At 45.2% G+C, this 72,089-nt stretch overlaps 2 protein-coding genes across 2 annotated transcripts; one reads left to right on the top strand and one right to left on the bottom strand.

The window, feature by feature from the left end:
• Positions 1-40,744: 40,744 nt before the first annotated feature.
• Positions 40,745-45,077, top strand: LOC127317321 (caffeoylshikimate esterase). Its single transcript, XM_051347882.2, has 8 exons — positions 40,745-41,006; positions 41,154-41,247; positions 41,469-41,501; positions 43,681-43,827; positions 43,912-44,042; positions 44,202-44,339; positions 44,425-44,523; positions 44,591-45,077. Exons 1-8 carry the CDS (start codon positions 40,986-40,988, stop codon positions 44,948-44,950), a joined length of 1,023 nt encoding a protein of 340 aa, XP_051203842.1. The 5' UTR covers positions 40,745-40,985; the 3' UTR covers positions 44,951-45,077.
• Positions 45,078-45,158: 81 nt separating this feature from the next.
• Positions 45,159-49,094, bottom strand: LOC127317314 (UDP-glucuronic acid decarboxylase 2). The gene is made up of 6 exons (XM_071821289.1): positions 48,344-49,094; positions 47,290-47,437; positions 46,283-46,362; positions 46,098-46,181; positions 45,924-45,998; positions 45,159-45,748 (listed from the first exon to the last, which is right to left on the bottom strand). The coding sequence occupies exons 1-6, from the start codon at positions 48,971-48,973 to the stop codon at positions 45,434-45,436; spliced, it is 1,332 nt and encodes a 443-aa protein (XP_071677390.1). The 5' UTR covers positions 48,974-49,094; the 3' UTR covers positions 45,159-45,433.
• Between the last annotated feature and the right edge of the window lie 22,995 nt (positions 49,095-72,089).

The following is a 72,089-nucleotide window of genomic DNA, read 5'->3' as shown; positions in this document are numbered from 1 at the left end:
TTTTGCCGGCTCTAACAACCCTTCTCATGTTCTTTTTGTTGATTACTATGGGCATATTCGTGCTCGCTTTATTGTTCCTCAAGAGGACAATGTTGATTGGACTATTTGGGTTCCCAAACCCCTTGTTACTAACATGATAGGACCCATTGAAAAATGGGTACCTAAATCCAAGTCTTCATTCCTTGTAGGACTATGCTTCCGGTGGCGCTAAATGGGTGGTTGATAGTGGAGCCACAAGTCATATGACCGGAAGCAAGGAAATTGTTGTCGACCTCGATCCATCTCATTCTACCGTTTCATATCGCGACAACACGTGCTCTAAGGTATTGGGTCTTGTCAAGGTGGTGGTAACACCCGACATTTCACTTGTGAATGTCCTCCTTGTCGAGACCCTTGGTTACAATCTACTTTCCATTCATCAAATTGCTCGTATGGGTGTATGTACTTTTTTCGATGAACATATGGTGGTCCTCTTGTGGAGCAAGCACTCCATGTAGCCTTTGTTGGACATGTAGAGAATGGGTTGTATGTTGTTGATTTCTCCGTAAAGACAACATCTTCCGCTCTTTGCCTATTCGTTAAAGGTGACAAGGGTTGGTTATGGCATCGCCGACTAGCCCATGTCAACATGAGGACTTTGCAAAGTCTCCACAAGGGTGGCCACATTCTTGGACTAAAATAAGATGTTTCCTTTTGCAAAGATCATGTTTGTAGGGCTTGCGTACAAGGAAAAATGCATGGAGCTCCTCACAAGGCCAAGACGATCATCTCCTACCACAAGATGCTTGGAGCTCCTACATGTTGATCTCTTCGGTCCACCGTCTCATGAATGTCTTGGAGGGAAAAAGTATTGCCTCGTCATTGTTGATGACTATTCACGCTATTGTTGGGTATTCTTCTTCAAGTACAAGAGTGAGACTCAACGGACCATGATGGAGTTTGCCAATCAAGTTCAACGCAAGTACAATGCCACGATCCTTGCAATAAGGAGCGACAATGGAACGGAGTTCAAGAACTACACCTTGGATGACTTCCTCGGCGAAGAAGGAATCCAACATCAATACTCCTCGCCATATACTCCCCAACAAAATGGGGTCGCCGAAAGGAAGAATCGAACCTTGATCGAAGCCGCTCGAACAATGATGATGGAGTACAAGTCCAACTACAACTTTTGGGCGGAAGCTATCTCTACCGCATGCCATGCTACTAATCGTCTATACTTTCGCAAGGGTCTAGAGAATACACCATATGAGATTCTCACCGGCAACAAGCCCAATGTGTCACACTTCAAGGTCTTCGGTTGCAAATGCTATGTTCTTGTCAAGGACACACGACTATCCAAGTTTAATTCAAGAGCTCAAGAAGGAATTTTCGTTGGCTATGCTATGGATTCTCACGCCTATAGAGTCTTCAACAAGTCAAATGGGTGAGTTGTAGAATCCTGTGGTGTGACGTTCGATGAAGATGATAGATCTTTGGAGGAGCGAAGTGCTTCTTGTGAGAAAGGAGATGCAATTCCCCCAGATGCCATAGGAAGGATGGGTGTTGGCATTCACCGACCTCAAGAGCTACCTTCTATGAGTACCGGGGAAGGACCAAGTTCCACCCAAGTGGAGCCATCTACACCACAAGGCCAAGCTTCTTCCGTTGATCATACAAGTGCAAGCCAACCTCTACAACAACCTCAAGTTCAACATCAACAACAACAACAACAATCAAGTGCAAGCCCACCTCAACAAGCTCAAGAACAACATCAACAACTACTGCAAGCTCATCTACCTCAACAACTGACATCAAGTGACCAAGGTCGAGCTTCAAGTTCTTCACCGAATGGCTCAGGGACAATCTTTATGGACAATTCCATTCCTAATACCCCCGAGTCGTCCGGCTCTCATGATGATGATGATGCCCCTTTCAACAACAATGAAGATCAAGGCGAGGATCTAAACCATGATGAAGGCCAGGAGGACTCACAAGAATCTACTCCTATAGCCGATACTCGCCGTGAAGATCCTACTTCAAGACATTTGCGCCTCAACTCCCATTCTTTGCGTAATGTCATTGGTGATTTAAAGAGCAAAGTGACCACTCGGAGGCAACTAGCAAACTTTTGTGAGCACCACGCCTTTGTCTCTATGGTGGAACCACTCAAGGTTAATGATGCGCTTGAAGATCCCGATTGGTTGATAGCAATGCAAGAGGAACTCAACAACTTCAAGAGGAATGATGTGTGGACTCTCATGAAGCGACCCGATCATTGCCGCAATGTTATCGGCACCAAATGGGTCTTCAAGAACAAGCAAGATGAATATGGCATCGTCATCCGCAACAAAGCAAGATTGGTGGCACAAGGCTATTCTCAAGTTGAAGGCGTGGACTTTGGCGAAACCTTTGCACCCGTTGCAAGTCTTGAGTCCATCTGTATCGTTTTGGCATTTTCCTCTCATCATGGCTTCAAGTTGCAACAAATGGATGTTCAGAGTGCTTTTCTTAATGGTCCTTTACATGATGAGGTATATGTGAAGCAACCCCCGGGATTCGAGGACCCCCATTTCCCGGACCATGTCTTCAAGCTCAAAAAGGCCCTATATGGTCTCAAACAAGCTCCTAGAGCTTGGTATGAGCATCTAAAGGAGTTGCTTGTAGACCTTGGTTTCGAAGTGGGGAAAATAGATCCCACTCTTTTTACTAAGAAAGTCAATGGGGAGCTCTTCATATGCCAACTTTATGTATATGACATCATATTTGGCTCAACTAACACAAAGTTCAATGATGAGTTTGCTAAGTTGATGACTAATAGGTTTGAGATGTCGATGATGGGTGAACTCAAGTACTTCCTTGGGTTCGAGATCAAGCAAATGTGACAAGGCACCTTCGTCAAGCAAGCAAACTACCTCCAAGACATGCTCAAGCGCTTCGACATGAAGGACGTCAAGGGCATTGGAACCCCAATGCATCTCAAATGTCAACTCTCCCTTGATGAGACCGGCAAGGTGGTGGATCCAAGCTCTACCGTTCGATGATAGGTTCACTTCTTTACCTTTGTGCCTCTCATCCGAACATAATGTTAAGCGTTGGTATGTGTGCACGGTTTCAAGCAAGTTCGAAGGAAAGCCACATTGTGGCGGTAAAAAGGATCTTTCGATATTTAGTTGATACCCCACACTTCGGACTATGATACCCAAGGGACACGGACTTCTCTTTGGTTCGCTTCACCGACTCCGATTGGGCGGGCGACAAGATTGATAGGAAGTCTACATCCGGAGCTTGTCACTTTCTTGGAAGATCCTTGGTATGTTGGTCCTCGAAGAAGCAAAATTGTGTCTCCGTCTCTACCGCGAAAGCCAAGTATGTTGTCGTGGCGAGTAGTTGTGCTCAAATCTTATGGATGAGGCAAACCTTGCGGGATTATGGACTCGAGTATAGCAAGGTGCCTCTTTTGTGTGACAATGAGAGCGCAATCAAGATCACCTACAATCCGGTTCTTCATGGCAAGACGAAGCACATAGAGATAAGGAGCCACTTTATCCGGGATCACATTTCTCGCGGAGATATTGTTCTATCCTTCATTGGTACCAAGGAGCAATCGGCAGACATCTTCACGAAGCCCTTGGATGAGAAGCGTTTCATTGAGTTGAGGCATGAGCTAAATATCATCGATCCATCGAACTTCGCTTGACCGTCGTGCGCACATACCAATATTTAACTATATATCTAGATGAAAGGCACGCATGAACATAGGGGGAGTGTGGTTTAAACTTATTGAGCTATCCCTCCCCCCATCATCCATAAATAAATCCTAAACATATGCTATTTTTCAAATAAGTGACTAATGAGCTTCATGTTGAGTTGTAGCCGTGAGTCCTAGATACATCTACGCGACCTCACACTACTATACTCTTACACGGTGGCTTCGTCCACCAACCTCCTCTTTGAGGAGTTTTTGGTTCTTCTTGTTTCTTTGTGACTTTCTTTTGTCCTTCTTCTTTTGTTGTCCTTTCATTCTTTTTCTCCATGTTTTTGGGGAGTCTCATCCAAGCTTTGTTTTCCTTGTTGGTTTTTGCAAGCTTAGTTGTGTATTTCCTTACCATCCTTTTAGTTTGCTTATACTCCTTTTTGGTGTTCCAATGCCAAAGGGGGAGAAGTTGCCTAATAGGATGGTTTTTGCATGGAGACTTTCATTGTTGTAGCCTTTTGTTCCTAGTTGCTTATCTCTTCTTGCGGCTACACCAACCCTATGGAGGCAATTGTTGTGAGTTTGGGTATTCTCAAGGCAAAGGTATGATAAATTCACCCAAAACTCTTTGCATGATCTTATGTTGTCTCCATATTGTGCACATGCTATATGAACATGTCAAGTATCCTTGTTGCATGTGTGCTTGGTTTGTAAAATCTAGGGGGAGTTATGTCTCTAGGATGTGTGCATTTGTATTCAAATACATATTCAAATATGCACGTGTCTAGGGGGAGCTCCGTCGAGCTTTTGCAAATCCAAAAAAAATCTCATCATAATATCTTATGCCATTGCAAATTCTTGTGTTGTCATCAAACACCAAAAAGGGGGAGATTGAAAGAGCAAAGTCTAAACCCCGTGTTTTGTGTGTTTGATGACAACACTTGAATAATCTCACCGTGTGCAAAGAGTGTCTTTGATAGATTTGCAAGTGCATGGTGACTCGCTGGACACGTCAAGATTGGAGGACTGAAGTGTAGCTTATAGGTTTTCTGGTTTTGTGTGTGTATCGCGAGGTGACATGGTTGGAGAGGAAAAGAGGAGAAAGCAGTTTTTGTCAGGCCAGTACTACCGGTACCAGTAGCGGTAGTACCGCTATCCCTACTGGTACCGCCCAACGGTACCGCTCTGGTGTTTTGGACTGAGATTGTCCCACATAACAAGTTATGGTACCTTGAGCGGTAGTACCGCTTGCGAGCGGTAGTACCGCCTTGGTACCGCTTAAGTACCGTAACATGAGTTACGGCCATACCGCTCTGGTACCGCTTCGGTACCGCTTGGGATCCAGTAAGCTCTAGAGACCATTGCGGTACTTCGAGCGGTACCGTGAGCGGTAGTACCGCTATGTGTCCATGTGGATAAGTTCTGTGGGATTTCGAATCCAGAGCGGTAGTTGATACGTCTCCGACGTATCGATAATTTCTTATGTTCCATGCCACATTATTGATGATATCTACATGTTTTATGCATACTTTATGTCATATTTATGCATTTTCTGGCACTAACCTATTAACGAGATGCCGAAGAGCCGATTCTTTGTTTTCTGCTGTTTTTGGTTTCAGAAATCCTAGTAAGGAAATATTCTCGGAATTGGACGAAATCAACGCCCAGGGTCCTATTTTCACACGAAGCTTCCAGAAGTCCGAGGGAGAGACGAAGTGGGGCCACGGGGCGCCGCCACACTAGGGCAGCGCGGCCCAGGGGGGCCCGCGCGGCCCTAGCGTGTGGGGCCCCCGTCAGCCCTCCAACTCCGCCCTTCCGCCTACTTAAGGTCTCCGTCGCGAAACCCCCAGTACCGAGAGCCACAATACGGAAAACCTTCCAGAGACGCCGCCGCCGCCAATCCCATCTCGGGGGATTCAGGAGATCGCCTCCGTCACCCTGCCGGAGAGGGGAATCATCTCCCGGAGGACTCTTCACCGCCAAGGTCGCCTCCGGAGTGATGAGTGAGTAGTTCACCCCTGGACTATGGGTCCATAGCAGTAGCTAGATGGTCGTCTTCTCCTAATTATGCTTCATTGTCGGGTCTTGTGAGCTGCCTAACATGATCAAGATCATCTATCTGTAATGCTATATGTTGTGTTTGTTGGGATCCGATGGATAGAGAATACTATGTTATGTTGATTATCAATCTATTACCTATGTGTTGTTTATGATCTTGCATGATCTCCGTTATTAGTAGAGGCTCTGGCCAAGTTTTTACTCTTAACTCCAAGAGGGAGTATTTATGCTCGATAGTGGGTTCATGCCTCCATTAAATCTGGGACAGTGACAGAAAGTTCTAAGGTTGTGGATGTGCTGTTGCCACTAGGGATAAAACATTGATGCTATGTCCGAGGATGTAGTTATTGATTACATTACGCACCATACTTAATGCAATTGTCTGTTGTTTTCAACTTAATACTGGAAGGGGTTCGGATGATAACCTGAAGGTGGACTTTTTAGGCATAGATGCATGCTGGATAGCGGTCTATGTACTTTGTCGTAATGCCCAATTAAATCTCACAATACTCATCATATCATGTATGTGCATTGTCATGCCCTCTCTATTTGTCAATTGCCCAACTGTAATTTGTTCACCCAACATGCTATTTCTTATTGGAGAGACACCACTAGTGAACTGTGGACCCCGGTCCATTCTTTTACATCAAATACAATCTACTGCAATACTCGTTCTTACTGTTCTTTGCAAACATCATCATCCACACTATACATCTAATCCTTTGTTACAGCAAGCCGGTGAGATTAACAACCTCACTGTTTCATTGGGGCAAAGTACTTTGGTTGTGTTGTGCAGGTTCCACGTTGGCGCCGGAATCCCTGGTGTTGCGCCGCACTACATCTCGCCGCCATCAACCTTCAACGTGCTTCTTGGCTCCTACTGGTTCGATAAACCTTGGTTTCTTACTGAGGGAAAACTTGCCGCTGTACGCATCACACCTTCCTCTTGGGGTTCTGATACGTCCAATTTGCATCACTATTTTATATCATAATTTGCTGTTATTCATTGATATATTTCCTATTTGGGGATAATACTTATGTTATTTCATCTATTTTGCATGTTTCATGATTATTTGAGGATCGCGCACCGGAGCCAGGATTCTGCTGGAAAAAGCGCTGTCAGAATGCAATATTTCGGAAGATCAACAGTTGACGGAAATTATACGAAAAATCATATTTTTCCAGAAGACGAAGTGAGCCAGAAGGGGGAGCCGAGGGGACCCGAGGTGGGCCCACCCCATAGGCCGGCGCGGCCCAAGGCCTGGCCGCGCCGCCCTGTGAGGAGGGGGCCCACAGCCCCCTCTCGCCTCCTTTTCTTCGCGTATGCCTTCGTCCCGAAAACCTAAGCTCCAGAGGGTACCTCGCGAAGAGTCACAGCCGCCTCTGTGGGGCGGAGAACACCAGAGAGAAAAGAGCTCTCCGGCGGGCTGAGATCCGCCGGGGAAATTCCCTCCCGGAGGGGGAAATCGACGCCATCGTCACCGCCATCAAGTTGGACATCATCTCCATCACCATCATCATCATCTTCATCATCATCACCGCCGTCTCCACCGCTGCACATCGTCACCGCTGTAACAATTTGGGTTTGATCTTGATTGTTTGATAGGGGAAACTCTCCCGGTGTTGATTTCTACTTGTTATTAATGCTATTGAGTGAAACCGTTGAACCAAGGTTTATGTTCAGATTGTTATTCATCATCATATCACCTCTGATCATGTTCCATATGATGTCTCGTGAGTAGTTCGTTTAGTTCTTGAGGACATGGGTGAAGTCTAAATGTTAGTAGTGAAGTATGGTTGAGTAATATTCAATGTTATGATATTTAAGTTGTGGTGTTATTCTTCTAGTGGTGTCGTGTGAACGTCGACTACATGACACTTCACCTTTATGGGCCTAGGGGAATGCATCTTGTACTCGTTTGTCAATTGCGGGGTTGCCGGAGTGACAGAAACCTAAACCCCCGTTGGTATATCGATGCAGGAGGGATAACAGGATCTCAGAGTTTAAGGCTGTGGTTAGATTTATCTTAATTACTTTCTTGTAGTTGCGGATGCTTGCAAGGGGTATAATCACAAGTATGTATTAGTCCTAGGAAGGGCGGTACATTAGCACAGGTTCACCCACACAACACTTATCAAAACAATGAAGATTAATTAACCGTATGTAGCGAAAGCACTAGACTAAAAATCCCGTGTGTCCTCGAGAACGTTTGGTCATTATAAGTAAACAAACCGGCTTGTCCTTTGTGCTAAAAAGGATTGGGCCACTCGCTGCAATTGTTACTCTCGCACTTTACTTACTCGTACTTTATTCATCTGTTACATCAAAACCCCCTGAATACTTGTCTGTGAGCATTACAGTGAATCCTTCATCGAAACTGCTTGTCAACACCTTCTGCTCCTCGTTGGGATCGACATTCTTACTTATCGAAGATACTACGATACACCCCCTATACTTGTGGGTCATCAAGACTATTTTCTAGCGCCGTTGCCGGGGAGTGAAGCGCTATTGGTAAGTGGAATTGGTAAGGGAAATTTCTACTGTTTGTGCTGATTTTATTTCTGCCTGCTGCCATAATTCATTATGGAGAGATCTTCTCTTGAGTTTTTATTTGGAAAATCTACTACTACTGCAAAGGTAGTGGATGAGGCGCCAGGTGAGGAAGAAATACCATACAAAATACCTATGAAAATTATTGAACGTGTAGTGGATAACCGTTATACAGGGGATGGAACTGTCTACCCTGGAGATCATTTACTGTTCTTACATGAATTATGCGGTTTATTCAAGTGTGCAGGTATTGCTATGGATGAAGTGAGGAAGAAACTATTCTCTATATCGCTGTCTGGTAAAGCGGCGCATTGGTATAAATTACTGGATAATGGGGATTCTCTTGAATGGAATGATATTGTGCCCCGGTTTTATTCTAAGTTCTATCCTCCAAGTGAAATTCACAAGGATCGGAATTGCATATATAATTTTTGGCCTCATGATGGAGAGAGTATTGCCCAAGCGTGGGGGAGATTGAAGTCTTTAATGCTCAAATGCCCCATTCATGAGCTTCCTGGTAATGTTATTATTGATAATTTCTATGCAAGACTTTCTTTTGAAGACAAGACCTTCTTGGATACTTCTTGTTCGGATAATTTACGCGCAACAAAGAAGAGTTTAAAAGGGACCTTCTTAATCGGATCCAGGAAAATATCAAGGATGGGAGAACGACAAAGATAGAGAATCAGGTATAAATTATGATTATAAATGCATTGAAGCTTTTATGGATACTGATAAATTTCGTAATATGAGTGCTACTTATGGTCTTGATTCTCAAGTTGCTGCAAATCTTTATAAAGCTTTTGCCTCTCATTATGAATTGCCTAAGAAGAATTTTGATAAGTATCATGAACCGTATAAAGATAAAATTGATTCATCTATTAATAAATGCGTTGTAGTTGAAACTGTTGATCATGTTATTCCTGAAGCTTATATTGAAAAAACTCCTTTCCCTGCTAAAATGAAGGAGTACTCTGTTATGAATAGTGTGGTTCATAAAAGTGAAAAGAAACCTATAGAACCTGAAGAACAAATAAAAGTTGAACCTGCTGTTGCAATAGTTAAAGATCTTGTGACTGAAAATGTGGAGGATGGTCATATTATTTTCTGTGAAGATGCTTCTAATATTGTTTCACATCCTAATAAGTCCAAGCAAGCTAGTGTTCCTATGCTATCTGTTAGAATTGGTGATCATTGCTATTATGGTTTATGTGATATTGGTGCAAGTATTAGTGCTATTCCTTATGAGCTTTACACGGAGATTATGCACGAAATTGGTTCTTGTGAACTTGAAGATATCGATGTGGTTATTCGGCTGGCTAATAGAGAAACTATCTCTCCAATTGGTATTGTTCGAGATGTGGAAGTTCTATGCGGTAAGATTAAATATCCTGCTGACTTTTTTGTACTTGGTTCTGCTGCTAGTAAATATTGTCCTATCATTTTTGGTAGACCTTTTCTAAATACTTGTGGAGCTATTATAGATTGCAAGAAAGAGAAAATTTTGACTAAATTTGCTGGTGAATCTTATGAGTTTAACTTCTCTAAATTTACCAAAACTCCTTATAAAGCTGATTTGCCTAATGACGATTTTAAAGTTGAACAGTGTGCATCTATTGTTCTTGCTCCTAATAATCCCTTGCAGCAACATTTGGAGAATAGTGAGAGTGAAGTTTTTTGGGAAGAAAGAGATGAGCTTGATGAAGTTTTCCTTCGTCAACCTATTCTTAAGCATGATTTACCGGTGGAAGATCTGGGTATAACACCACCACCAAGGGAAGATCCTGTCTTTGATTTAAAACCATTGCCTGATAATCTTAAATATGCTCATATTGATGATAAGAAATTATATCCTGTTATTATTAGTTCTAAGCTTTCAGAGTTTGAAGAAGAAAGGTTATTGGAAATATTGAAGAAACACCGAGGTGCTATTGGCTACACTCTTGATGACTTGAAGGGGATTTCTCCCTCTATTTGCCAACACGCCATTAATATGGAAGATGATGCGAAGCCTGTTGTTGAACCTCAGCGTCGTCTAATTCCTAAGATGAAGGATGTGGTAAGAAATGCGGTATTAAGACTTCTTGAAGCTGGTATTATATATCCTATTGCTGATAGTAGATGGGTTAGTCCTGTGCATTGTGTTCCTAAGAAAGGAGGAATGACTGTTGTGCCTAATGATAATGATGAGCTCATACCTCAAAGAGTAGTTGTAGGGTATATAATGTGCATTGATTATCGTAAAGTTAATAAGGTTACTAAAAAAGATCATCACCCTTTGCCTTTTATTGATCAAATGTTAGAAAGGTTATCTAAAAATACTCATTTTTGCTTTCTTGATGGTTATTCTGGGCTTTCACAAATTGCTGTTAAAACTAAGGATCAAGAGAAAACCACTTTCACTTGTCCCTATGGAACTTATGCTTATAGACGTATGCCTTTTGGTTTATGTAATGCCCCTGCTACTTTTCAAAGATGCATGTCTGCTATTTTTCATGGCTTTTGCGAGAGTATTGTAGAGGTATTCATGGATGATTTTTCTGTCTATGGGAATTCTTTTGATAATTGCTTGCGGAACCTTGATAAAGTTTTGCAGAGATGTGAAGAAACTAACCTTGTTCTTAATTGGGAGAAATGCCACTTTATGGTTAATGAAGGAATTGTATTGGGACATAAAATTTCCGAGAGAGGTATTGAAGTTGATAGAGCTAAAGTTGAAGCAATGGAGAAGATGCCCTACCCTAGGGATGTTAAAGGTATTCGTAGTGTTCTTGGTCATGCTGGGTTTTATAGGAGGTATATTAAAGACTTCTCCAAGATTTCAAAGCCTCTTACTAATCTTCTTCAAAAAGATGTACCTTTTGTTTTTGATGATGATTGTAAGGAAGCTTTTGAAACTCTAAAGAAAGCCTTAACAACTGCTCCTATAGTTGAACCTCCTGATTGGAACTTACCATTTGAAATTATGTGTGATGCTAGTGATTTTGCTGTAGGCGCTGTTCTTGGACAGCGAGTAAATAAAAAATTGAATGTTATTCATTATGCTAGTAAAACCCTTGATGCTGCTCAAAGAAATTATGCTACTACTGAGAAAGAATTTTTAGTTGTGGTCTTTGCTTGTGATAAGTTAAGATCTTATATTGTTGATTCAAAAGTTACTATTCATACTGATCATGCTGCAATTAGATACCTTATGCAAAAGAAAGATGCTAAGCCAAGGCTTATTAGATGGGTACTTCTGTTGCAAGAATTTGATTTACATATTGTAGATAGGAAAGGTGCTGATAATCCTGTTGCTGATAATTTGTCTAGATTGGAAAATATTGCTTATGATCCTGTTCCTGTTAATGATAGTTTTCCAAATGAACAATTGGCTGTAATAAAGGTGAGCTCGCGAGACAGTCCTTGGTATGCTGATTATGCTAACTTTATTGTTTCCAAGTACTTGCCTCCAACCTTTTCAGCTCAGCAAAGGAGGAAATTCTTTTATGACTTGAGGCATTATTTCTGGGATGACCCACACTTATATAAAGAAGGAGTGGATGGTATTCTGCGAAGATGTGTGTAATATCCCAGGTAATGGGGTTACAAAAATAGAGGAAACAGATGTGTGCATTGCATTCATGCATAGAAAATCTGGGGAATTTTCGCGCTTTAAAGTAAAACAGTCACAGTAACTGAAGTTTCACTTGACCTTGGTGGAATTGAAGTAGCTCATCAAGTCAAGCGCTATAAACCTCAATGTGACTTTGCTAAAACCTTGTTTTGGGCAGAGATGATTTGATCTAAAGGGCTTAGATCAAATGGAACTAATAATCAACACAACAACACTTTACTCAATGATCAAATGCTTGATCTTATAAAAGATTATAATATGGTAATCCTTACCATAACATATGAACATACATCTAATTGGAAATCAAGTAACAATAAATGGAGAAACTATTCTTCACTTATCCTCTCCATATCTGAAACAAATCCATGCTCTTATCATAAACCCTAGGATATCCATTCTACTTTAATCTTGGAAGCAAGACAAGTAGATCCCACTAAGGAATATAATTCTTCTCTATTCCAAATTATTATACATCAAACCTAGAGAGGTGAGAGTTCTATATTGTTTATTAGAGAAGCAATGACAAGTCTTGAGCTACACTTTGGATATACATCCATATGATCACAACATTATCTTCAAGAGGAACCCTAGGGTATTATTCAAGCCTTCCCAAATAAGAGAGACCATTTCTTCTAAACCTAGCTTTACCTATCAATGAAAAAAGGACAATATTTGAACTAAAGTATTAGGTTGTAAACCATTTCCCTTGGAGTGGTGAGATAACCTAATATCACATGAAATAATACCATATCCATGAATTGATAAAGTAAGGAAGAGATTAATCCAACCAAGATAGCCAAGTGGAGTGTAAGCCTAGATACCTAAGGAATTATAAGAGAAGTACTATACCCTCACTATTCAAGACAATACTTGATCTTGGAAGTGAGAAACTAGTTCATAAGAGATACTTAAGGAAGCCAAACCTTTGATCATTACAAATTGGGTAATGATCATAAACCCTAAGAACTTGAGGTAGAGCAATTAAGAACAAGTTGATCATGTCTAATTCATGATCATGCTCTTGAGGTATGTGAGGATAAGTTAAACCCTAATAGGATAAGTAGATCTCATCCCCACATGAAATTATAGGGAGATCACTAGTAATCAAATCTAGGCCTATATCCTAACCTTTACTTGTGAATCACTTGGTGATCATAAGTAGAATCCCACCACATTTATATTCATTTATTCCTCAATTAAAGAACATAAGAAATCCTTAGAGTTAAACACTATACTTTATTTGGTGAGAAACCATACCTCTATATGACCAAAGTTAACTATAAAAAGAACTATAACTAATGTAGTTACTTTAATGGTAGAATTGAGAATACCAATAGAAGTTAATTGGTAGAAGATAAAACCAATTCCCAAATCCTTAGTAATTAGAGAAGCACATGAAATATTAAGCAAGTAACCACCTTATCATGGTTAGGGAAGATTAAACCCTATCACATGCAATATGGTGTCATCTCATCTCACAACCTAGAATTAAACCTCAACCCTAGTTATGTATCACTATGGTGATCATAATATAAACCTAGGCCATGACTATGATTCAAACCAATTGCCATTAGGTAAATATCATTAGAAACCTAGTATGGCACATTAATAAAGTCTTAAGCTATAATTATTAAACCTGGGAAAACTCTTGTGATACATCTTATAATTAGAACCATAAGTGTGATTAACAACCACTTATCTTTATAACCAAAGTCCAACCATGAGGAGAGTGATGACTATTCTAGGTAAATCAAAGTGTTATTAAAATATAATAATAGTGCTAACCTTGACATAGAGTGATAATCAAAATTACAAGATCTTAATAAATAGAGGATCACATAAAATCATATGCAGGGAACTAAATTCTCAATTAAGAGCTCAAACCCTAATGATAAATTCTAAAACACTTAGAGTAGAAATTATCAACCCTAATAATTCAAAAATAGATGTGATTACACAAGAAAAAGGAAATTAAAATGAGGGCATAAAATCATGATTAATTACAATTTGTAATAAAGCTCACATGTGTGAAATGTTTAATCAAAACAATTGAGTATTACCATAATACTTTTATTAGTCTTCATAAAAGACCAATTGGTAAACACTTGCAAAACAGAATGATTGAAATTTGAGTTAAAATAGAAAATATACAAAAGGAGAAATAAAAACAGAAAAAAAGAATGGAAGAAAATCTCACCTGGACCTTCCCTAGCCGCAGTAGGCCACCGAGCCCAGCAGCACAGCCTACAGAGCAGCCCAACCACAGCCCAGTCCACCGTTAGAACCAACCCACGTATCTGTTCAAAATAAAAATAGAAGCAAAGCAGCTTCTTCTTCCTCCCGGTGGTCGACACGCCGGCGTGGAGGCACCGCCACCTCCTCGTCGAGGATAAGAACGTCGCGGACGCCAGCGAACTGCCTGAAGCTCATACAAGCTCTGCTACATCCGTACCTGTTGAAAATGCGCGAAGATACGTGCCGATACACACTCGCCGACATCACCGTAGCTCGGCAGTATCCGACGACGTGTCGTCGCTGCCGACATCTTCCTAGCCTATAAATACACGGAGGCGATCAACGGAACCCTAGCTACTCCAAACGCCCCGCCATTCTCCCTAAATCCTTTTCTACCGCTCACATTCATCCGGAGTCTGTCACCGGTGTCGGAGAAGGATCCGACGATTGGAGCCATTCCAGCAATCGAGAGGTGGTCGAGGAGGTGCGCCTCGACGAGTATAGCAACCTGGTGGAGCAGAGCATCTCGGGGAGCTAAGAGGTGGGCGAATTTTGAATTTCCCTTCTTCTCAGGTTCGCCGGAGATTCCTCAATCGCCATCGATTCCAACCTTCCCCAACCCCGTTGACCATCTCGACGAGACCACGGTGAGCTTGCGCTTCTATTGATACTTAAATTGCATCAATCCTTGGTCTGTAGCTACCTAGAGCTACTTGGCCGGAATAGAACCACCGCGGCCATGCTTGCCGGCGATGCTCCGGTGATCTAATCGAGCAACGAACCACACCATCGGACTCAGCGAGTTGTAGAGGTCCGGAAAGTGCTACTGGCGCGTCTCGGGAGGCCAAAAATCGGCGTCGCCGTCGTCGTTTGACTCGCCGACGGCGAGTTGACCGGCGAGGTGAGGTGGCAGTGGGGTCCAAACACTGGTTTGACCCAGTCAACTGCCAACGAGGCAGCTGACTCAGTCAGACCCCACCTGTCCGTGACTGAGGGGTAGGATTAGGGCGGTAGCTTTAATTATTCTTGTTTATTTTCAATTTCAATTTTTACTGAAACTTTAAATAAATCTACAAAATTCATATTAACTCAGAAAAATACAAATGAGTTATCAAAATTCTTAGAAAAGTAAACTCTATCCAATAAAAATATAAAATGAAAATTTTATTTTTAATAAAAATTTAATTATTTAATACTTGTTATTTAAGCCTTATTTATTAATTCTAAATTCAATTAAATTCAATAAATAAGGAAAACTTTAAAAATTAAATTGAAACCAGTAAATAAATAAAGAAAACTTTAAAACTAATTTTTCTTTATTGTTTTATTAAATCCTTATTAGAAGGATTTAAAACCCTGATTAGTAATTACCCTAATTATTAATTCATTTAAAAATAATAAAATGCCAAACCCAACATTATTTTATTTCTAAGTTATTAATAACTTCAATTTCCTTATTGAAGTTATTAATCCAAGAATTATAGGGTAACTAGAAAAACCTAGTTCCATATGGTAGAAAAACAGGAATTCATCATTTCATGTGAAACCTAAAACCCTAATTCAATTGGGACACCTAGCTTCATTATTACATGTGAACCCTAAATTGCTTCCAAACCTAAACCCCAAGTAACATGTGATCATGTCACTTCATTAGTTATCATAGATACATAGTAGCAACTAAATACTTGCCTTGCCACATAAAATGTAGAAAACCTATCACTAATATATGGGTATCCCATGTGTTCATCATCATTAGACCTAACTAATCAAATGGGGTTAACCAAGTGAAAACCCTAGACCCTATTACCCAAAGCCATCATCATTATTTATCCCTATTTAGCATCACACCATTGTGATGAACCTTAATAGCAACCATACCTACTATTTTACTTTACATAACTCTGTTCCACTAAACCCTACTAGTGTGAGATACTTATGAACCATCCTATTCAGGAACCAACCATTCTCTACTTAGAAATCCAATAGCTAATACAAGATAACCTCAACCTTAATTGTTATACTTCTTATTATTTAAGAAGTATGTTCTTCAAAAGTTATTCTTTTGAAGTAAACAAAGGATCATCATCAACCCTGCCTTATAGGACATATAAACCCTAGCTAGCTAGTACAGCAAGGTATACCAACCTTGATAGCACCCATATGCAATTAAATTCCTAAGATACTCATGCTTCACTAACCTTATACAAGCCCTAGGTGTTGATGAATCCAACTAGGTTGTGATCCATCTACTACTTACTCCAGAAACCAATTAAAACCATAGAAAACCATAGAACCCCACAAACCTAATTATCATACTTGTTCTTTATATGAGAACATATTCTTCAAAAGTTATTCCTTTGAAGAATATAACAAGTAATCATTAACCATGCCATATAGTACTAAAACTGACAACTATTCTTTACATGTTAACATTATGCCAATTATCATTCTTTGTGTGCTCAATTGATTACTGTGCTTTATTATCTACCTGTTCATGATACCAAGTAATCACACCTGAATAAGAACCTTGTTTGTGAAACACTTTAAAAGTGCAACACACTCTGAACCAATTATTACAACTCACTGATCCTAAATCATCGGGGTTAGGACACGCTTAGAACGATTGCATCTCATACTTATGCATTATTGCATCCTTGCCAATCTTTTAAACATCGTCCTTACCGGACGATGATGCTATTTCAGAATTTGGAGTTATTGCGTATCGAAGACCTTGCCTGCAGAATCTTGCAGTCAAGAAAGGCAAGTTCATCACTTGCTCATGTCAATTATGTATTTCTATCAAATTACTTGCAAAGTACTATGGTTAACACTATTGCATAAAACCAAAATCACTACTTTCAAAACTATGAATATGACTATGTGGTGGGCAATGGAACCATGGATTGTGTTGATATGGTGGAGGTTCCATTGCAAGGGTTTATATCCATCTAGGATTAAACAACAAATGTCGCCAGTGATTCTTGTGCCATAATACCCGTGTTAACCATAAGATCCGGAGTGGGACGGAGTAGTCAAAAGTGTTTCCACCTCTCGTTCATCAACGGATGCGCTCTACCGTAGTACACTTGTAATCCAAGGGGGCAAGCTGGTGAGGCTGGGGAGTCCTAAGTCCCCACGGCATTGTCTGTAGTACACTTGTCGCCCGAAGGAGCAAGATGGTGAGGCTGGGGAGTCCTAAGTCCCCACGGTATTGCGGTCTATGATGGGTTGCAGCTACCGGCGAAGGAGTTTGGTTCGATCCCAGACTGTCGTCGTGGTCGGGGTCCACCCTAAAATATATGGGAATAATGGGACCGGCGTGGACCCAGGGTCGGGGCATGCAACAAAGGGTGGGTGTTCGAGGTAGCGGAGGAACATGATTGGCTAGACCTTATACCGGGCCTCACACCGAAGGAAGTGTGGACGGGAAAGCTGCCCGGTTGGCACCAAGGTTAAGATCTCTTATGGGTAAAGCAACACACCTCTGCAGAGTGTAAAGAAGTGTGACCTGTCACTCCCTGTTCCGGGATATGGAACTGCGAACGCGGCCGGAAAGGAGCTCCATGAAGTTCTAGTAAACCGGTGAAGGCTGACGGACATAGTTCTTCTGAATAAAAGCAACCTTTTGAAGAAATGGTTATGAAAACTTGCATTGGTATTAGACTTTCTGGTCTAATGCTGTAGCTAGTGCATTAAACACCTCTTTCCTATAATGAACTTGTTGAGTACGCTCGTACTCATCCCACTCTTAAATCCCCTGCTTAGATATGGAGGCATCGAAGGAGGATCTACAGTGCAACTCGAAGGCCGAGGAGTCAACAACTACTTCCCGAGACAGGACCATGTCAGAGAAGTCAGATACCACATCCAACAAGGAGAAAACCTAGTTTAACCATAGAAGGGAACTAGCTTCCTAAACCTAGCTCCTATTTAGCTAGAGTCTATTCTTAGCCTCTGTAGTTAGTGAAATACTCTACAAATAGAGTTCGTGATAAGACTAGACTACAAGTCGTTCTTCTGGAGTTTATTTGCAGTTTTACCTCATTGTAAAGTAGGAGGCTGTGATGATCTTATGTAATAGAGTCGATGTTGTAATTCTATAGACATGCCTTGGACCCGCATATGTTTCTGTTGTACCACTCTGAGCGATATAATACTAGTGGAACGGTGTTTCATTGGTGTTATATCAGACTTGCATACTACACCATGCAGTGGTATGTTGGGTCACCACAGTTGGTATCAGAGCAAATGCTTTGACCTAGGATTAAAACCCTTTAAATGAGACCTATAGGATTGGTAGTGTCTATAGGGAGTTTTCTTAGTTAAACCAAATACTTCTTATGATTCGAGATGGATATTCACTTGAGAATAATCCTGACACGCTTAAGTCAACCTTTCTTAACTATCTTTACTAAGTAAAGTTAGTTAACTAATCCCAAACATATAGTACACCATTAAGTCCTTAAAACAATAGATGAGTAGATCACAGTTGGTATACAATACATGGTAGTCCAAAGAGAGGATACAACCATAAGGAAGCTATCCTATTGGAAGATGTGTACCAACACATGTTATGGTTAAGTAAGAATTATCCAGACCTGTAATAGGAGTAATATCAAGTGATAAAGATAATTAGGATATCCTAATAGAAGATGTAGACCAAGATAAGTAATGAGTAAGTAAAATTATCTAGACATGTGAAACAATTGATAGTAAGTAATAACTAGGAGTCATATGAGGTAGTATAGACCATGATGAGTCAATCATGGGAAATAAGGAAGAGTGATAGGAATACAAATATGTCTACTTATATGGTATAGATAGTAACCATATATGATTCACCTGAGAATCATTATGTGATGGACTAGAACATCATAAATATTTAGGATAAGTACAATAAGAAGTCAAGTGCTGAACAATAGTGCAAGAATTGTGTTCCAAAACCATGTGAAGTGTGCCAAGCACATCATGACCATAGTCTTATGATAATATAAACACTTGGAAGTATAGGAGTTATATTTCCATAGTTATGTGTTTAGAGTAGCAATGTTAGAACCCAGATATACCATGTGAAATAGTCCTCAACAAAATGGAAGCTAAGTTAGTACTTCCAAAGAAAATTAGGTTAACCTTAACTATCCTAGACCACTTTGTTTTAAGTTTATCTCATTGCAATTGTGCAATTCAGGTAAATGTCAAGACAAATAATAGAATGCCAACTATATGTGCAAAGTATCACGATATAAATCTATCTTATGTGGTGTTATATACTACACATCAGATGTTTAGAGATGTCCTACTCAACTATTATATTCAGGCTTAGGATGATGTGTATTATAAGCACAAAGCTGAATCTTCTTGGACTTTATTGGATTTTCATTGTTTGACTAGATCCATACATGAAGTTTGACTTTGATATGCAAATGCATGTTGCAATATCAAGCCTTTACTTGATGCTATAGATCTAGAGGGTAATGGTATTCGTGTAAGGAAGTGACGAATTCCGGAGATTCTGAAGACGAGATGAAGGTTCATCAGAGAAGGGAAGCAAAGTTGTGGGAAGTAACCACAATACTCTGAAGATAGTACAAATCAAAACTCATGCTTTGCCTCAACAGAGGAGTACTTTAGTACATAAGAAGCATGAAGGTAAGAAACATGATGATTATGGTGAAGCTGAAGCAGATCCATAGGCATGATGAAAGAGGGAATGGATGGGAAATCACTTAAGATACTATATTCATAGTGTCAGCTAGTGGTTTTCTTGCAAAATAAACCCTGAATGAAGGAAGATGATATATGAAACCATCGCAGATATAAGAATACCATAGTTGATATTAGAAGACCACAACTGATATAGTATCAATACTGCGAGATAAAGTAGAAGATGTCTCGTCCAGTTGACCAGAATCTATAATAGAATCCATTTTTAGATAACAAAGAGCCACAATTGGTATCAAGTAGTCCACCATTGGATTAGTTGTACTATGAAGTTGTGAACAAATAAAATTTTGTTAGCCAAATAATAATGACCTATAATCATTTAGTCAAAGGATTCACACTGGATGTCCACAATTGAGTGGATACACCACAAACCTTCTTCACAAGACCTTAGAAGAATAAAAACCATAAGCTAGAACCTAGACCAATATTCTAATCATAAGTCCAATGGTTGGAAGAAAAAGGAGATGAAGACCATAAGAAAACTCTAAGGGGTAGAGTAAAGAGTGAGTTGGGTATACAATAACTCAATACTGTAAGCCTGATAGAAGCACAATGCCTGAACTGAGAGAAGTTCGATCTTATTTTCATAAGATTGTTGAACATTACTTTCAGATGGATGTCAGACCAGAAGCCGAGGTTTATACCTCGAGGAAGTAAGAAGTGGACTATAACTTGAGAAAGTAAGTAATATTTACTCAGAAGTACAAAAGCTCAAGTAAGTTAAGCATAAAGAAGTTGGACGAAGGAAATACCATAGACCAAATACAGTTCAAAAAGGCCAAAGACCAAAGAAGATTGAACATACCAATATCAAAGACTAATAGAATGATTCCTTTCATGGAACCTAAATAACCCAAAATAGTTATAGGTAGCAACTATAAACCATGATTGGATGGACTAAATGAGTCTAATCCATTCTTAAGGAAATAAACCATCATGACCATTTCCATGGTCAGTACCTTACCAAGTACCATTATTGCAGTTTTGGTAGTAAGGGAAAACAAAGACCTATTTTATCAAAAAGGAGAATGTTATCCAATTAGTCCTCAATTAAGACTGTCAGGACAAGAAGAAGTCCCATCATTGATTCTTCAATGAGAAAGGAAATAAGATTATAGAGTTGAAAAATCAAATAATTAAAGTTAGAAGCCATGGCTCAGAGACAAGTATTATTAGATTCCAGGAAGAAAATCATAAAAGTGGAGTAAGAAACTAATGTTCAGAGACAAACCATAATGGATTCCAGGAAGAATCTGGACAAGGGATATATTCAATTATATCCAGTAAGATCATTATGGAGTTCGAGAAAAGTTTAAGTCTGCATAAGTCAGAACCACACTTCGGAAACGTGAGAGTGATCAAACTTCGAGGACGAAGTTTAGTTTAAGGGGTAGAGACTGTAATATCCCAGGTAATGGGGTTACAAAAATAGAGGAAACAGATGTGTGCATTGCATTCATGCATAGAAAAATCTGGGGAATTTTCGCGCTTTAAAGTAAAACAGTCACAGTAACTGAAGTTTCACTTGACCTTGGTGGAATTGAAGTAGCTCATCAAGTCAAGCGCTATAAACCTCAATGTGACTTTGCTAAAACCTTGTTTTGGGCAGAGATGATTTGATCTAAAGGGGTTAGATCAAATGGAACTAATAATCAACACAACAACACTTTACTCAATGATCAAATGCTTGATCTTATAAAAGATTATAATATGGTAATCCTTACCATAACATATGAACATACATCTAATTGGAAATCAAGTAACAATAAATGGAGAAACTATTCTTCACTTATCTTCTCCATATCTGAAACTAATCCATGCTCTTATCATAAACCCTAGGATATCCATTCTACTTTAATCTTGGAAGCAAGACAAGTAGATCCCACTAAGGAATATAATTCTTCTCTATTCCAAATTATTATACATCAAACCTAGAGAGGTGAGAGTTCTATATTGTTTATTAGAGAAGCAATGACAAGTCTTGAGCTACACTTTGGATATACATCCATATGATCACAACATTATCTTCAAGAGGAACCCTAGGGTATTATTCAAGCCTTCCCAAATAAGAGAGACCATTTCTTCTAAACCTAGCTTTACCTATCAATGAAAAAAGGACAATCTTTGAACTAAAGTATTAGGTTGTAAACCATTTCCCTTGGAGTGGTGAGATAACCTAATATCACATGAAATAATACCATATCCATGAGTTGATAAAGTAAGGAAGAGATTAATCCAACCACGATAGCCAAGTGGAGTGTAAGCCTAGATACCTAAGGAATTATAAGAGAAGTACTATACCCTCACTATTCAAGACAATACTTGATCTTGGAAGTGAGAAACTAGTTCATAAGAGATACTTAAGGAAGCCAAACCTTTGATCATTACAAATTGGGTAATGATCATAAACCCTAAGAACTTGAGGTAGAGCAATTAAGAACAAGTTGATCATGTCTAATTCATGATCATGCTCTTGAGGTATGTGAGGATAAGTTAAACCCTAATAGGATAAGTAGATCTCATCCCCACATGAAATTATAGGGAGATCACTAGTAATCAAATCTAGGCCTATATCCTAACCTTTACTTGTGAATCACTTGGTGATCATAAGTAGAATCCCACCACATTTATATTCATTTATTCCTCAATTAAAGAACATAAGAAATCCTTAGAGTTAAACACTATACTTTATTTGGTGAGAAACCATACCTCTATATGACCAAAGTTAACTATAAAAAGAACTATAACTAATGTAGTTACTTTAATGGTAGAATTGAGAATACCAATAGAAGTTAATTGGTAGAAGATAAAACCAATTCCCAAATCCTTAGTAATTAGAGAAGCACATGAAATATTAAGCAAGTAACCACCTTATCATGGTTAGGGAAGATTAAACCCTATCACATGCAATATGGTGTCATCTCATCTCACAACCTAGAATTAAACCTCAACCCTAGTTATGTATCACTATGGTGATCATAATATAAACCTAAGCCATGACTATGATTCAAACCAATTGCCATTAGGTAAATATCATTAGAAACCTAGTATGGCACATTAATAAAGTCTTAAGCTATAATTATTAAACCTGGGAAAACTCTTGTGATACATCTTATAGTTAGAACCATAAGTGTGATTAACAACCACTTATCTTTATAACCAAAGTCCAACCATGAGGAGAGTGATGACTATTCTAGGTAAATCAAAGTGTTATTAAAATATAATAATAGTGCTAACCTTGACATAGAGTGATTATCAAAATTACAAGATCTTAATAAATAGAGGATCACATAAAATCATATGCAGGGAACTAAATTCTCAATTAAGAGCTCAAACCCTAATGATAAATTCTAAAACACTTAGAGTAGAAATTATCAACCCTAATAATTCAAAAATAGATGTGATTACACAAGAAAAAGGAAATTAAAATGAGGGCATAAAATCATGATTAATTACAATTTGTAATAAAGCTCACATGTGTGAAATGTTTAATCAAAACAATTGAGTATTACCATAATACTTTTATTAGTCTTCATAAAAGACCAATTGGTAAACACTTGCAAAACAGAATGATTGAAATTTGAGTTAAAATAGAAAATATACAAAAGGAGAAATAAAAACAGAAAAAAAGAATGGAAGAAAATCTCACCTGGACCTTCCCTAGCCGCAGTAGGCCACCGAGCCCAGCAGCACAGCCTACAGAGCAGCCCAACCACAGCCCAGTCCACCGTTAGAACCAACCCACGTCCCAAGATACGTGCCGATACACGCTCGCCGACATCACCGTAGCTCGGCAGTATCCGACGATGTGCCGTCGCTGCCGACATCTTCCTAGCCTATAAATACACGGAGGCGATCAACGGAACCCTAGCTACTCCAAACGCCCCGCCATTCTCCCTAAATCCTTTTCTACCGCTCACATTCATCCGGAGTCTGTCGCCGGCGTCGGAGAAGGATCCGACGATTGGAGCCGTTCCAGCAACCGAGAGGTGGTCGAGGAGGTGCGCCTCGACGAGTATAGCAACCTGGTGGAGCAGAGCATCTCGGGGAGCTAAGAGGTGGGCGAATTTTGAATTTCCCTTCTTCTCAGGTTCGCCGGAGATTCCTCAATCGCCATCGATTCCAACCTTCCCCAACCCCGTTGACCATCTCGACGAGACCACGGTGAGCTTGCGCTTCTATTGATACTTAAATTGCATCAATCCGTGGTCTGTAGCTACCTAGAGCTACTTGGCCGGAATAGAACCACCGCGGCCATGCTTGCCGGCGATGCTCCGGTGATCTAATTGAGCAACGAACCACACCATCGGACTCAGCGAGTTGTAGAGGTCCGGAAAGTGCTACTGGCGCGTCTCGGGAGGCCAAAAATCGGCGTCGCCGTCATCGTTTGACTCGCCGACGGCGAGTTGACCGGCGAGGTGAGGTGGCAGTGGGGTCCAAACACTGGTTTGACCCAGTCAACTGCCAACGAGGCAGCTGACTCAGTCAGACCCCACCTGTCCGTGACTGAGGGGTAGGATTAGGGCGGTAGCTTTAATTATTCTTGTTTATTTTCAATTTCAATTTTTACTGAAACTTTAAATAAATCTACAAAATTCATATTAACTCAGAAAAATACAAATGAGTTATCAAAATTCTTAGAAAAGTAAACTCTATCCAATAAAAATATAAAATGAAAATTTTATTTTTAATAAAAATTTAATTATTTAATACTTGTTATTTAAGCCTTATTTATTAATTCTAAATTCAATTAAATTCAATAAATAAGGAAAACTTTAAAAATTAAATTGAAACCAGTAAATAAATAAAGAAAACTTTAAAACTAATTTTTCTTTATTGTTTTATTAAATCCTTATTAGAAGGATTTAAAACCCTGATTAGTAATTACCCTAATTATTAATTCATTTTAAAATAATAAAATGCCAAACCCAACATTATTTTATTTCTAAGTTATTAATAACTTCAATTTCCTTATTGAAGTTATTAATCCAAGAATTATAGGGTAACTAGAAAAACCTAGTTCCATATGGTAGAAAAACAGGAATTCATCATTTCATGTGAAACCTAAAACCCTAATTCAATTGGGACACCTAGCTTCATTATTACATGTGAACCCTAAATTGCTTCCAAACCTAAACCCCAAGTAACATGTGATCATGTCACTTCATTAGTTATCATAGATACATAGTAGCAACTAAATACTTGCCTTGCCACATAAAATGTAGAAAACCTATCACTAATATATGGGTATCCCATGTGTTCATCATCATTAGACCTAACTAATCAAATGGGGTTAACCAAGTGAAAACCCTAGACCCTATTACCCAAAGCCATCATCATTATTTATCCCTATTTAGCATCACACCATTGTGATGAACCTTAATAGCAACCATACCTACTATTTTACTTTACATAACTCTGTTCCACTAAACCCTACTAGTGTGAGATACTTATGAACCATCCTATTCAGGAACCAACCATTCTCTACTTAGAAATCCAATAGCTAATACAAGACAACCTCAACCTTAATTGTTATACTTCTTATTATTTAAGAAGTATGTTCTTCAAAAGTTATTCTTTTGAAGTAAACAAAGGATCATCATCAACCCTGCCTTATAGGACATATAAACCCTAGCTAGCTAGTACAGCAAGGTATACCAACCTTGATAGCACCCATATGCAATTAAATTCCTAAGATACTCATGCTTCACTAACCTTATACAAGCCCTAGGTGTTGATGAATCCAACTAGGTTGTGATCCATCTACTACTTACTCCAGAAACCAATTAAAACCATAGAAAACCATAGAACCCCACAAACCTAATTATCATACTTGTTCTTTATATGAGAACATATTCTTCAAAAGTTATTCCTTTGAAGAATATAACAAGTAATCATTAACCATGCCATATAGTACTAAAACTGACAACTATTCTTTACATGTTAACATTATGCCAATTATCATTCTTTGTGTGCTCAATTGATTACTGTGCTTTATTATCTACCTGTTCATGATACCAAGTAATCACACCTGAATAAGAACCTTGTTTGTGAAACACTTTAAAAGTGCAACACACTCTGAACCAATTATTACAACTCACTGATCCTAAATCATCGGGGTTAGGACACGCTTAGAACGATTGCATCTCATACTTATGCATTATTGCATCCTTGCCAATCTTTTAAACATCGTCCTTACCGGACGATGATGCTATTTCAGAATTTGGAGTTATTGCGTATCGAAGACCTTGCCTGCAGAATCTTGCAGTCAAGAAAGGCAAGTTCATCACTTGCTCATGTCAATTATGTATTTCTATCAAATTACTTGCAAAGTACTATGGTTATCACTATTGCATAAAAACCAAAATCACTACTTTCAGAACTATGAATATGACTATGTGGTGGGCAATGGAACCATGGATTGTGTTGATATGGTGGAGGTTCCATTGCAAGGGTTTATATCCATCTAGGATTAAACAACAAATGTCGCCAGTGATTCTTGTGCCGTAATACCCGTGTTAACCATAAGATCTGGAGTGGGACGGAGTAGTCAAAAGTGTTTCCACCTCTCGTTCATCAACGGATGCGCTCTACCGTAGTACACTTGTAATCCAAGGGGGCAAGCTGGTGAGGCTGGGGAGTCCTAAGTCCCCACGGCATTGTCCGTAGTACACTTGTCGCCCGAAGGAGCAAGATGGTGAGGCTGGGGAGTCCTAAGTCCCCACGGTATTGGCGGTCTATGATGGGTTGCAGCTACCGGCGAAGGAGTTTGGTTCAATCCCAGACTGTCGTCGTGGTCAGGGTCCACCCTAAAATATATGGGAATAATGGGACCGGCGTGGACCCAGGTTCGGGGCATGCAACAAAGGGTGGGTGTTCGAGGTAGCGGAGGAACATGATTGGCTAGACCTTATACCGGGCCTCACACCGAAGGAAGTGTGGACGGGAAAGCTGCCCGGTTGGCACCAAGGTTAAGATCTCTTATGGGTAAAGCAACACACCTCTGCAGAGTGTAAAGAAGTGTGACCTGTCACTCCCTGTTCCGGGATATGGAACTGCGAACGCGGCCGGAAAGGAGCTCCATGAAGTTCTAGTAAACCGGTGAAGGCTGACGGACATAGTTCTTCTGAATAAAAGCAACCTTTTGAAGAAATGGTTATGAAAACTTGCATTGGTATTAGACTTTCTGGTCTAATGCTGTAGCTAGTGCATTAAACACCTCTTTCCTATAATGAACTTGTTGAGTACGCTCGTACTCATCCCACTCTTAAATCCCCTGCTTAGATATGGAGGCATCGAAGGAGGATCTACAGTGCAACTCGAAGGCCGAGGAGTCAACAACTACTTCCCGAGACAGGACCCTGTCAGAGAAGTCAGATACCACATCCAACAAGGAGAAAACCTAGTTTAACCATAGAAGGGAACTAGCTTCCTAAACCTAGCTCCTATTTAGCTAGAGTATATTCTTAGCCTCTGTAGTTAGTGAAATACTCTACAAATAGAGTTCGTGATAAGACTAGACTACAAGTCGTTCTTCTGGAGTTTATTTGCAGTTTTACCTCATTGTAAAGTAGGAGGCTGTGATGATCTTATGTAACAGAGTCGATGTTGTAATTCTATAGACATGCCTTGGACCCGCATATGTTTCTGTTGTACCACTCTGAGCGATATAATACTAGTGGAACGGTGTTTCATTGGTGTTATATCAGACTTGCATACTACACCATGCAGTGGTATGTTGGGTCACCACAGTTCCCGAATATGAACAACAAGAGATATTGAGTAAATGTCATGATAGTGCTTATGGAGGACATCACGCCGGAGATAGAACCGCGCAAAAGGTTCTACAATCAGGTTTTTATTGGCCAACTCTCTTCAAAGATGCAAGGAAGTTTATTTTATCTTGTGATGAATGCCAAAGGGTTGGTAATATCTCTAGACGCAATGAAATGCCTATGAATTATACTCTTGTTATTGAACCGTTCGATTGTTGGGGATTTGTCTTCATGGGACCTTTTCCCTCTTCAGAAGGTAACACTCATATACTTGTTGCTGTTGATTATGTTACTAAATGGGTGGAAGCCATACCTACAAAAAGTGCTGATGGTGAGACCTCTTTAAGAATGCTTTTATATATTATTTTTCCTAGATTTGGAGTTCCTAGATATATTATGACTGATGGAGGTTCTCATTTTATTCATGGTGGTTTTAGAAAAACTCTTGCTAAATATGGTATTAATCATAGAATTGCTTCCGCTTATCATCCTCAAACTAGTGGGCAAGTAGAATTATCAAATAGAGAGATTAAATCTATCTTGGAAAAGACTGTTAATAAAACTAGAAAGAATTGGGCTAGTAAATTGAAGGATGCACTATGGGCTTATAGAACTGCTTATAAAAATCCCATGGGAATGTCACCTTATAAAATGGTTTATGGGAAAGCTTGTCATTTACCTTTAGAACTAGAGCACAAAGCTTATTGGGCTGTTAGAGAATTAAATAAAGATCCTAAACTTGCCGGTAATAAGAGGTTGCTGCAATTGAGTTCTTTAGATGAATGGAGAAGTGAAGCTTATGAAAATGCTAAACTCTTTAAAGAGAAAGTTAAAAAATGGCATGATAGAAGGATTATCAAAAGAGAATTTAATATTGGGGATAACGTCCTATTGTATCGGTCTCGTCTCAGATTCTTTGCAGGGAAGTTACTCTCGAAATGGGAAGGACCATATGTTGTTGAGGAGGTGTATCGTTCAGGAGCAATTAAAATTAGCTCTCTCCAAGGCAATGCCACGCAAGTGGTGAATGGACAAAGACTCAAGCATTATATCTCAGGTGATTCTTACAATGTAGATGTTATTCGAGTGGAAACACCGGAGGCCTTCATCAAAGGTCAAATTGACAGTCCGCCAGAACTCGACTTTGAATAGGTAACAGTACTGGTAATAAAAAGTTCGCAATTTACTTTCCGAACAATATTTTTGCTGTTTTTGGAAAATATGAAAAATTACGAGATCGAAACGGAGTGGGGGAGACGCACGAGGGCGTGCCCTCATAGGCCGGCGCAGGCCCCAGCCAGGCCGCGCCGCCCTATGAGCTGGCCGCCTCGTCGCCCCTTTCCGACTCTTGTTCGACCTGGTACTTTCCTTTTGTCGTGAAAATTCCTGCTATATAATCCCCCGGACCCCTGGAGGTCCGTATATCGTTTTCTCGACGTGTTTTGTTTCGAGCTGTTTCTGCCAGGATTTGTTATCAATCTAGGAGCACCATGGCCTCCAACAACAAGGGCAAGGGGCTTTCGGAGGAAGAAGTAAAAAGGGTGTCATCAAAACAAGAGCAACAAGCCGTTGGGAGTAAGCAAATCTTGGTGGGATCGGTTGACACTCGACGTTCTTTTTCTCATAACTTGCAGGGACCCTTACCACCTGCTTTTAGCCTCGACTCTTTCCCTGTGTTGGAAGAAGCTCTACGGACTACCGATGAGTTTTGTGATCAATACCGGGCTCTAAGAAGAGAAGTGGAGATACTCCAGGAGGAGAATTACCGACTCCGTAGAATGCTGGAATATTACTCGATTCCCATCACAAGGTCGGCACCGCCAACTTCAGATAACAATGAATCTCTTCGAGTCTTAGTGCAGAATTGCCAAGCCGAGAAACTGAAGCTGAAGGAGATCTGTAAGAAGCGCGGGAGGAGTTCATCACCACCATCGCCAAAGGAGTAATTCATCATCGGCATTGGCATCCCCTTGGTTTGTTCCAAGCTTGGGGGAGTGCCGTGGTATCACATCATCACTATCTTTTACTTTTTATTATCAAGTAGTGTCATATCATGAGTAGGGAAGTTATCATATAAGATGGGTTGCAGTGTGGAAGTATCTCTCCTTTAGTTGATTATCTATGTATCCCTTGGTGTGAGTTATCGTTATGGAATATTAATGAGAAGTCTTATCATTTACATATTGCACATCTTATTTTAGTTTGCAATCCTTATTACATGATTGATCTTGTTATTAGTATTGGTATCACTTTGGGAGCATTGAATAAATCTATTTGGTTTTGGCAAACTTAGCATTGGTCAATAGCAACAACACTTTGAGGTCTAAGTAGAAAAGAGAAATACATGTAGTTGTTTCATTATCTTTCTTTCTTGTTAGCTCATAGCTTATTATTCTGAAGTTAAAACTGTTTGTGCTTGCAAGGAAGATGCATGATTGTTTCTATCACATGTATATTTGTTTGTTTCCCTCGACTCTTATGCTTGCTAATTAACCTTGCTAGCCAAAGACCTGTACTGAGAGGGAATACTTCTCGTGCATCCAAACCTTAACCCAAACCTATGTCATATGTGTCCACCATAACTACCTACAACATGGTATTTCCTGCCATTCCAAGTAAATACTTCGTGTGCTACCTTTAAACAATTCAAAATTTACTATCTCTTATTAGTGTCAATGTTTTATAGCTCATGAGGAAGTATGTGGTGTTTTATCTTTCAATCTTGTTGGGCAACTTTCACCAATGGACTAGTGGCTTCATCCACTTATCCAATAATTTTGCAAAAAGAGCTGGCAGTGGGATTCCCAGTCCCAAATTAATTAACCTAAATAGACACTCCTCCATGGTATGTGATTGATGGACGGCACCCGAAGGATTCGGTTAGCCATGGCTTGTGTAAGCAAAGGTTGGGGGGAGTGTCATCATAATAAAACTAAAATAAAAAGGCACTCCTTCATGGTATGAGATTGTTGGCAGGCACCCGAGGATTCGGTTAGCCATGGTTTGTGAAATAAAGGTTGGAAGGAGTGCCACACAAAATAAAAATAAAATGGGAGCCGCTCTTTGAAGGTTTGTCTGGCAAGGGGGTTAGAGTACCCGCTACCAGTCGTTGACAACAACAAACACCTCTCAAAATGTTACTTTTATTCTCTTTATATGATTTCAAAACTGAAAAAGCTCTAGCACATGATTTAATCCTTGCTTCCCTCTGCGAAGGGCCTGTCTTTTACTTTATGTTGAGTCAGTAAACCTATTTCCTTCCATCTCAAGCAAGCATTTGAGTTGTTGTGATCAAACCATTATATTGTGATTTGCTTCATCATGTCTTTTACTCTTCCTTGTTTAGTACAAGTTTTATCTAAATGAATATAGCTTTGCAAGTTATCAATGATCATGAGGAGATTATTATGATTGAGTATGCAAGTTGTGCCATATAATCCTTAACATGAGAGCGCTGCTCGGTAAGATAAGTATAACCTGTTAATTGTTCTTTGACCAAGAACAAAGTTTGCCATCACCAATTATGATTTCTTATGCACCTTCATTTGTGATTACCTTATACTTGTTTCAAGTTGAATTATATGAGGAAGATGTTTACTAGAATGTCTTGTGTGAATGAATATGATGCTTCTTGTCCGTATTTTATTTATCGACTCTTCACTCCATAAACATGTGGTCCTGTTTACCGAGTTCAGTTTCGCTTGGGGACAAGCGAAGTCTAAGCTTGGGGGGGAGTTGATACGTCCAATTTGCATCACTATTTTATATCATAATTTGCTGTTATTCATTGATATATTTCATATTTGGGGATAATACTTATGTTATTTCATCTATTTTGCATGTTTCATGATTATTTGAGGATCGCGCACCGGAGCCAGGATTCTGCTGGAAAAAGCGCCGTCAGAATGCAATATTTCGGAAGATCAACAGTTGACGGAAATTATACGAAAAATCCTATTTTTCCAGAAGACGAAGTGAGCCAGAAGGGGGAGCCGAGGGGACCCGAGGTGGGCCCACCCCATAGGCCGGCGCGGCCCAAGGCCTGGCCGCGCCGCCCTGTGAGGAGGGGCCCACAGCCCCCTCTCGCCTCCTTTTCTTCGCGTATGCCTTCGTCCCGAAAACCTAAGCTCCAGAGGGTACCTCGCGAAGAGTCACAGCCGCCTCTGCGGGGCGGAGAACACCAGAGAGAAAAGAGCTCTCCGGCGGGCTGAGATCCGCCGGGGAAATTTCCTCCCGGAGGGGGAAATCGACGCCATCGTCACCGCCATCAAGTTGGACATCATCTCCATCACCATCATCATCATCTTCATCATCATCACCGCCGTCTCCACCGCTGCACATCATCACCGCTGTAACAATTTGGGTTTGATCTTGATTGTTTGATAGGGGAAACTCTCCCGGTGTTGATTTCTACTTGTTATTAATGCTATTGAGTGAAACCGTTGAACCAAGGTTTATGTTCAGATTGTTATTCATCATCATATCACCTTTGATCATGTTCCATATGATGTCTCGTGAGTAGTTCGTTTAGTTCTTGAGGACATGGGTGAACTCTAAATGTTAGTAGTGAAGTATGGTTGAGTAATATTCAATGTTATGATATTTAAGTTGTGGTGTTATTCTTCTAGTGGTGTCGTGTGAACATCGACTACACGACAGTTCACCTTTATGGGCCTAGGGGAATGCATCTTGTACTCGTTTGCCAATTGCGGGGTTGCCGGAGTGACAGAAACCTAAACCCCCGTTGGTATATCGATGCAGGAGGGATAGCAGGATCTCAGAGTTTAATGCTGTGGTTAGATTTATCTTAATTACTTTCTTGTAGTTGCGGATGCTTGCAAGGGGTATAATCACAAGTATGTATTAGTCCTAGGAAGGGCGGTACATTAGCACAGGTTCACCCACACAACACTTATCAAAACAATGAAGATTAATTAGTCGTATGTAGCGAAAGCACTAGACTAAAAATCCCGTGTGTCCTCGAGAACGTTTGGTCATTATAAGTAAACAAACCGGTTTGTCCTTTGTGCTAAAAAGGATTGGGCCACTCGCTGCAATTGTTACTCTCGCACTTTACTTACTCATACTTTATTCATCTGTTACATCAAAACCCCCTGAATACTTGTCTGTGAGCATTACAGTGAATCCTTCATCGAAACTGCTTGTCAACACCTTCTGCTCCTCGTTGGGATCGACATTCTTACTTATCGAAGATACTATGATACACCCCCTATACTTGTGGGTCATCAGGTTCCCAACGGTCGCGTGCTGTACGCGTATCAAGACTGTTTTCTGGCGCCGTTGCCGGGGAGATCAAGACACGCTGCAAGGACTGATTTTTTCTTCGCGGAACCTATTGGATTCAGCTGCTGGAGGTACCTTTATGTCCATCACTCTTGGCGAAGCAACAAAGCTTCTTGATAATATGATGATTAATTACTCTGAATGGCACATGGAAAGAGCTCCACAAGGTAAGAAGGTAAATTCTGTCGAAGAAACCTCTTCCTTGAGTGATAAGATTGATGCTATTATGTCTATGCTTGTGAATGGTAGGACTAATGTTGATCCTAATAATGTTCCGTTAGCTTCATTGGTTGCCCAAGAAGAACATGTTGATGTAAACTACATTAAAAACAATAATTTCAACAACAATGCTTACCGGAACAATTCTAGTAACAACTATAGGCCATATCCTTATAATAATGGCAACGGCTATGGTAATTCTTATGGGAATTCTTACAACAATAATAGGAACACACCCCCTGGACTTGAAGCCATGCTTAAAGAATTTATTAGTACACAAACTGCTTTTAACAAATCTGTTGAAGAAAAGCTTGGGAAAATTGATATACTTGCTTCTAAAGTCGATAGTCTTGCTGCTGATGTTGATCTTTTGAAATCGAAAGTTATGCCTAATGAAAATAATAATAATAAAATTGTTACTACAGCAAATGCCATCCAAGTTAGAATTAATGAGAATATAAGATTGATGGCCGAATTGCGTGCTAGGTGGGAAAGAGAAGAAAATGAAAAAGAAGATAATATAGCTAAAGTTTGGACTATTACCACCACTAGTAATGCTAATGCTCCACATGTTGCTGCACCTCCTACTATTAATGGTAAAAGAATTGGTGTTGGCAATGTTTCCACTTCTAATGCAAAGCGCGAAAAACTGCCTGAAACTGCTAAAACTGCTGAAATTGCCTGTGATAAAACTGCTGAAATTTTTTCCAACATTGGGGATAATGATCCCATTGCTTTAGATTATAATGGTTTAGATTTTGATGATTGCCACATCTCTGAAGTTATAAAGCTCTTACAAAAACTTGCTAAGAGTCCTAATGCTAGTGCTATAAACTTGGCTTTCACGAAACATATTACAAATGCTCTCATAAAAGCTAGAGAAGAGAAACTAGAACGCGAAACTTATATTCCTAGGAAGCTAGAGGATGGTTGGGAGCCTATCATTAAGATGAAGGTCAATGACTTTGATTGTAATGCTTTATGTGATCTTGGTGCAAGTATTTCCGTTATGCCTAAGAAAATCTATAATATGCTTGACTTGCCACCATTGAAAAATTGTTATTTGGATGTTAATCTTGCTGAAAAATTGTTATTTGGGGAGAGTTGATAATGTTTGCATTACCGTTAACAATAACCTTGTCCCCGTTGATTTTGTTGTCTTGGATATTGAATGCAATGCATCTTGTCCCATTATATTGGGAAGACCTTTTCTTCGAACTGTTGGTGCTATCATTGATATGAAGGAAGGTAATATTAAATATCAATTTCCTCTCAAGAAAGGTATGGAACACTTCCCTAGAAAGAGAATGAAGTTACCTTTTGATTCTATCATTAGAACAAATTATGATGTTGATGCTTCGTCTCTTGATAATACTTGATACACACTTTCTGCGCCAAGCTGAAAGGCGTTAAAGAAAATCGCTTATGGGAGACAACCCATGTTTTTACTGCAATACTTTTATTTTATATTTGAGTCTTGGAAGTTGTTACTACTGTAGCAACCTCTCCTTATCTTAGTTTTGTGCATTGTTGTGCCAAGTAAAGTCGTTGATAGTAAGGTTCATACTAGATTTGGATTACTGCGCAGAAACAGATTTCTTTGCTGTCACGAATCTAGGTATAATTCTCTGTAGGTAACTCAGAAAATTATGCCAATTTACGTGAGTGATCCCCAGATATGTACGCAACTTTCATTCAATTTGAGCATTTTCATTTGAGCAAGTCTGGTGCCTCAATAAAATTCGTCTTTACGAACTGTTCTGTTTTGACAGATTCTGCCTTTTATTTCGCATTGCCTGTTTTGCTATGCTTGATGGATTTTTCTATTCCATTAACTTTCAGTAGCTTTGTGCAATGTCCAGAAGTGTTAAGAATGATTGTGTCACCTCTGAACATGTAAATTTTGACTGTGCACTAACCCTCTAATGAGTTGTTTTGAGTTTGGTGTGGAGGAAGTTTTCAAGGATCAAGAGAGGGAGATGATACAGTATGATCAAGGAGAGTGAAAGCTCTAAGCTTGGGGATGCCCCGGTGGTTTACCCCTGCATATTTCAAGAAGACTCAAGCGTCTAAGCTTGGGGATGCCCAAGGCATCCCCTTCTTCATCGACAACATTATCAGGTTCCTCTAGTGAAACTATATTTTTATTCCATCACATCTTATGTACTTTGCTTGGAGCGTCGGTTTGTTTTTGTTTTTGTTTTGTTTGAATAAAATGGATCCTAGCATTCTTTGTGTGGGAGAGAGACACGCTCCGCTGTTGCATATGGACAAATATGTCCTTAGGCTTTACTCATAATATTCATGGTGAAGGTTGAATCTTCTTCGTTAAACTATTATATGGTTGGAATCGGAAAATGATACGTGTAGTAATTGCTAAAATGTCTTGGATAATGTGATACTTGGAAATTGTTGTGCTCATGTTTAAGCTCTTGCATCATATACTTTGCACCTATTAATGAAGAAATACATAGAGCTTGCTAAAATTTGGTTTGCATAATTGGTCTCTCTAAGGTCTAGATAATTTCTAGTATTGAGTTTGAACAACAAGGAAGACGGTGTAGAGTCTTATAATATTTATAATATGTCTTTTATGTAAGTTTTGCTGCACCGTTTCATCCTTGTGTTTGTTTCAAATAAACCTTGCTAGCCTAAGCCTTGTATCGAGAGGGAATACTTCTCATGCATCCAAAATCCTTGAGCCAACCACTATGCCATTTGTGTCCACCATACCTACCTACTACATGGTATTTCTCCGCCATTCCAAAGTAAATTGCTTGAGTGCTACCTTTAAATTTCTATCCTCTACCTTTGCAATATATAGCTCATGGGACAAATAGTCTAAAAACTATTGTGGTATTGAATATGTACTTATGCACTTTATCTCTTATTAAGTTGCTTGTTGTGCGATTACCATGTTCCTGGGGACGCCATCAACTACTCTTTGTTGAATATCATGTGAGTTGCTATGCATGTCCGTCTTGTCTGAAGTAAGGGAGATTTACCGCTAGAATGGTTAGAGCATACATAATGTTAGAGAAGAACATTGGGCCGCTAACTAAAGCCATGATCCATGGTGGAAGTTTCAGTTTTGGACAAATATATATCCTCAATCTCATATGAGAAAATTAATTGTTGTTGAATGCTTATGCATAAAAGAGGAGTCTATTATCTGTTGTCTATGTTGTCCCGGTATGGATGTCTAAGTTGAGAATAATCAATAGCGAGAAATCCGATGCGAGCTTTCTCCTTAGACCTTTGTACAGGCGGCATAGAGGTACCCCTTTGTGACACTTGGTTAAAACATATGCATTGCAATGATAATCCAGGTAATCCAAGCTAATTAGGACAAGGTGCGTGCACTATTAGTATACTATGCATGAGGCTTGCAACTTGTAAGATATAATTTACATAACACATATGCTTTATTACTACCGTTGACAAAATTGTTTCTTGTTTTCAAAACCAAAGCTCTAGCACAAATATAGCAATCAATGCTTCCCTCTGTGAAGGGCCTTTCTTTTACTTTTATGTTGAGTCAGTTCACCTATCTCTCTCCACCTCAAGAAGCAAACACTTGTGTGAACTGTGCATTGATTCCTACATACTTGCATATTGCACTTGTTATATTACTTTACATTGACAACTATCCATGAGATATACATGTTATAAGTTGAAAGCAACCGCTGAAACTTAATCTTCCCTTGTGTTGCTTCAATACCTTTACTTTGAATTATTGCTTTATGAGTTAACTCTTATGCAAGACTTATTGATGCTTGTCTTGAAGTACTATTCATGAAAAGTCTTTGCTATATGATTCATTTGTTTACTCATGTCATTTACCATTGTTTTGATCGCTGCATTCATTACATATGCTTACAATAGTATGATCAAGGTTATGATGGCATGTCACTCCAGAAATTATCTTTGTTATCGTTTACCTGCTCGGGACGAGCAGAAACTAAGCTTGGGGATGCTGATACGTCTCCGACGTATCGATAATTTCTTATGTTCCATGCCACATTATTGATGATATCTACATGTTTTATGCATACTTTATGTCATATTTATGCATTTTCTGGCACTAACCTATTAACGAGATGCCGAAGAGCCGATTCTTTGTTTCTGTTTTTGGTTTCAGAAATCCTAGTAAGGAAATATTCTCGGAATTGGACGAAATCAACGCCCGGGGGCCTATTTTCACACGAAGCTTCCAGAAGTCCGAGGGAGAGACGAAGTGGGGCCACGGGGCGCCGCCACACTAGGGCGGCGCGGCCCAGGGGGGGCCCGCGTGGCCCTAGCGTGTGGGGCCCCCGTCAGCCCTCCGACTCCGCCCTTCCGCCTACAAATAGCTTTTGTCGCGAAACCCCCAGTACCGAGATCCACGATACGGAAAACCTTCCAGAGACGCCGCCGCCGCCAATCCCATCTTGGGGGATTCATGAGATCGCCTCCGGCACCCTACCGGAGAGGGGAATCATCTCCCGGAGGACTCTTCACCGCCATGGTCACCTCCGGAGTGATGAGTGAGTAGTTCACCCCTGGACTATGGGTCCATAGCAGTAGCTAGATGGTCGTCTTCTCCTAATTATGCTTCATTGTCGGGTCTTGTGAGCTGCCTAACATGATCAAGATCATCTATCTGTAATGCTATATGTTGTGTTTGTTGGGATCCGATGGATAGAGAATACTATGTTATGTTGATTATAAATCTATTACCTATGTGTTGTTTATGATCTTGCATGCTCTCCGTTATTAGTAGAGGCTCTGGCCAAGTTTTTACTCTTAACTCCAAGAGGGAGTATTTATGCTCGATAGTGGGTTCATGCCTCCATTAAATGCAGGACGGTGACAGAAAGTTCTAAGGTTGTGGATGTGCTGTTGCCACTAGGGATAAAACATTGATGCTATGTCCGAGGATGTAGTTATTGATTACATTACGCACCATACTTAATGCAATTGTCTGTTGTTTTCAACTTAATACTGGAAGGAGTTCGGATGATAACCTGAAGGTGGACTTTTTAGGCATAGATGCATGCTGGATAGCGGTCTATGTACTTTGTCGTAATGCCCAATTAAATCTCACAATACTCATCATATCATGTATGTGCATTGTCATGCCCTCTCTATTTGTCAATTGCCCAACTGTAATTTGTTCACCCAACATGCTATTTATCTTATGGGAGAGACACCTCTAGTAAACTGTGGACCCCGGTCCATTCTTTTACATCGAATACAATCTACTGCAATACTTGTTCTACTGTTTTCTGCAAACAATCATCATCCACACTATACATCTAATCCTTTGTTACAGCAAGCCGGTGAGATTGACAACCTCACTGTTTCGTTGGGGCAAAGTACTTTGGTTGTGTTGTGCAGGTTCCACGTTGGCGCCGGAATCCCTGGTGTTGCGCCGCACTACATCTCGCCGCCATCAACCTTCAACGTGCTTCTTGGCTCCTACTGGTTCGATAAACCTTGGTTTCTTACTGAGGGAAAACTTGCCGCTGTACGCATCACACCTTCCTCTTGGGGTTCCCAACGGTCGCGTGATGTACGCGTATCAGTAGTACCGCTTACCAAAGCGGTAGTACCGCTTAGGCAAAAACTGCAGATAACAGTTCGATTTCGGGGGGCCTATTTAGAGGGCTCTTCTTCCCCAACACGATTTTATCTCTTCTCTCTCTCCTCCATTGTTGCTGAGCTTAAACCTTGAGGATCTCCCCAACCATCCAACCAATCTTGCCCAAATTTTGAGGAGTGGTGGAGGAGGCCCCGATCTATAGTTCTACCAAGAGAGATTTCACCAATTCTTGCTAGTCCTTAGTGGATCTTGGAGTTAGGGTTCCTATGGTGGGATCTTGGAGGAGTGCACCTATGGAGGCTAGCTTGGTGTTGTGCTAGCTCCATAGGTTGTTGGGAGCCTCCTAGTGTTGTGGAGCTCGCCCCAACCTTGTGAAGGAACCACCACCTCGACCGGTGCCATAGTGGAGAAGGGGGAGCCCCTTTGTGGAGCTCTCTCGAGGAAGAAGGTGAGGCCTTCCTTCATGGTGTGGCCTCCTAGCCTCTTGTGTGAGGCTAGCACCTCCTCAACGCAGACGTACTCTCTTTTTTGAGAGGAACTGCGGGAAACAAACCTCGCCTCGTCTCCGCGCCATCCGGTTGTCCCGCTGCTTACGCTTACTACCATGCTTATTTCCTTTACTTGTTGCACTTGCCTAGGATCATACTAGGAACACCTCCACCACTAAAGCAATCACCTTTACCTTCCGCACCGCTAAAACTGAAAAAGGCTTAAAATTTGTGTAGCGTCCATTCACCCCCCTCTAGTCCGCTACGATCCATTCAACCGGCCGCTGATGCGTTTCTGTTCTTTAATAGCCTTTCCGGAGATCAAGTCATCCCACCACTCAGAGATGGAATGGTGGACGTGGCGATTGTCTGGGCTGTCATCGTTGTCCCAAGTCTTCATCCGGTTCCAAATGGCCATAGTGAAGGGGCAATCCTTGCATAGGTGGTTTGTCGTCTCGGGCACATGTAGACATAAAGGACATAGAGGTTCATGTGGCCAGCCCCTAATGGCGAGCATATCTGCAGTGAGCAGCTTTCCGTGCAGGGCAAGCCAGGCAAAAAAGCTTGCACTTCGACTCGGCGTGAGCAGCCCAAATCTTTGTTGCGAGAAATCTTGCATGACCACCGAAGAACTGGGCCTTGTAAGCAGAGCTAGCACTGTAAGTCGAGTCGGTAGTGAGATTCCATGCAATGGAGTCTGGTTGCTCAGGGGTCAAGATGACGGCTTGGATGATGTCCCAAAGCTCCAAATATTGCGCCAGCTGCGTGGGTGTGGTGATCCTGATGACGGAGCGGATCCAGTTGTTGTCGCTCAACTTTTTGGCAACTGTGCGGTTTTTCCTGGAGGCGATTTTGAAAAGGTTAGGCGCCCAAGTCGAAAGGGGGCCCCGTCCACACCAGTTGTCGTGCCAGAAGGAGGTAAGCTTTCCGTTGCCAATAGTGATCTTGGTGGATGCCCTGAAAAGCGCCATGTCAGCATCATCACAAGGAAGCTTTGATCCCGCCCACGTACGCTCGGGGTCGGTCCATTGCAGCCAAGGCCAGCGGAGCCTTAAGGCTCTTCCAGATCTTTCAATATCCGGCATTCCCAAGCCCCCCAGAGTCTTCGGTCTGCACACCGTTTTCCAATTCACGAGGGCTTTCCCTTGGGCCGCATGTTCTCCCTCGTCCCCCGCCCAGACGAAGGTCCTGGCAATCTTGTTGATCCTGTCTCTAGCCCATTTAGGCAGCGGGATGACCGTAGCGTGGTATACACCAGTAGCCATGAAATATGCGTATTTGAAAACATCATCAAATGATGCTAATTCTATACCAACAATTTTTATATATTTAAAATAATTTTTAGTTAAAGAAATAACATGGACGCGCCTTACTCAATGGAATAGAGGAAGTATTCATCTTTGCAAAATTGGGCAAATACAGCCGTCGATCTGGTATAACGTTGCAGGCTGTTCCCCAAAACGGCTCCAGCCCACAGAAAATCCAGGTCCAATTAACCGATCGTCTCCATCCTCCTTCCCCTCTTCCTATACAGAGACGTGCGTTCGCATGGCACGTGTTCCCTCCGTCTCCCCCCTCCCTTCTTCCTCCTGCTAGCCCCCCTGATCAACCTCCTCTATCCCTCTCTAGAATCCTATCCTCTCTCTCTCTCTCTCTCTCTCTCTGCCCCTTCCGTTTCTATCTCTCATCCTCCAGAATCTCCACCATTAATTATCGTGATCCCATCTGCTTAATTCTTGCGCGTGGATCAGGAAGATGGATGTGGAATACCATGAGGTGAGCCTCAGAAGTCAATCCATGATTGATCTTTGTATTGCTTGCATATACATCTGTATATAAACAACGATGGTGCACGCCTGATCGGATTTACAATGAGTTTTTGTTTCTAAAAAGAGTCATTTTGATGGTTGCATGATCCTGCAGGAATATGTGATGAATCCCAGGGGGGTGCAGCTCTTCACGTGCGGATGGCTGCCCGCTTCTCCCTCGCCCAAGGCGCTCGTCTTCCTTTGCCATGGTACCGCTACCGCTGCTAATCAAACTCCATCACTGCTCTCTACTACTTCCTCAGTTTGCGATTCGACCATCCCAAACCTTGCATATTTCAATGCTTTAGTAGCAAGTAATTCCCAGATATGTGCAGTACTTAAAGAATACAAGCAGTTTTGTGTCTTGATCGATCATTTTATATATATTGACCCCTTTTCTTTTTCTTCCATGTGTGTTCATTTGCTTCAGGGTATGGAATGGAATGCAGTGTCTTCATGAAAGGTACTAATGCGTAATGCCTACTTGAACCTTCAAGATGCCTATCTCCGTTCATTTCCCCTTTTGCTTTAGACATAGTTTCAGAGAAACTTAAGAAGTTTGACGATTGGGGTATGGATGCCTAGCTACAAGATAATGTTTCACTTATTATTTTCTCGGTCTGCGTACATCTCATATAAGGCTATTTATTAAATGCATATAGGCCTTCCATGCATTTTATTGAATATATCTCACTCACATCATCCATGACTTCACATGCATGCATTGTGGATGGATCTAGGCTTTATATATGTTAGTGTCATTGATCCTTCTAGATGCATGCGTCAGCTTGGTTGTTAGGAGGGCATGGGAGAGACAACCGCCCTTTATTTCCTCCGGTGCTTGCCATGCCAGGGGCATTCTCCTGTCATTCTGGCAAACTTTGATCTGTCCAAAGATATAACAACTTTGTCTTAAAATAGAAAGAGCGCTGCGGACTATTACATTACATAGTTACTGATACAGTTAAACAATTTTGCATTACATTACATTCTGTTGAAAATCAGAGAAAATGTTGTCTAATGTTGGCTTTGTGCATCTCCAGGTGATTTCTTGTTCCTTCCTATAACTAGCAATTTAGCCTCTAGTAGATCCTCTTCTGTAAGCTATTCCGTATAGGCTATTCAGGTCAATTGGTTTTATTGTCTATGTGCTACTTGCGCCATGAAGCCTCGCTTATCTACGGAAGAAGATCGTAGATAGAAAAGATCTGTAGGACACGAATAGAAAATTCGCGACCAGAGATCATTGCCGTGCACTCTAAAGAAAAGGTTATAGATGCTGATAGGGAACTACTTGCTGGTGATAGATACTTTACCACTTTTTCCAAAAGAAATAAAGCGGCTTTCAGGGGCTGCTGCAATACGCATGTTTCAGCATCAAGTTTGTCTAGAAAACCTTTTTTCTCCAATTAAATGTGTATCATTTGTATTAGAAGAGATCGTCGACACCCGCAAAGTACAAACCAAAGAGAAAAGGAAAAACAGTGAAACAGCAAAGGCAGACAAGAAAAAACTGTACAGCTACGCTCTAAGCTTCGCTGTCTAGAAAACCTTGATGTAGAAAGGAGTTAGCACTTAGCACATGCCAGACAAGAACTGCTACTGTACCCTTGCTTGTATTAGCCCTTTGCTTTTGGACGGAGTGTTATGGCCATTATTGGGTAGTTTCCAATGCAGACTCCTGCCGCCTGAGTAAATTTTTGCCAGACAAAAAAGAATCAGATCTCCTTCTATTTTCCTGTCTACTCTTTCCATAGAGATCAAGCAAAGCTTTATAATTTAGGTGTTAGTTGATAACACTCTTCTCACTTGTTGTGATGGGGTCCTTTTGTTTGGCTGCAAGCAAAATATATGCTTTTGATAAAGAGGGAGGATGATGGCAACGCACTACTACTCAAGTTCAATCAAGTGATATTTCCTTTTAGTATGACAAATCTATATAGATAACATGGAATTCTAGAAAAATTGGTTCTGATTTGACTTCAGGCGCCTTTGTTCTCTTTATACTTCATCTTTGTTATATTCCACAAGCAGATTGTACAAAGATTTTCAGATCGGCGTATGGGCCATCCTTCTCCGTGCTGGGCCATCTTTGTTGCATCTTATCAAATTCTTTATGCACTGTGTGCTGGGTAAGCTTTGCATGCATCAGAGTCCTTTACGCTGAAACCTGCTCCGCATAATTCCAGTACAAGTCACTTTCCTGCCCAGAAGAATGGAAATAAAAGATTTGACTGCCAGCAATACATTATCTATGTGATCACTTGAATAAACAGGCATGACTTTTATGATTGTAGAAGTGGTCCTTTTCTTCCTAGTGTCAACTTCAGAAACTTCAGATTCCAGACTGGCCCTGATGATGTAACTAACTACTTTCTCATTCCTGGTACATCGCTATCGCTGTTTTGCTTACAATCACAGAAAAAGATCTAGTTCCTACATTTTGTTGCTCTGATGCAGCTAACTACTTTGTCCTGCAAGTTTTGGTTTGATGGTAACTGGGATGAAACTGTTCTATTCGGCCTGCAAATTATCACTAGACTAGACGATGTTGCATGGGATAATATATACATTTGACTTGGCTCATTAAGTTAGTAGGTACACTCTTATCTTATAGTGAGAACACTGTTATTTCCTGTCAGCATGTGGGGTCAAGTTGGCCGCGGCGGGGTTCGGTGTGTTTGGCATCGACTACGAAGGCCATGGCAAGTCCACGGGTGCCAGATGCTACATCCAGAAGTTCGACCACCTCGTCGCGGACTGCGACCGTTTCTTCAAGTCCATCTGCGGTAAGAAAACCATACCTCTGTAAATGTATGGAATTGGGTATATCGGCTAAGATGAATGATGGGAGTGCAGCATTCTGTTTACAGACATGGAGGAGTACAGAAGGAAAAGCCGGTTCCTGTATGGTGAGTCCATGGGCGGCGCCGTTGCTCTGCTGCTGCACAGGAAGGACCCAACATTTTGGGATGGCGCCGTCCTCGCGGCCCCAATGTGCAAGGTGCAGATCAGCCTGGACTGAAAATTTTGCTGCAACTTCTTTTTTTCCATAGATAACGGAATAACAAGATCCAGTACTGGCTCAAATGAGCTATATAATTTTTGTTGCAACTGCCTGCCTGGCTCAAGTGCGAGTTGTGTTTTTGTCATGCTGGTGCAGATATCAGAGAAGGTGAAACCGCATCCGGTGGTGGTCACCCTCCTGACGCAGGTGGAGGAGCTCATCCCGACGTGGAAGATCGTCCCGACGAAAGACGTCATTGACTCGGCATTCAAGGATCCTGTCAAGCGCGAAAAGGTTTGGCGAAACTCTATTGGTTTCAGTATATCTGGTAGCATCTGCTTGCCTGAATAACAACTATCCCTTCTGGCACTGGGAGCAGATCAGGAAGAACAAGCTCATCTACCAGGACAAGCCACGGCTCAAGACAGCGCTGGAGCTGCTGAGAACCAGCATGGATGTCGAAGACAGCTTGTCGGAGGTACTGAATCTTCAGGGTGCTGCTTCCATGACTTGTCCTGCACTTCTCTGAATATGGTGATCAACAGGTGAAGATGCCCTTCTTCATCCTGCACGGCAAAGCCGACACGGTGACCGATCCGGAGGTGAGCCAGGCATTGTACGAGCGCGCCACCAGCGCAGACAAGACTATCAAGCTTTATCCAGGAATGTGGCACGGCCTCACCGCCGGTGAGCCTGACGACAATGTGGAGCTGGTCTTTGCTGACATCGTCGCCTGGCTCAAGGAGCGCAGCCAGGATGGTCGGGTAAGAGCTCCGTCAGAACCTGCAACTTACCAACAGGTGTCCTGTGAGTTCAGCAACATTGACAGCAACAGCACTTTGATACACGGCCAGCCTCAGGGTCGGCGGCGAGGCTGCTTCCCCTGTGGGCAATGTAGAATGTAAACATTGAAATAATTCATCCAGAGCTATATGTGTGGAAAAAAAGCAGCAGGTGAAAAGATGTAAATAGTGTGCTGCACGAATGCTCAATAAATAATCTGAATAAAATCTCGCGTTCTCAGCTGGAACAGATGGTTTTTGTTACCGACTAATTTTCTGCTGTTCTGGAGAAATATTAGCTTCCTGAGGCAGCAGAACAGATGCACATTCCTGAGAGAACATGTAATTTATACCACATATAATGCTATCATCTCAACAAAGAATTAGAAGATCCAGGTTTATCTCTGACAATTTAACTGGAACATCCGGTATAGTTGAGACTGACAGAAAAAACGACAACAAAAAGAATGACACATTACACCAACAACCAAGGTATTTAGTAAAACCCTCGAGAACTACGTGGCAACAGCTTTGTCAGTAAGAGGATTAACCAAGAAGCTAGAAGCAGGCCACCAAAATTGTGAAGTATTGTATTCCGCTCTACGCTTATTGGCCTCCAGTGGCGGTGATGGCACTATCTTGGTCGCCGAAGATCCGCTTGCGGAAGTCAGTGACCATGAGGGGAAGACCGTCACGGAGGGCGATCTTTGGCTCCCACCCGAGGAGCTCCTTGGCTTTGGTGATGTCTGGCTTGCGCTTGTGCGGGTCGTCCTGAGTGTTCTCACGGAACTCAATCCGCGCATTTGGGTCGATGGTGTCCTGGACAACCTTGGCCAGCTCCAGCATGGTGAACTCACCAGGGTTACCCAAGTTGAATGGCCCAATCTGCTCCCCTTCCATCAGCTTCATCAACCCCTCAACCTGGAACAAGACAAAAATAAGTACAAGGAATGCAAATGCCATGTCATATTGGATGGCTGAATCCCTGTTACAAGAATTCTTGTTTCAAAGTTATGTCATAGGGCTAAAGCTACTGGAAGGCTGATTTCGGATAGCAATGCTACATTTATTTCATTCATGGTTAGAGAAGATTTACCAGATCAGAAACGTATTGGAAACTCCTGGTCTGCTTGCCATCACCATAAACCGTCAAAGGCTCCTTCCTTAGAGCCTACCACCATAATTACACATGGAGCATTTAAGTATAATTGAGAAATGGTAAAAAAAAATACATAATATTTCGCAACTAGCAGAGCAGCAGCGTGTTTACCTGAGCAACAAAGTTGCTGACAACACGGCCATCGTCAATGCACATACGCGGGCCATATGTGTTAAAGATCCGAGCAATCCTAACCTGAATTGGACAAACATCAGTGCTCACTACACAAGAAAATAAATTTTCATACAAATGAAATGGAAATTCTAGTTCTTGCAACAATATAAGTAGCAGTATACCTCAAGGTTGGCACCTCGGTGGTAGTCCATGGTCAATGTTTCAGCTGTACGCTTGCCCTCATCGTAGCAGCTCCTGACACCTGAAGTGAAGAGAAAGACATGTATACATCAGTCAAACTTCTGCATATATTTTATATGTAACCAATTTAAACAGTACGCGAAAAATACATTTATGACGAACTCCCTCTGTCTTACTATATAGACTCGCAAATCTCCTGCGAGTTCTAGAAAAGGGAAAAAGTGGAGCAGCTCAACACACTTTCCTCCTTTTTCTGTTTGCTCCCAAATGATATAAGTGCTTGGTTGGTGGATGTTTGGTCAAGTGCAAACATAGTTTTGCCCCCTTCTTCCTTTACTAAGAAGGGATCCACCAAGTTGGCCCTCCAGGAGCACATTTCACCAACCAGAATTGTCCCTTTCCAACAGAAAGAATCAAAGCATGCAGGAGGCAACTAATCTAGATTCCACGGCCAGCATCTCCAGCTAGTAAGATTCCAACACCACTTTCCCCAAATTGAGTAAATAAGGATTTCTGATTCAACAGTAACCATCTAGTCAAGAACATGTCTCTTTTTTTTAACAGCCCATCTCGGCCGGCTTCCCTGTGCTTTCTTCTGCAGAATAAACCAACTGGCATACCCCTTTTTTTATTCTCAATTCACCACCACTATCAAATCACTCAAAAGTACCTCCACAACTACTACTGGATAAACTAGGACAACCCAAAATGCATGCTCAGTACACCTACTCTCCATATCATACAGAAGTATGAAACGTAATGAATGTGAGGCCAGAAGCCCATAAACATCATTTGTTTGGAACCCAACAGTTCCTGCCACGCAAAGATTGGGCAGCTTCTACTATGCATGGTACAACTCAGATCTACTATTTTTCCTAACCTCGTGTAACAATAAACGATCAACACAATGAGGAACCAAGCACTGTCAACACTATGGCGCTTACGAAAGAAAATGAACTGACGGAGTAAGTAGGAGAAGAGCTCTTACCAATGGGGTTGACATTGCCCCAGTAGGTCTCCACCTGAGGGTGCTGGAGGGGATCACCATAGACCTCACTGGTGCTGGTGAGGAGGAACCTGGCTCCGATCCTCTTTGCCAATCCAAGCATGTTGAGTGTACCAACCACATTGGTCTTGTGCCAGCTCAAAGGTCAAGGATCACACAAACTATTTCCAAAGAACACGCAACATTGCATAATAATAGTAACTTGGTTGTTACACTAGAACCTCCAAAAGGTTTGTTGGGAAAGCAAAGCACAAGGAAATTCATGTGAAGTGAACAGTAAGCAAAGCTGCTTAGCAGGGAAAGGGACAGTCGCAACTTGGATCTCACGTTCTTTTGGCCTACTTTATGTCAGAGTTAAGCTAACTCCACAGCTCAGCCAGATCCAGGCGCAACGTGGGTCTGCTTTTGCCTTTTCTTCTCCTTCCTCCCCATTACCAGATCACAAAGTAAACTAAACTGGAGTGCAGAAACAGTCTTTGATCTAAGTATGCTACATCTAGGAACTCCGATGATAGGATCAGCTTTTGCTCCTTTGCCTATATACCAAGCACTTCAGATTCTAATCAGATTTGTACAGATGACATATTTCGATATGAAAGAAAATCTGAAGACTACTGATTGAAGTAGACGCTAGTTCAGTCATTCGCATAATGCAGGACATGGTAGTAGTACTGTTTGTGGGTGGAAATGGTAATTTGGATCAAGCTCTGTTTCGACCAGGATGCGGGTACCGAGCAGAAAGCTCCAAAAATTCACAGGGAAACGTGGCGCAAATCCCGAGCTCCACGCACCCAAAAAATTCCCCTTGCAAACCCAGATTCAGAAATTTAGGCCGTAGACTGACTATTACCCAGATGTGCAGCGACCGGCAGAGCTACGCAAAAGAGCAAATCCCTCTTTGCCACAAGCATCTCTCCCACCAAAAAAAAAAATGAAAAATGTAAAAAAAAAAACATTTTTTCTTACCGATGATCAGCTGCGCACAAATGATCAAGATCCAAGTATGAAAGTAAAGAACCAGATGTTGAAAGGATATGATTGTCTTGACGGGGTTGTACTTGTAGTGTACGGGTGATGCGGGGCATGCGAGGTGGTAGATCTGGTCGACCTCGAGGAGGATGGGCTCGACGACGTCGTGGCGGATCATCTCGAAGTTTGGGTTGCCGAAGTGGTGCATGACGTTCTCCTTGCGGCCCGTGAAGAGGTTGTCGACGACGATGACGCTGTCGCCGCGCGCGACGAGGCGGTCGACGAGGTGGCTGCCGACGAAGCCGGCGCCGCCGGTGACGAGGACGCGGAGGCCCTTGCGCTTGAGGCCCAGGGGCACCTTGCCGCCCACGAAGTGGCGCGCGGGGTTGCGCGCCGCGGGGTCGACGGAGAAGCGGGCGAGCGAGCTGGAGACGCCCGCGGCGCCGCCGGAGGAGTAGGCGCCGGCGGCGGTGGCGGTGGCGGGGTTGGAGGGGGCGGCGAAGCAGAAGACGGCGGCGGCGAAGAGCATCCCGGCGAGGGCGAAGACCGGGCGGTGCTCGGCCGCGGCGTAGCGGGCGGCGCGGGGCAGCCACGCGAGCGGCTTGGCGCTGGCGGGCTTCGGCGCGTCGTAGGCGCCGGCGCCGGCGGCGCCGGCGGACGGGGACGCGCCGCCGCGGTAGGTCAGCTCCGACGCCATCGCCGGGGACCTGGTCGGATCGCCGAGTAACTCTGGGGGGGCCGCCGTGTAAGAGCGAACCTCGGGCTCAGGGACCTCGCCGCAGTTTGTGTCGGTAGGGGGCGGTGAGGTGCGTGTCAGAGTCCGGGGAGGAGGTATTTATGGGCCGGTGGACGACGCGGTGCGGTGCCGAGCGGGGGGCTCTGGACCGTCCGATGCGTGATCTACGGCTCAGATGGCTCACCGTGGGCGGGGCCGGTGTGGGTTTGACTGGGGGGTGCGGCCGCCGCCTGATCGCGACGGCCGGAGTTGGTCAGTCAGTCGGCGGCTGGCGCCGGGGTGTTTCTTGGAAGTGTGAAAGTGGCCTGATTTGTTACTCCAAACCTAACCTGGTTTGCAAGCCGTTTGAGATCCATTTCCTTTTCTTTTTTGGGTAGTCAGTCATTAGTGATTACTACTTCCATACATTGTTTCGTGGAGGGTTTTTAATTTCTTATTAATTTAGTGCCCTACTTTGAGTACCAAATCAAGATATATACCAAATATGATTTATATTTATCTTAGTTATTATTTAGTGCCTGTGTCAGCAAATGAATTGATAGGACATATTAATTGACTGAAAAATCTATCACCAACTAATGTATCCATTGATGGCGTCACCGCACGATTATGTTGCATTTTCTTTCTGGTTGCTCCCACTTTGTTTTAGAACAACATGTGTCCTCTCATTGAGATTTCACATCTCGTGCTCCTTGGGCGTAGGGCCTCCTCCAGTAGTTTGGATGACCTTCTCTTGTTCAACGGAGAAGATCATCGTGGCCAACCTAACAACAAAGCTCAAGACGCGGTTCGCAACGACAATTACTCACGTCGCAAACCTTGCAAATGATGGTAGGTTTTGGCTAAAGGGTCTCGGGTAAAACAATGTGACTTGGAATATCGTGATTTTATGGGCATCGTCATTGTTTGTGTAACAGGGAGTTGGGAGACAAGGTATTTATGGGTGGTGGAAGACGTGACGTGATGCATCATGGGAGTGCCAGCGGAAGCGTTGATCCGTTGGACCTCATGATTGTTTGTGTCGAGGCGAGTTCAGTAGTGAGGTATTCTATGGGCAATGGAAGACACATTGTGTGGTGCCTCATAGGAACGAAAAGCCACTATACACTAGTGTCATAGGGAGCTTGGATCTATTGGATGCATGTCACTGCTGTTTGTGTCAGTGAGTAGTTCAGAGATGAGGTATTCTATGGGCGGTGGAAGACGTTGTGTGCTGCCTCATGGGGCACGATCGAGCTGGCACTAGGCACGAGTGTCATCAAGGGTTTGGATCTATTGGACGTCACTGTTGTTTGTGTCGATGGGTAGTTGGGGGATGATGTATTCTATGGGTGGTGGAAGACGTTGCGTGGTGCCTCATGGGGCACGAGAAGGCATTAGACACGAGTTTCATCAGGAGTTCATCTATTGGACGTCACTACTGTTTGTGTCGATGGGTAGTTGGGAAATGAGGTATTCTATGGGCGGTGGAAAACGTTGCGTGGTGCCTCATGGGGCAAGAGAAGGCACTAGACACAAGTTTCATTAGGAGTTTGGATCTATTGGACTTCACTGTTGTTTGTGTCGGTGGGTAGTTGGGAGATGAGGTATTCTATGGGCGGTGGAAGATGTTGTGTGGTGCCTCATGGGGCACGAGAAGCCACTAGACACGAGTGTCATCATGAGACATCACGGTTGTCTGTGTCGGTGGGTAGTTGGGAGAGGGGGTCTTTATTGTGGTGTGGGGCGTGGTGTGTTGCATCCCAGTAACATGAGTGCCAGCGAGAGCTTGGACCCGTTGGATGAGAGATCGATGCCTTACAACAAGGGGGAGTATAGCGTTGGATGGTATCTTACAATTGGAAATGTTTTAATGCTTATGTGTTCATAATTGTTCTACCATCGATAATTGTCCATACCTCTTGTCCCTTTTCGTTTCTCCCATGTTCATGAAGAATATAGAAAGGTGATGTCGCGAGCAAGATACATGAGGATATATATCTAAGAGCGTCTTCAACACCCATCATAATGTGTTTTGGTCACCCCAAATTTTGTCATCTAGGGGGAGCCCAAGAACACATGTTCTGATTGATAGCGGTGCCTGCCCCAGCAGCGCCATCATTTGGTTTTTTAACACCCACATTTAAAGGCCAAATTTCATTCAAGGTTTTGGCTATATTACATTGGAACATAAATTTAGTTTGAATTTAAACTAAACTAATCTAACCCTTGCCATGAACATATTAGTCGTCGAAGTCAACAACGACGATGTCAGCGTTGGTCTGCAGGATGGCCATGTGGACCGGTGTATCTTCTGGGTCGGCGGTGGCAGCGTGTCCAACAACACACACAAGGTAGTGCAACCACGATGAGGCTCGAACCGTGGCCGATAAGGCTTCACATTGTGATGACCCAGCGTACCACTGCATGGTGTATTACACAAGTCGTTGACATAACACAAGTGAAACACCGTTCCACTCATATTACATCTCTCAGAGTGGTACAACAGAAACATATGCGAGTCCAAGGTATGTCTATAGAAGTACACACGAGCTGTTTACATAAGATCAACACAGCATCCTACTTTACAATGAGGTAAAACTTCAAATAAAGCTCCAGAAGAACGACTCGTAGTCTAACTTATTGCTAACTCAAGTTTAAGAGCTACTTGGATTGCTATAGAAATCTAGCTACTTAGGTGCTATGACTAGGGAAAAGTTCCCTTCTATTACTAGTCTAAGTTTCCACTTTAGCTGATGCAGGAGTTGACTCCATTGACTTCTTTGATTGGATTCTTCATCTTGTTGCAGTTGAATCCTTTGTCTTCGAGTTCCACGGTAGTTTCTCCTTCGGTGCCTTGATCTAAGAAGGGGGTTCAAATGGGAGGGAATGAGTACGAACATACTCAGCAAGTTCATATTAGGAAATAGGTGTATCATGCACTAGCTACAGCCATAGACCAGAAAGTCATAGGCGAATGTGTAAGAGCAAAATTCACACCCCAAGTTTTGTGTGTTTGATGACAACACTTGAGTAATCTCACCGTGTGCCTTGAGTATCATTGTTAGATTTGCAAGTACACGGTGACCTCGCCGGACGCGTTAAGATCGGAAGACTGAAGCGTAGTTGATAGGTTTTCTGGTTTTGTGTGTGTTTAGCGAGGTAACAAAGTTGGAGAGAAAAAGGGAAGAAAACCAGATTTAGCCAGGCCGGTACTACCGGTACCTGTAGCGGTAGTACCGCTACCCCTATAGGTACCGCTCTGAGTCTGCGCTGATTCGCCCTCCAGAAACACGCTGCGGTACCCCTGCAGTACCTGGAGCGGTAGTACTGCTCACGAGCGGTAGTACCGCTCACGGTACCGCTTGAGGTACCGTAACGCGTTACGGTCGTACCGCTCCGGTACCGCCCTGGTACCGCTCTGGATCCAGTAAGGTCTGGACCCTATTGCGGTACCTCGAGCGGTACCGCGGGCGGTAGTACCGCTTTGTGTCCTTTGACCAGATCTGGATCGAATTTGAACTCAGAGCGGTAGTACCGCTTACCCCAAAGCGGTAGTACCGCTTAGGCCAAATCTGGACATAACGGTTGGATTTGGAGGAGCCTATTTAAGGGCCCCTTCTTTCCCAACACGATTTTATCTCTTCCCCTTCTCTCTCCTCCATTGTTGCTGAGCTTAATCCTTGTGGATCTCCTTCCCCCTCCAACCAATCTTGCCCAAACTTTGAGGATAGGTGGAGGAGACCCCGATCTATAGTTCTACCAAGAAAGATTTCACAAATACTAGCTATTCCTTAGTGGATCTTGGTGGTAGGGTTCGTTTGGTGGATCTTGGAGAAGAGTTCCTTTGGTGGAGCATTGGTAGGGTTCCTTTGGTGGATCTTGGAGAAGTGTTCCTTTGGTGGATCATTGGAAGAGTTCCTATGGTGGAGCATTGGTGATGGGTTCCTATGGTGGAGCATTGGAGATGTGCAGCTATGGAGTCTAGCTTGGTGATGTACTAGATCCATAGGGTGTTGGGAGCATCCTTGTGTGTGTGGAGTTCGCCCCAACCTTGTGAAGGAATCACCGCCTCGACCGGTGCCTTAGTGGAAGAGGGAGAGCACCTCCGTGGAGCTCTCTCGAGGAAGAGGGTGAGGCCTTCCTTCGTGGTGTGGCCGCCTAGTCTCTTGTGTGAGACTAGCACCTCCTCAACGCAGACGTACTTCCTTTAGTGGAAGGAACTACGGGAAACAAACCTCGACTCGCCTCGCGCCCCCCCCCCCCCCCCGGTTGTCTCGCTCCTTACTCTCGCTATCTTGTTGATTACTTTACTTGTTGCACATGTTCTAGCATCATTGTAGGATCACCCCATTGCTAAAAGTCACACCTTTACCTTCCGTTGCATAAAACTTGAAAAAGACTAAAACTTGCCGTAGCGCCATTCACCCCCCCTCTTGTTCGCTACGATCCATTCAAGTGGTATCAGAGCAAGGTTTTCTTGCTCGGGCTTTACCGCCTAAGAAATGGCCGAACAAGAGGCGGACAAGAATGGGTCACCTTCCCTTGTACCACCCGCTCCATCATCGCCCATCGATTCCACGACGGCTACGTTGGATGACCTCAAGAAATTGGAGTCATCCATCGTTGCCCAAATGAAGGCGATGATGATGGAGTTGGTGGTACAAAAACCAAACCCTCCACCAAAAGCAAGTGCCGAGGATCCTCCACCAGAAGCTAACACCCTTCCTCTTGTTGATTTTGTCGCGGAAGCGACAAAAGATACACAAAAGGAAGGGCTTGGGGATACCGTCACTTCAACAAAAGGGAAGGATGATGACACACCGGTTGAGGAACGTCAAGGGAGTTATCATGCAGTGCCACCACCAAATGATTACACCATCAACGTTTCGATACCGATGCCGCATATCTTGTCGCATGGTTCACCACCGTTACTCGAGTCAAACAACTTTGAGAATTGGCAATTCTTAATGCGTTCACATGTGCGTAGCGCTTCTACCGAGCTTTGGCGTATCATTGAGGAGGGCTATTCACCACGAGATCCCAAGAAGATGACAAGAAGAGATGTGGTGGATGACCAACTCAACGCCACCGCCATCAACATGATTCATATGGCCATCTCCCCCAAGGACCACGCTCATATCCGCTCGCTCAAGACCGCCAAGGAAGCATGGGACAAACTTGAGAAGCTCTTCCTCGGCAATGCAAGCATCCAAAGCTCTCGGTTTGATGAAGTGAACAACATGGCCTATAATTTCGTCATGATTGAAGGAGAGACCCCCGAAGAGATGTATCGGCGCCTCATCGCTCTTGCCGTACAAATGCAAGATCTTGGAGCAACGTTCGTGGATGACCATTGGATCAAGCGCAAGATCTACAACGCTCTCCTCCCTTATGAGGAAGTGAAGTTGACGGCCATCCGCCAAAACGCCTCCTTCCGTGCTATGACATCCGATGAAGTCCTTAGCGAAGTCGTCGCTTTGGACATCTCCAAGAAGAATGCGGAGGATCTTGTTGCTCGCGCCCACAACTCCCGCAAGCCCAACCTTGCATTGAAGATGAAGGTGCATGAAGCTAGTGAAAGTGATGAGGATCCCGTTGAGTGGGGCTCGGATGATCTCAAGCTCAACTATCATGAGCACATGGCTCTCGCCGCCAAGAAGTTTTGGGATGGAAACATGTCCCGAAACACAAGATCAAGAAGATCACGTGATTCTCCAAGAAGACCCTCCAAGAGCCCAAGAGAAGGGACAAGGGGAAGAACATGCTACAATTGCGGTGACAAGAATCATTTTGTCGCGGATTGTATGTTCGAGAGAAGAGAAGATCATGGTGGAAAGCTTATCCCAAAGGATATGTACAAGCCACTCTCCAAAGGATTCTCCAAGTTCTCCCCAAGGTCCGATGACGACAAGGTCTCCTCCAACAAGAAGCCTAGAGCCTTCATCATCCGTGAAGAGTACACCTCCGATGAAGATGGGGAGCATGAGGACAAGCGCTCCAACAAGGAAGGAGAGGGAGTGGCCGCCATCGCCATTTCCACTCCCACTACCTCCCTCTTCGACTCTCCAAATGAGAACCTCGTCACCAACAATGCACGGTGCCTCATGGCAAAGGTATCCACGGAGGTAAAATCCCCTTCCAAACCATCATCTTCGACTAATGCTTCATATATTGATGATGCCACTAGTCTCACCCTTAAACGTGAGATTATGGGTTTGGATTCCTTGGATTCTTTTCTCACTAACATGAAGGGGGACACCAAGATTCATGTTGGGGCTCTCTTAGCCCAACTTGGTGCGGCACAAGACCTTATCGAGAAGAGGGAGAAGTTGGAAAGGGAAACGGCCTTTGAGCTTGCCAATCTCAAGGAGGAGCTTGATGATGAAAGGAATCTTCGCATGTCTCTTGAAGCTAGTGTCATTGTGCTTAAAGACAAGAATGAAGCTATTGTTTCACGTCTCACCAAGGATCGAGACCATGCTCTTGAGTTGGTTGGTGACCTCAAGAAGAAGATGCTCTCACTCAAAGAAGCCAACAAAGCAAAAGACGATGAAGACCCCGATTCTTCCCATGATGAGCTTGTGGATCAAGTTAATTCCTTGAGGAGGCACAATGCTCTCCTCTTGGAAGTCAATGCTCTTCAAGAAGAAGCCTTGGATGAGTACTACCGCTTGTTCAAAGAGAAGACCTCATGTTGCAACCATGAAGAATAAATTGCCGCTCTTGAGATCACCAAGGCCAAGCTATTGAGTTTGAGTAGCAAGCAAGAAGAGTCGTTGGTGGAGTGTCTCCGCATGAGCAAGGAGAAGGATACGTGTTGTGATCATGAGGAGCAAATAGCCGCCTTGAAGAGAAGGGAAGCCAAGCTCATGGAGATCAACTCCATGCAAGAAGAAACATTGAAGGAGTACTTTCCTTTGAGCAAGGACCGTGCATGTTGCACTCATGAGAGCGACATTGCCAAGATGGAAAATGACAAGCGCTTGCTCATGAAGTTGAACACTCTCCAAGAAGAAGCTTTGATGGAACACTTCCGGGTGAACAAGGCAAAGGAGGTCCAAGTGTTTGATATTTGCCATCCACACCCGGAGCATGAAGATGAAGTCAATCGCTTGAAGGCCAAGGTGGAGAGACTCCAAGTTCAAGCCAAGTACTTGGAAGGAATTATTGAAGCCAAAGATGGAGCCAAAGAGGGCTCGTGCAATGAAGGAGGAGTGGCTACCAAGCCAAACAGAAAGAGGAAGAGGAGGACCAAGAAGAAGATGGACAAGAAGAACATGGAGACCAACCGTGAAGGGAGCAATGCTAGCTCAAGAAGGGATGGAGTATCCAACTCCGCCTCGACGGGTTTCGCCGGCTCTAACAACCCTTCTCATGTTCTTTTTGTTGATTACTATGGACATATTCGTGCTCGCTTTATTGGTCCTCAAAAGGACAATGTTGCTTGGACTATTTGGGTCCCAAACCCCTTGTTACTAACATGCTAGGACCCATTGAAAAATGGGTACCTAAATCCAAGACTTGATTCCTTGTAGGACTATGCTTCCGGTGGCGCTAAATGGGTGGTTGATAGTGGAGCCACAAGTCATATGACCGGAAGCAAGGATATTGTTGTCGACCTCGTGCCTTCTCTCTCTACCGTTTCATATGGCGACAACACGTGCTCTAAGGTATTGGGTCTTGGCAAGGTGGTGGTAACACCCGACATCTCACTTGTGAATGTCCTCCTTGTCGAGACCCTTGGTTACAACTTACTCTCCGTTCATCAAATTGCTCGTATGGGACTATGCACATTCTTTGATGAACATATGGTGGTCCTCTTGTGGAGCAAGACACTCAATGTAGCTTTTGTTGGATATGTAGAGAACGGTTTGTATGTTGTCGATTTCTCCGGAAAGACAACATCTTCCGCTCTTTGCTTATTCGCCAAAGGTGACAAGGGTTGGTTATGGCATCGCCGACTAGCCCATGTCAACATGAGGACTTTGCAAAGTCTCCACAAGGGTGGCCACATTCTCGAACTAAAAGAAGATGTCTCTTTTTGCAAGGATCGTGTTTGTAGGGCTTGCGTACAAGGAAAAATGCATGGAGATCCTCACAAGGCCAAGACTATCATCTCTACCACAAGATGCTTGGAGCTCCTACATGTTGATTTCTTTGGTCCACCTTATCATGAAAGTCTTGGAGGAAAGAAGTATTGCCTCGTCATCGTTGATGACTATTCACGCTATTGTTGGGTATTCTTCTTCAAGTACAGGAGTGAGACTCAACGGACCATGATGGAGTTTGCCAACCAAGTTCAACGCAAGTACGACAACAAGATTCTCGCAATATATAAGGAGCGACAATGGAACGGAGATCAAGAACTACACATTGGATGACTTCCTCGGCGAGGAAGGAATCGAACACCAATACTCCACGCCATATACTCCCCAACAAAATGGGGTCGCCGAAAGGAAGAATCGAACCTTGATCGAAGCCGCTCGAACCATGATGATGGAATACAAGTCCAACTACAATTTTTGGGCGGAAGCTATCTCTACCGCTTGCCATGCTACTAATCGCCTCTACCTTCGCAAAGGTCTTGAGAAGACACCATATGAGATCCTCACCGGCAACAAGCCTAATGTGTCATACTTCAAGGTCTTCGGATGCAAATGCTACATACTTGTCAAGGACACGCGCCTATCCAAGTTTGATTCAAGAGCTCAAGAAGGAATTTTCGTTGGCTATGCTATGGATTCTCACGGCTATAGAGTCTTCAACAAGTCAAGTGGACGTGTTGTAGAATCTTGTGATGTGACGTTCGATGAAGATGATAGATCTTTGGAGGAGCGAAGTGCTTCTTGTGAGAAAGGAGATGCAATTCCCCCGGATACCATAGGAAGGATAGGTGTTGGCATTCGCCTACCTCAAACGCTACCTTCTATGAGTACCGGGGAAGGACCAAGTTCCACCCAAGTGGAGCCATCTACACCACAAGGCCAAGCTTCTTTCGTTGATCTAACAAATGCAAGTCAACCTCTACAACAACCTCAAGTTCAACCTCAACCTCAAGATCAACCTCGACATCTACAACAACAATCAAGTCCAAGTTCACCTCAACAAGCTCAAGAACAACATACACCGCAAGCTCGTCTACCTCAACACCCAACATCAAGTGACCAAGGTCAAGCTTCAAGTTCTTCTCCGAGTGGTTCGGGGAGAGTCTTCATGGACAATAATACTCCCTATCACTACAAGAAAAGTTGCCATGGCCGACGAAGTTGAAGTCGCACCGTGGTTGCTGGTGTACCATGGCCGACGATTTTGGGTCTGTCCGTTGTGCATGTCAAAACGTTTTTTTTCTCGTTTTTGAGGACACCTAGCCCGACGAAACCGGCCAAAACGTTGCGTATGGTGGCCCGGGACGTGGTGCATCTCGAATTCTCGGGTTCGCCGGCCGAGTCAACGCAAATCCGCACCGCCGAGGGATGTAGGGCCCAGATGGCAGCCTCTCTGGCATTGTTTTTTTTCTCGATCGCGCCATCTCGTTCAACGCTCTCCGATCGAGCCGTTTACGATGCAGGATCATGGGTCCCGCATGTCATCCTCTATGAACCAAAATTCTTTCTATTCTTGGATTTTTTTTGACACCCTGATTTCTGGCTACTTCCTTTTTCTTTTGATCCCTTGCCGCCTTGGAAACGTTGACACCGCTGCTGCTAATTGGGACCCGCATGTCATCCTCTATGAGCAATCAACTTTCTTTTCTTGGAGTTTTTTTTGGCACCTCAAATTTGGTCACTTGCCTTTTTCTTTCGATCCCCTGCCGCCTCTCAAACGGTGATACATTCTTGCTAAATGGGACCCGCATGTCATCCTCTATGTACTATAAAACTTTCTTTTCTTCGATTTTTTTTGGCACCTCATATTTGGTCACTTACCTTTTTCTTTCGATCCCCTGCCGCCTCTCAAACGGTGAGACCGCTGCTGCTAAATGGGACCTGCATGTCATCCTCTATGTACTATAAAACTTTCTTTTCTTGGATTTTTTTGGCACCTCATATTTGGTCACTTTCCTTTTTCTTTCGATCCTGTGCAGCCTCTCAAACGGTGATACTGCTGCTACTAAATGGGACCCGCATGTCATCCTCTATGTACAATCAAGTTTCTTTTCTTGAATTATTTTTGGCTCCTGATATTTGGTCACTTGCATTTTTCTTTCGATCTCATGCCACGTTGAGGACCCTGCAGGCTCATGGGACCCGCATGTCATCCTCTATGTACAATAAAATTTCTTTTCTTGGATTCTTTTTGGCTCCTGATATTTGGTCACTTGCCTTTTTCTTTCTTTCCCGTGCAGCCTCTCAAACGGTGATACCGCTGCTGCTAAATGTGACCCGCATGTCATCCTCTATGTACACTCAAGTTTCTTTTCTTGAATTATTTTTGGCTCCTGATATTTGGTCACTTGCATTTTTCTTTCGATCTCATGCCACGTTTGAAACGTTGAGGAACCTGCTGGCTCATGGGACCCGCATGTCATCCTCTATGTGCTATAAAAGTTTATTTTCTTGGGTTTTTTTTCACCCTCTGATTTTTGGCTATTTCCTTTTCCTTTTGATCCCCTGCAGCCTTGGAAACGTTGATTAAGCTGCTGACTCATGGGACCCGCATGTCATCCTCTATGTACAATCAACTTTCTTTTTATTTTGATCTCAAGCCGCATTTGAAACGTTGAGACCGCTGCTGCTAATTAGGACCCGCATGTCATCCTCTATGTACAATAAAGTTTTTTTTCTTGGATTATCTTTGGCTCCTGATATTTTGTCACTTTCCTTTTTCTTTCGATCTCATGCCGCCTTTGAAACGTTGAGTAAGCTGCTGGCTCATGGGTCCCGCATGTCATCCTCTACGAACAATAAAAGTTTCCTTTCTTGGAGTTATTTTTGACCCCTAATTTCTGGCTATTTGCCTTTTTGTTTTGATCTCCTGCCCCCTTTGAAACGATGAGGACGCTGTTGGCAGGTCGGTCCCATATGTCATCCTCTGTGAACAATAAAAGTTTCCTTTGATGGATTTATTTTGAACCCCTAATTAATTTCGGGATATTTCCTTTTTTTTCCTTTGATCCCCTACCGCCTTGGAATCGTTGAGGATGCTGCTGCCTCATGGGTCCCGCATGTCATCCTCTCAGAGCGGCAAATGTTTTTTTTCTTGGATTTTGTTTACCAAATGATTTTTGGCTAATTTTTCTTTCGATCTCCTACCGCCTTTAAAACGTTGAGGACGCTGCTGGCTCACGGGTCCCACATGTCAGCCTCTATGAACAATAAACGGCCGAGGATCTTTCTTGCCTCATGGGTCCCGCATGTCATCCTCTTAGAACGAAAATGTTTCTTTTCTTGGATTTTGTACCAACATATTTTTGGTTTATTTTTTCTTTCCATCCCCCGCCGCCTTTAAAACGTTGACGACGCCGTCGGCTCTTGGGTCACCGATGTCAGCCTCCCCGTACAAGAAACATATGATATCTTGATTATTTTGCAGACAATAAACAGTGTATTGCGCTCTGAGCTATTTCAAACGGAAAATTAAATCTTTATTTTTACATGAACAAACTTATATGTTGAATCTCCTTGTTTTTTTGTCTTTGCGAAGCATAGGACTTTCCTGTTTTTTTTTTAAATTCGGAACTTTCCTGTTTTGGAGTGGGCTGAAATTGTACGAGTCAAAAGGCCAAGCAGGATAGTTCGAAGGCCCAGATGTCCAGATGCAGCCCAATTGAAATCTTTCTTCTTGGATTTTTTTCACCCCCTGATTTCTGGCTACTTCATTTTTCTTTTGGTTCTGTGCCGCCTTGGAAACATTGAGACCGTCGCCGCAAAATGGGACCCGCATGTCATCCTCTACGTACAATAAAATTTCTTTTCTTGGATTTTTTGGCTCCTGATATTTGGTCACTTGCCTTTTTCTTTCGATCCCGTGCAGCCTCTCAAACGGTGATACCGCTGCTGCTAAATGGGACCCGCATGTCATCCTCTATGTACAATCAAGTTTCTTTTCTTGAATTATTTTTGGCTCCTGATATTTGGTCACTTGCCTTTTTCTTTTGATCTCATGCCACGTTTGAAACGTTGAGGAACCTGCAGGATCATGGGACCCGCATGTCATCCTCTATGTACTATAAAACTTTCTTTTCTTGAATTATTTTTGGCTCCTCATATTTGGTCACTTGCCTTTTTCTTTCGATCTCATGCCACGTTTGAAACGTTGAGGAACCTGCTGGCTCATGGGACCCGCATGTCATCCTCTATGTACTATAAAAGTTCATTTTCTTTGTTTTTTTTCACCCTCTGATTTTTGGCTATTTCCTTTTTCTTTTGATCCCCTGCCTCCTTGGAAACGTTGAGTGAGCTGCTAGCTCATGGGACCCGCATGTCATCCTCTATGTCCATCAACTTTATTTTCTTAGATTTTTTTGACCCCCTAATTTCTGGCTACTTTCTTTTTCTTTTGATCTCAAGCCGCATTTGAAACGTTGGGACCGCTGCTGCAAAATGGGACCTGTCGTGGATGTAACCACGGCAGATGCTACAGGGGGTAGCACTTTATTGATGCGAGGGGAAGGGAACATTGCCATCTACGGGTCGAGGTGCAAGAGACGCAAGGGTTTTACCCAGGTTCAGCCCCTCCGGAGAGTAAAAGGCCTACGTCCTGCTAGATCTTTATTGCTCAGTGGAGAATTACAATGGGGGGAGATTGGATCTCGAGTAGGGTGTCCTCTAGGGTTTAAGCTCGGGGGTTTATATAAGCACCCCCGGCCTAGGGTTACATGGAGATAACTCCGAATCATATCAGTTGCTACTAATCCGGGATCCGCTATCCCTCTCGCAAGTAATCTTCTTGTCCAGCCGTGTGGACCTCCTCCTTGGGATCACGGCCTGGGCCGCTTAGGGCCCGGCCGCTTAGGCGATCGGCGATCCACCCAAGCCTCTATCTTCATGGCGGCCCCGGGGTGGCGACCCACCCCCTATGGGCATATCCCCATCAGTAGTCCCCAAGCGCGGTGGTGAAGAAGCGCGGATCTGGAACAAGTCTTGGAGAGGCGCGGTGATGGATCAAGATGAGTCGCCGCCGGGCTTCCAAAGATAAAGTCGCGGGTGCGGTGGCAGTCTCAGTCGCCATAATTTGATCGATCGATCGGCGTGTGACAGTCGGCTCTAGCCAGTCGCCGTTTGCCAGTCGACGCGTAGTCACCATAGAGACACGTGGAGAGGCCAACGGCTAGATTTCACGTTGACCGAGGCGCACACCGTCTGCATGTTGTTGACCGTTGGGCTCGACGTGACCGCTAACGGCTAGTTTAACGGCTATTCAGCCGGTGACGGCGCAGATCTCGACCGTTGATTGCGGGGCGGCGATTCCGGGACAATTCAACGAACAGATCTCATCCTCAATCTGAGCGAGTGCGGGCGGTATAAAGGGTCGCCCCTAGGATTAGGGTTCAACACTCCTCCGCATTCATCCCCCATCTTCTCTTCATCTCATCTTCATTCCACACTCCACACGCATCCATGGCGGCGAAGGGTTGGGGCAAGTCGAAGGTCACGCGGGAGTCTCTCCTCCCGTACGTCGCCTCCGGAGTCATCCCGGAGTTCAACCAGAGCGATGGCGGGTTCCGCCGGCGAACGAGACGGAGCCCCTCCCACGGCCCGGGAGTTCGTGATCTTCATGAGCTTCCTCGATCGCGGGTTCGCTCTCCCCACCTCCGATTTCCTCCGGCGATTGCTGGCCTTCTACAGCATCAAGGTTTCCGACCTCGGGCCGCACGGCGTCCAGCAGATTTCTCTGTTCGTGGCGGTGCGAATGCTACTGGGCTGTCCGCCCTACTTCCCGCTGTGGGTGTCCATCTTCCACGGGCGGGCGAGTCGGGCCAGCAAGAACAGCGAAGCACTCATCCCGAACGGGGGGATCACCTTCCGGGTGAAGTCCGGGGAAAGCTTCATCGACATGGCGCTCCCCAAGAAGGCGCGATCGGCTGTGGCGTCGTTTCTGGTTCTACGCCAAGGAGTACACTCCCCGGGCGAGGTATGCATTCCCCAATACAGTCCCGAGCCGAGCGTCCCGCGGCGCCTCAATGTCCGGTCGCTGCCGCGCGAGCAGGAGAAGGTGGTGAAGGATATGCGCCAAGCGATCCGAGCGCTAAAAGATGACGGCTTTCGACGGCGGTCGACATGTACAACTGTTGGCTTGGCCGGCGGCTGATCCCCCTGCGGTGCCGAGCTCACCCCATGTGGGAGTACCGGGGACAGAACGACCGCACCCGGTCGACGGCGACCGAGTGGGACGAGGGCGAGTACCGGAAGGCGCTCGCTAAGATCACCACTGCCACCTTTACTTCCTTCGAGGACGGCTTGCAGCCCTACACCGAAGACACCCCAGCGCCTCGGGTAATGCTTCGCATGGCGACTTCGCACGGCTTAGCCGCGCTTCTTCCTTTCGACTTGTTCCTTTGATTCGATTGCAGCGTTGGCGAGAAGATCGCGGACCACCTCCCTCCTCTCGCCGGAAAGGAACCACCGGAGATGACCGAAGGCGAGGAGGAAGAGGTCGACGAGGAGGAGGAGCGCACCGAGTCGGACTCGGAGGCGCGGGACTTCATCGGACTCCCGCGCGGGTCGAAGAGGGGTGCCGAGTCCTCGTCCCGAGGCGCGGCCGAAGAGGAGGCGACCTCCCGTCCGGAGGACAAGGCGGAGCCCTCCAAGGAAGGGGCCGAGCCGCTATCGAAGCGGCCCAGCGCCCCACTCTCTGGAAGGGTCCATGAGGCTTCGGCGTCCCTTGAAGGACGCGATCGATGCGGGAGCTCGGGCCGGTCCGGGCGTAAAGCGATTCCCACGGTGAAGTAAGTATTTCTTGTCGAATTTATCCTTCCTGCGGCGGGTGAGTGTCGACTCACCTCGCCTCTCTGTAGGTCCAAGAAGAAGACCTTGGCGAAGCCGCCCGCGGCCGGGGTGGCGGCCACGAGGGCGGCCGAGGCAAAGAAGAAAGCCGCGGAGAGGAAGGCGGCGCCGTCCGACCTTGGGGGTGCGGGGTCGGCTCCAGAAGAGCCCGCCGCCGGGAGTCAAGCGGAGAAGGAGAGCACTAGCCACGTCGAGCCCACCGCCAACGTTTTTCCTCTACCCAGCATGGCTCGCGGGGGCATGGCGAGTGCGGCGACGGGTCCGGACGTTGCTCCGCCTGTGGTGGAAGAGGAGTCGACTGACATTGGATCGACCGAGGGCGAAGGCACCCGAAGTTGAAGAGGACATCGTCGAGGAGGACGGCCTGTCGGAGCCATCGAAAGAGCGCCGGTCCAAGGCCGCCGGGGACCGCGCCCCGCCCGGTGACACCGACACGCGGACGGGCGAGGTTCCGTCGGCGAGGCGGTGATGCGAGCGGACGGGGCGACCGAGTCGCGTCATCCGCCGCCGTCTTCATTGACCTTCACCGAGCTCCACACGGCGCTTGGCGAGGCGCATGTGGTAAGTGTCGCTGAACACGTGGCCTAGTCACCCCCAGTCCCCGAGGGTCGACTTGGTCTGAAAGGGCGAGTCGAGTCTCTATTGCTTTTTGTTTGTTGACCTTGGCATTTTTGTTTGGTTTCCGTAGGCGGAGATTAAGCGGCTGACCGCGCTTGTGGAGGAGGCGGCGCAGAAGAACCGGAAGCTGATTGCCCTGGGCAGTAAGTCATGCCCACTCGCCGTCCTCAGTCAGTGTCACTGGCCCGGGCGTTCGTTCTCACCGTTTCCTTTTCTTGTAGCGAGGCGCAGTAAAGGCTCTTGCCGAGGCTCGGGAAGGGTTCGTCAAGGAGTCCTTCTACCGTGAAGCCGAGTTCCGGGCGCAGCAGGCCGAAGAGGCCCGGAAAAGGGCGAAAGCGGAGGTGGCGGAATTGACGAAGGTCCTGGAGCAGAAGGGCCGGGAGCTGGAGGACGTCATCACCGAATACAAGGTGAAGCCGGAGGCCGCGGCCCGATGCGCGGGACTCTGCTCGTGGGGCTGCGGCGGCTCTGCGGGAGGGGGTGGCGGCCGTGAAGCAGCAGCACGCCAAAGAACTTGCTGCGGAGAAGGAGGCGTCCGAGGGCATCGTCTGGCGGTGCAGGCCGAGAAGACCAACTTCGAGGCTTTCGTCGAGGAGATGTCGCGGCAGATTCTTGGTAAGTTCTTGTTGTCGCACTTCTTGTTTTATTTGCCGGGGGTTTGAGTATCTGAACACGGCGAGTCGGCCTCGGGGGTCAGTCCCCGAGCGTGGCGAGTTGGCCTCGGGGGCCGGTCCCTGAGCGTGGCGAGTCGGCGTTGAAGGGGAAGTTCTCATTTTTCCCTTTTCCTTGTGTTGTTGACTGCAGGTACGTGCGACTTCGTGGAGACGGCGACTCCACGGGAATGCCTGTCGACCGCGACCGCGCGTATCATCGCCCGCTGCGCGGGGAGATACTTGCCGCGCTCCAGCACTCGAGCCCGCGGGAGGTGATTCCGCGGGACACGCCATCCGTCTTCAAGGCCGTGTCCAACATTCCGGCTGTTGTTGACTGGCTTCGTCGCTCTTCCTGCCGCGTTGGCATTACCATGGCTCTGAGCATGGTGCTGGCGCATTACTCTGAAGGGTTCGACGTGGAGGAGGTCACCGCTGGCTTCCCCTCGGAGACTGGGGAGTTCGATGTTGCCGAAGTGCTGCGGCTGATGGATGCGGTGCGCCCCTTCGCCGACCGAGTACTGGCGACCGCGGACTTGGAGACTCATATCCCCAGCCAAGCGGCTCCTGGTGACGCGGAGAAGGAGCCGGGCCCGGTGGACTACCCCGCGGAGCGCCTCTTCCATGCTGCTGCTGCCGCCGGCTCGCTGTCTACATATCCGGTCGTGGTGTACACGCCGAAATTTCGTCACGGCGATGACGGCGTCGAGCCTGTCGTAGAGGGGCTCCGGGTCGTCCTCGTAGTTTCTGAGTACTGTGTAAGAAGTAGCTAGATTTCCCGAGCGGGTGTTAGTTGTAAATAGAATGATGACTTTTGCTTAAATGTGATTCGGTGGTTGCTTTTGCATTATTTGAGACGGCGATGCATTGGAGTTGGTTCCGACTATCCATGGCCTTCAGGTCAGTCGCCTTGCGACCCCAATGAAGGCTATCGACTTGACTGTTTTCCTTTTCGAGCTGGGCGTCCCCGATCGCGATACGTAGTCATTATAGTACGAATAGCAGCCTCATGGGTGGAGTAGTGGTGTGGTGTAGTTTGCGCTGTTCGGATGTAGCGCGCCACTCGTCGTGGCTCGGTGAGCCAGTCGCTAGGCGACTCCAAAGGGGATCGTTGCGGGCGTATTTTCCTTGGCGAGCCGCGGGTCCGTTTTGCGGGGTCCCTAGTCGAAGTACTTAGCCACGCAATTCGCCAACCTAAGGTAGAGGAGGGCATTGGTGTGCTTTATAACGTAGCACAAGGCGGTCGCCGAGGCCCGTGGGGCTGGCCGAGCGTGCGGCCCTGCTGTGGGTTCCGATCGCCGTTTTCACCCGATGGCGTGAGAGATGGTGGGTGACCGGGCCGGGTGTCGCCCCTCGGACACGCCGCCCTCCCGTGTGACCCCGGCTACTGGGCCGTTCGTGGACTTCTCGCTGCCCGCAGCGGCGACCGGAGGTCTCTCAGTTCCTAGTCGCTTGTCGCGGCGACTAAGCCGGTATGTCCCGGGATGAGAGATGACGATATTTGGCGGGTGAAGGAGAGGTAGTCGGAGCTTGAGATCAAAAAATGGTCGGCGATTTTTATTACCCTCTGAATTTTCGGATTACATTTTTCCCTTAGGTATAGAACCGCCGGAGGAGGTTGATGTTCCAGGGCGCTCCACCTCTTTAGTGAGCGGCTCGCCTTTGTCGTCCTTGCGGACGTCGATGAGTTAGTAGGAGTCGTTGCCGAGTGCGCGGCTGACGGCGAATGGTCCTTCCTGTGGCGGGGACAGCTTGTGCATCCCTTTCTTGTCCTGGATTAGCCGGATTAACAGATCGCCGACTTGGAAGGAGCGACTCCGAACGCGGCGACCGTGGTAGCGACGGAGGTCCTGCTGGTAAATGGCGGTTCGGAGAGTGCGAGGTCTCTGGCCTCGTCGAGGAGATCGATGTCATCTTGGCGAGCTCGCTCGTTGTCTTCTTCGGCGTAATTGGCGACCCGAGGTGAGTCGTAGGCGATGTCCGTGGGCATGACGGCTTCGGCGCCATATACCAGGAAGAAAGGCGTGAAGCCGGTTGACCTGTTAGGCGTTGTGCGGATGCCCCATAGTGCGAAGAGAGCTCCTCTGCCGAGCAGCCGGCTGCGCGCTCTAGGGGCACGACCGGGCGTGGTTTGAGTCCGTGCGGGATGCTCGGTTTGCCCTTTCGCTTGGCCGTTCGACTCGGGGTGGGCGGCGAGGCGAGATCGAGTCGGATGCCCTTTTCTTCGCAAAAGTCAGCCATCTCCCCTTTGGCGAAGTTGGTGCCGTTGTCGGTTATGATACTGTGAGGGTAGCCGTACCGATAGATGAGCTCGCGTAGGAACTTTGTGGCCGTCTTCCCGTCGCACTTCTTTATGGGCTTTGCTTCTACCCATTTGGTGAACTTGTCCACCGCTACCAGGAGGTGAGTATATCCGCCGGGGGCCGTTTTGAATTTTCCCACCATGTCCATGCCCCATACGGCGAAGGGCCAGGTGAGGGGGATGGTCTTCAATGCCGATCCTGGCATGTGCGACTGGCTTGCATGCTTTTGGCACCCGGCGCATGAACGGACAAGGGCGATTGCGTCTTCGTGGGCTGTTGGCCAGTAGAAGCCGTGACGAAAGGCCTTGGCGACGATTGACCGCGCGCCTGCGTGGTGGCCGCAGTCCCCTGCGTGGATGTCGCGCAGAATGTTGCGCCCTTCCGCCGTGGTGACGCATCGTTGGAACACTCCCGAGACAACTGCGCTTGTATAGCTCATTGTTGATGATGGTGAAGGACTTGCATCTGCGCACGATGGCGCGTGCTTTGGTTTCATCCATCGGCGGTGCCTGGCTCTCGAGGTAGCTTATGTATGGCTCGGTCCAATCGGTCTTTGTCGACGGCGAGTGCGACTAAGGCGGAGTCGGGAGCAGGTGGCTCGGCAATGTCCAGCTCGCGCGGTGCGCGCACCGAGGGGTGGCTGAGGATGTCCAGGACGACGCCCGGAGGAGGTTGAAGTCGCTTGGACCCGATTCTGGCTAGCGCGTCGGCTTCTTCGTTCTTGCGCTGTCAACCCACTCGACGACGTGACCGGCGAAGCTAGCGCCGGCTTGGTCGACGGCGCGTTTGTATGCGATCATGTTGGCGTACGTGGCGTCGCAGTGCCGGAAGTTTGGCTGGCGACTAGGTCGGAATCGCCGAGGCAGCGCAGCCGTGTTGCGCCCATCTCTTTTGCGACTCGCATGCCGTGCAGGAGCGCCTCGTACTCGGCCATGTTGTTGGTGCATGGCTCGAATCTGAGTTGCAGGACGTACTTCACTGTGTCGCCCTTTGGTGATGTGAGGACGACTCCCGCGCCTGCTCCTTCGAGGTTTTTAGAACCGTCGAAGTGCAACGTCCAATGTTTGAGGTCCGCGGGGGAGCTTGGCTGCTGGGCCTCTTCCCAGTCGGCGAGGAAGTCGGCGAGTGCTTGAGATTTGATGGCGTGGCGTGACTCGTAGGTGATGTTGTGGACGCCGAGCTCGGCGCCCACTTGGCGATCCGGCCCGGTTGCGTCGCGGTTGCGGATGATGTCGGCGAGTGGTGTTGAGGCGACTACCTTGATGGGGTGCTCGTGGAAGTAAGGGGCCGATCGCCGCTGGGCCCCGAGGACGGCGTACACCAGCTTCCGGTAGTGTGGATACCGTTGCTTGGATTCGATTAAGGCTTCGCTGATGTAGTAGACCGGGCGTTGTACCGGTTGCTCCCTTCCTTCCTCCTTCCGTTCGACGACCATGACTGCACTTATAGCGCGGTTCGACGCGGCGACGTATAGGAGCATGGTTTCTTTTGGCAGCGGGGCCGCGAGGATAGGGGCATTCGAGAGGGCGTCTTTGGAGTTCCTCTAGGGCCCGCTGCGCCTCGTCTGTCCACCGGAATGATTCCGACTTCTTGAGCAAGCGGTATAGTGGCATGGCCTTGTCTCCGAGCCGGGGTATGAAGCGGCGAGGGCGGCGACTCGACCGGCGAAGTTTTTGCGCGTCGACTAGGCATGCTGGCTGCTTGGTGCGCATGACCGCCGGTGTCTTCTCCGGGTTAGGTTCGATGCCTCGCTTGGAGACGACGTAGCCTAGCAGCTGTCCTGATGGAACCCCGAAGGTGCACTTCAAAGGGTTGAGCTTGATCTTGTACCGCCGTAAGTTGGCGAATGTTTCGGCGAGGTCGCTGACGAGGTTGGTCTGTCGAGTCGATTTGACCACCACATCGTCGATGTAGACATGCACGTTGCGGCCGATCTCGGCTTTCTAAGCAGCTGTTCATGCACCGCTGTACGTTGCTCCGGCGTTCTTGAGGCCGAAGGTCATGGACGTGTAGCGAGGGCGCCTAGGGGTGTGATGAATGCAGTCTTCTCTTGGTCTTCCTTGGCCATCTTTATTTGATTGTACCCGGAGTATGCATCAAGGAAGCATAGCGACTCGGACCCGGCGACCGCGTCGATAATCTGGTCGATTCGCGGTAGGACGAATGGGTCCTTGGGGCACGCGCTGTTGAGGCTTGTGTAATCGATACACATTCGCCACGTCTTGTTCTTCTTTAGCACTAGGACTGGGTTTGCCAGCCATTTCGGGTGCTTGATTTCTATGATGAAGCCGGCAGCGAGCAGCCGGTTTACTTCTTCGGCGATTGCGCGTCGCCGTTCTTCTCCCACAGGGCGCATTGCCTGCCTAACGGGTCGCGCGGTGGGATCGACATGTAATTTGTGCTCAGCAAGTTCTCTCGGGACACCTGGCATGTCGATGGTTTCCATGCAAAGATATCTCGATTCTCACGGAGGAACTTGATGAGCGCGCTTTCCTATTGGGCGGACAGGCCCGTCCCAATGGTAACTTGCCTACTTGGATCGTTTTCTACAAGATCTACTTGGCGGGTGCTGCTGCGGCCTTGAAGGTTGCTGCGGACGAGTCGAGCTCGGTTGGCTTCTCCGGGATGGCGGGGTCGTTGCGGTCGGCGGGTATTTGGCGAGCTCGGCGGAGTTGTCTTGTTCGTCGGCGATGACGGCGTCGGCGAGCTTGGCGCTGTCGTCCTCACATTCCAATGCCATCTCCGGGTCGCCATGGACGGTGATGACGCCTCGAGGCCCTGGCATCTTCATCATGTTGTACGCGTAGTGTGGGGTCGCCATGAAGCGGGCGAACGCTTGTCGGCCGAGTACGCAATGGTAAGAGCTTTTGAAGTTCACCACCTCGAACGTTATCCGCTCGGTACGGTAGTTCACGGGCGTGCCGAAGGTGATCGCAGCGTCACCTTGCCGATCGGGACGGCCTTCCGTCCGGGGCCGATGCCGTGGCACGTGACGGTGGTGGTCTCAAGGGGGGAGTCCGGCGGGCCGAGCCGCTGGACGGTGTCGTAGTACATGATGTTGATGGAGCTTCCCCGTCCATCGGGGTTTTTGGTAGCCGTGATCGGCGACCTTGGGCACGACGACTAGCGCCACTCGCCCGGGGTACTCGATGCGGGGGCGTGATCTTCGCGGCTCCAGGTGATGCTTTGCTCGGACCGGTTGAGCCACCGGTACGTCGGAAAGTATGACTGCGTGTACCGCCACTGCCCTTGCGAGGACCTTCTGTCCCGCCTGTCGCCGACCCGGTGAAGGTGTGGAGCGAGCCGGCGCTGCGACCGAAGCCCTCTCCCTTGTGCTGGTCTTGGTCCTTGGCGCGCTCCTTGTGCTGGTTGCCGCCGTCGTTTTCCTTGGCGCGGCGAGCTCTTTCTATCTGCTTCAGGGAGTAGCAATTTCCCGTCGTGTGGTTGGCGGGCTTGCCCTCCTTGCTGTGATAGATGCATGGTGCGTCTAGGAGGCTGCGGGCGTCGAAGCGCTTGGGCTGAGGCCGATCCTCCCGAGGTGGACGAGTGTCGCGCCGAAACGATTTTGGCTCGCGCTGCTCGTAATCGGTGGTAGCAACTAGCTCGTTGTGTCCTCCCTCTCCGCGGCGCTTGCCGTTGTTGGACCGGCCGGCGAAACGGTAGTCGCCACGCCGAGGCTCCGTGTGCGCAGGGCGGCGATTGCGTCGTTGACCGTACTCGTCGTCCGAGTCGACTGTAGGGTCTTCATCGGCGTAGCGGGTGGCGATGTCGAAGAGCTCGGAGATTGAGATATTGTCCCTGCTGACGCGACGGAGCTTGGCGCTTAGTGGTTCGCACCGGCAGCAGCGTCGGAAGCAGTAGATTGCCGTGTCCGTGCCGATGCCGCCGGAGGTCGTCCACATGTCCCGCCAGCCGCTGCACCCACCGGCGGGTCGACTCGCGCGGGCCTTGGACGCAGCGATCTAGGTCTTCTATGGTTGTGGCACGGGTGTATGCGCTGGCGAAGTGCTGGATGAACGCGGCGCGGGCTTCTTCCCAGGAGTCGATGCTGTTGACGGTGAGGGTGTTGAACCAATGGCGATTGACGCCGTCCATCATGAGGGGCAGGTATCGCGCTGCGAGTAACTCGGAGTGGCCCTGGATCCCCATTGCCATGGCGTACGAGTCGATCCAGACAGTGGGGTCAATGCTTGTATCGTACTTCTCGATGTCGCGGGGTCCTTTGAACCCCACAGGGTACGGCTCGCCTCTAATCATCGGCCCGAAGCAAGCGGGGCCGATTCGGGTGAACGCGCTCTGGCGCGGGGCTTCATCGGCGTGGCGGTCGTTCAATCGATTGCGCGCCCGCCATTCTTGGTCGTTGACGATGTGGGTTCGGGCGTCGATCGGCTGCCCGTTAGCGGCGACCATCACCCGAGCGGGGCGCGGCTCGACTCGGTTGTTAGACGAGTGGCCGCGCGCGGTGCCGGCGGCGGGCCGTTGTTGGCGTTGACGATTGCGCGGTTTGCCGCGTCTCGACGACGCCGCGCGACCGGCGGATGTGCGCGTTTAGAGTCTCCGATGCGAGTCGGCTGCGGCG

This window comes from Lolium perenne, chromosome 1 (assembly GCF_019359855.2).
Source record: "Lolium perenne isolate Kyuss_39 chromosome 1, Kyuss_2.0, whole genome shotgun sequence".
Taxonomy (NCBI): Eukaryota; Viridiplantae; Streptophyta; class Magnoliopsida; order Poales; family Poaceae; genus Lolium; species Lolium perenne.
Note: the sequence above shows the minus strand (reverse complement) of the source record. Positions and strands in the feature narration are given on the sequence as shown.

Excerpts from the sequence above, each read along its gene's own strand:
- LOC127317321 (XM_051347882.2), top strand. The coding sequence starts at position 40,986 with ATGGATGTGGAATACCATGAG. Across the intron at positions 43,828-43,911 it reads TTTCTTCAAGTCCATCTGCG|ACATGGAGGAGTACAGAAGG; the intron begins GTAAGAAAACCA and ends TTCTGTTTACAG. Across the intron at positions 44,043-44,201 it reads TCGCGGCCCCAATGTGCAAG|ATATCAGAGAAGGTGAAACC; the intron begins GTGCAGATCAGC and ends ATGCTGGTGCAG.
- LOC127317314 (XM_071821289.1), bottom strand. The coding sequence starts at position 48,973 with ATGGCGTCGGAGCTGACCTACCGCGGCGGCGCGTCCCCGTCCGCCGGC. Across the intron at positions 47,438-48,343 it reads ACAACCCCGTCAAGACAATC|AAGACCAATGTGGTTGGTAC; the intron begins ATATCCTTTCAA and ends TTGAGCTGGCAC. Across the intron at positions 45,999-46,097 it reads TCAGCAACTTTGTTGCTCAG|GCTCTAAGGAAGGAGCCTTT; the intron begins GTAAACACGCTG and ends TTATGGTGGTAG.